This window comes from Podarcis tiliguerta (genome assembly GCF_965153285.1).
Source record: "Podarcis tiliguerta genome assembly, chromosome: 3".
Lineage (NCBI taxonomy): Eukaryota > Metazoa > Chordata > Lepidosauria > Squamata > Lacertidae > Podarcis > Podarcis tiliguerta.
In genome coordinates this window covers 47,340,706-47,410,337 of record NC_139536.1, presented here as the reverse complement: position 1 = coordinate 47,410,337, position 69,632 = coordinate 47,340,706, and the positions used below count along the sequence as shown (strand labels likewise).

The following is a 69,632-nucleotide window of genomic DNA, read 5'->3' as shown; positions in this document are numbered from 1 at the left end:
CCAACTTTTACTTTCTTGCCCCAGCTAGCATGGCCAAGTCAGAGCTGTAGTCCAGCATAACTGGAAGCAATAGTTTCCCTAGTTTGTGGGACAGTGTAGTTCTTTGCCTCTTCCCTGTATTTACCAGCAAACTGATCAATTCAGCATAGCCTAGTCAAATCCCGTAACACTTTGTTCCAGACTATATTTCATCCCTCTGCAGATGGCTTGGTCTTTAGAAATACAAGCCTTGAGTAGCAATACTGGGCAGGTGGGAATTAGCCAGATAAGGGAAAAACCAAGTTAATTCAAGCACTTGAACTAGGGATGGTGTGTGTGTATGTGCTTAGTAATTTGAGTTTAGCAGGCAGCTTAAGATGAAGTAAAGGATGCTACAGGTCTCCAGTTTTATTCTTGATTTGCATGCTCAAGGTTGCACTCTTCCTCAACACTGAACTATTTTGTCTCTGTTAATTCTTTGACTTTGCCACATTCCCATCTCTGAACTGCTGTTTTAAGATGAAATTGCTGAACAGAAGCCAGGAATTGAAGGTCAAATGCTCTCAGTATTAAATGAAGTTAAACAAACTTCCTAGACGGAATAGGGTAAATGATTTCATATAGCAATTCTTATATAAGCAGCCTTGCTTTGAAAACTGTTAGGAACAATTCCATGTTAAGAGTAACGTTTTATATTTTAACTTTCCAGCCATTTGTTCTATCCAAACACAGATGATCTGCTGTTTCTCCTAACTAGGGAAATGTTAATTCACTTCAAAGGAACAGTAATGCCACCTGGTGGTGGACAACTCTACTGCAGGAAAAAACTTCACAATTGATTCATACCCTCCCGCACAAAGAATAGTCAGTTTCTCATTCATAACCTGTAACCAGAGAGTGAACATCTGCAGTCAATATATCAAACTGCGGATGTTTGATACACAATAATTATATTAATAATTTGCCAACTGGTACACAGAAATGAGTATACTTTACTCTGGACCACAAAGTGAAAAAAGGGGACAAGGAACCTGCAGAGACATAAAATATGACCTCCCAAGCTATTTTTTAAAAATAGACTAAAACTACCGAGTTTCAATTTAATCTTTGTTAACGTTAGGACAGGACTTGATCCCAATTTCCATTACTTTGATAGCACCAATCACTTTTTTGAGTTTGGACACCTTTTTCTACATTTTTGAATAAGCACGAAGGGAATGTCGTGTCAAAAAACAAGGTACAAATGCAGATCTTTTTTCACCTATAAAAGGCAGCTGATGTGCATCTCATTTTGTAAAGAATATATTCAGGTTGTGTTCAACAGGGTCACTAGGCTAATGGTAATTAGGGTTACCAAAACAACGGAGACAATTTTTGGAAACTCCCCCACCCTTTGCAACTTCCATATCTCCCTAAATATGCTGCAGAGAGATCATTGGATATTGCTTCAGTTCCCATTCTACAGATCACCATCTGACACTGTTGAATAGCATCCTATAAACGCATGTTCTGCCATAGCTTACAAGATAGGCATTATGTTCTCAAACAAAGAAGAAAATTTGCTTTAACAAATTGCTACTTCAGAGCAGTGCTGTAGAAAAAAGATGGAGTGAATCATAGGCCTTGTTCCCACACACAGTAAACCATGGTAAATCGTTTACCATATATGCACCAATCTCACCCACTTCGCTCCCCATAAGTAGGCACAGGGGAAAAACAAAGCATGATCCCTGACTTAACATCAAGGCTGAATCAGGGATCAGTTTGTTTCATTCAAACAAACTTTGATCAGTAAGCCACAAATCTTTACAGATGTTTTATTTGGAACAAAATTAATCACGATCCCAAGTTCAGACATACACTAAAGCCAGCGATCGTGGTTCGTTTTATGCACTAGCAGAGAGGAAAGAGCAAAGTGTTCAACATTGACTTGTTTATAGCAAATCATTAACCATGGTTTTCTGTGATGGGCAAAAGTAGGATTACTACACATGCTGAACTTCTGTAGCTTCAACAATCGGGAATGAGTATCTGACAAGCGAAGTACTTTCACCAAAATGCTAGTGCCAAATTTACTTCTCCACTCTAGGATAAACTGAAGTAAAGCATGTGGATATTCTGTAGCAAGCTAAATATATAATTAAGTATGCAGAGACCTTAAACATACTTACTTTCTGGGCCAAACCGCTTTTTAAAGAGTCTAAAAACCACCACCATAGAACATCAGGAGTAATAATTATCAGAATTTTTCTCTCCTTCCATGCTGTGATCCTGAGGAATATCCCTCCCCCTAAAGGAGATACTTGCATTTCGGAGAAAATTCCCGTTAGTGCCAAAAACGACAGTGGTACCTCAGGTTAAGTACTTAATTTGTTTCGGAGGTCCGTACTTAACCTGAAACTGCTCTTAAACTGAAGCACCACTTTAGCTAATGGGGTCTCCTGCCGCTGCCGCGCTGCCAGAGCATGATTTCTGTTCTCATCCTGAAGCAAAGTTCTTAACCCAAGGTAATATTTCTGGGTTAGCGGAGTCTGTAACCTGAAGCATATGTAACCTGAGGTACCACTGTATTAGCCCCTTCCCGTGTACCTGAAATTTTTTGCTTTTTTTTTAAAAAAAAAACACCCTACATTAAATGCAAATACACATTTAAAACCATGCCTTCATTGGGCCCTCTCTGCACCACGATTCAGAGAAACAGAAGGGACAGAAGGCTGGCTACCTTACTCACTCAAAGTAATGAGAATTTGTCCAACTAACAGCTGTCATCATCTTAATTTAAGGTATAAATTTGTATCATGAGTTTGTGCAAGTCCAAAGTATTAAGATAAATTTAAGTGGTTGTGTAGTAGACTGCGCTGACATAATGATCATTAAGTTATTCTCTTCTACCATTTACCAGATTGCAACTTACTTTTGAATAACTGAGCCTGTTTTCCCTTGACTGGCCTCATGTGACTCAAATCCCACTTATGCTGTGAACAATGAAATATAAATGATGAAAGACAGCTTTGGTTTCTTTTTTATTACATCAAATATCATACCAGCAGTATATAGCCTGCACAAAAATTAAGGTTGCACACTAAATTCTTTAAATGTACAGTGCACTGATTTAGTCTCTTCGCAATGGAGTCATTTCTTCTTTAATTCCATCTTTTGTGATAATGCAGATTTTTAGTGCATCCCCAGTGTATACATCTCTTTCTGCAGCAGAAATAAAGACATCCTTGACTAACTGCAAAGCCTTCTCCAGAGACAAAGACACATGCTCCACATTCTGCAAGTTCTTGAGGCCAACCTTTCAAAAAGAAAGACATTTTAATTAACCTTTCTGTTCTCACTTTCATTTGACAATTAAGATGAGGGCTACTTTGTTACAGGCCAGGTTTTGCCACTAAAAAAAATAAATCAAAATAACGGGTAAGGAAGTCATTTGGTAAATGATCACTACATTCATTTGGAGGCGGGGGCAGAATAAGGGATCAAATTAAAGGCCAAATTCGCACATTCACTTTGGCTGCAATTGCTGGAAATCAACTCTTCATAAATGCCATGACATCAAAGTGTAACAGTTACGGACAGCTGATGATGAGATGACAGCAGTTTCACATGTTCAAGGTAAGTGATTGGATGCAAGCATTATCTGAATGCAGCTATGGCAAATAAAATAGTCATCCTCTCTGAATTAATAAAAAACAAACTGAAACAAGCACAAAGCACCAGTACAAATTGTTTCCTTTTTATTTCGGTGACCTTCTAATGCCTGTGGCATGATCATGCTTGGTCAGCCAGAGTAGCACTGCTTTATAGAATGACAACTCTTTCAGGAAGTCACAACCGAGCAAATGAAGTCCCCAGAGATGCTTATCAGCCCACCTGCTCACATAATACCTACATTAGTCATCAGTAGGCTAAGAGGAAAGAACCACCAAACTTGTCTAAAGCTATGGTGTCTGGGGTTCTGGAAGCAAATCCTAATTGTTCCAGGCTGCCAAGTAGGTAGCCATTTACAAGTTTGTTCTTATGTATGGAAAATTAGTTTATAAAAGCTTGTCTGTTTCTTACTCTTAATTTTCTATCAGGTGAAAACTACTGTATGTCAAACATGGAGGCCATGAGAAGCACAGAAGAAACATTAAGTGCTTCAGAAACAATTCAACTACAATTAAATCTTGGTTCTTGAACAGCTTAGTTGGTGAACAAATCTGCTCCTGAACGCAGAAAACCCGGAAGTAAGTGTCCAGTTTTCAAACGTTTTTCAGAAGCCAAACATCCGACACAGCTTCTGCTTCAGTGCAGGAAGCTCCTGCAGCCAATCGGAAGCCATGCCTTGGTTTTCAAATGGTTTTGGGAGTCAAATGGACTTCCAGAATGGATTAAGTTTGAGAACCAAGGTTCCACTGTACTTCTATGTCTATGTAACCACTAACCAGAGAGTCATGTCTGAAATCTTACCTGGTTGTCCAGCAGAGGCTGCAGCATGGCACTAGCTGATCCACCAGCTTTGAAAGTGTCTCTCTGATAGGAGCCTACTGGATCAAAGCTGTACACTGCACCCTTTCCTTAAGAAGAAAAAGAAGCTGACGTTAGAATCACAAGCAACAACCATGAATAAGGTCTAATAGCTGGAGCAGACACACACACAAAAGGCTATAGCAGCCACTTCAGTTTGGAACCAGATGATGTGGATTTGACAGAAAGAGTAATGAACTGTCATCTTAGATAAAAGTGGATGAGAAATTATATAGCTACCAAAGTATAACAAAATTAATCACACAATCCAAAAGAATGAACTCGAAACACAACCCAAAAGAATAAATTCCAAAAATCCAACAGGTATTGGCCCATTTCATATGCAACTCTAAGGCAAACCACAACTCGCCATGAATGAACATTGTGTGGGTTCCTGGAACAAAAAGTGCAGTTGCAGTGCTCCATCCCTGGCCCTGCTGCCACCATGCTACCTAGGGCTGAGCTATGATTTGTCTTAGCATTAAGTCTCAAGCTGTGCTTATGGTTTGTGGTAAACCAAGTTGTAAACCAAGAACAAACCTTAGTTTTCAGTTCATGGTTTGTGTGGAGCATTTTAAATCAATGTACATTTTTTAAATGAATTTTTAAAACTATGGCCTGGTTCATACCTTATGCCAAGCCATTCTCTGCTTAGCCAATGTATGGTCGGTTTGAATGGAGGAGTGGCTACTCCAGACTGTTGCAGAGCAATAGAAGGCTTGGGGCTCCATGGGCATGAATGTCATGGTTCCTGAAATTTGTTTTGATTGTGCAGATAAAATATAACAGATAGAATTCCACAGGATGTGTTGCTAATGTGTGAAAACAGTCAAGATCCCAGGATCCCCAGGCATGCACCTCCAGATGGTGGAGACATCAGGCGCCATCCTGGAGCCCAGACATCTTCACTTTGTCACAAGTACCCGATAGCTAGGTGCAAAATACGTTTGGCGCCTAGCAAATTTTGAATGCTGCAAGAGAGACTTATATTTACTACTACTACTACTACTACTAATAATAATAATAATAATTTATACCCCACCCATCTGGCTGGGCTTCCCCAGCCACTCTGGGCGGCTTCCAAAAAATATTAAAATACTGTAATACATCAAACATTAAAAGCTTTCCTCTTTAGGGCTGCCTTCAGATGTCTTCTAAAAGTCTGGTAGTTGTTCTCTTTGACATCTGGTGGGAGGGCATTCCACAGGGTGGATGCCACTACCGAGAAGGCCCTCTGCCTGGTTCCCTGTAACTTGGCTTCTTGCAGTGAGGGAACCACCAGAAGGCCCTCAGTGTCCGGGTAAAACGATGGGGGTGGAGACGCTCCTTCAGATATACTGGAATTCAAATTAGACTTTACCTTCTTCATCTAATCCACCAATTATGTTGTAAACATAGTAAGGGAAGAATCTTCGAGAATACAGGATTGTAGAAAGCATGGCTGCAATAGCTCCAGCACTCATGGTCTTGTTATTGGAATGTTTGTACATCTGGAATCAAATGGCAAAATTGTTATAACAGAAACAAGTTCATGCTGAATGTTTCACTGAAATGAGCTGCAGAACAGGCAAGATGATCAGATTCAGACTCCTACATAAGCAGGCTACTCTACCAACAGGCAAGAAAAACTAGTTATCATTAAAGGGTAAAGGAGTTCCTTAAAACATCTGGCATCACCCAATGTTGTAACTGTACACTGGAACAGCCACATAAGTTTTATACACACCCCTGAGGTTAAAGAACAACAAAAACGCAAATTTGCTTTCTAATCCACAAGCTTCCACTGTTGTGCAGAGAAACTATATTCACCACTATGCCATAGGAATGTCTAAGCTTAAAACTATTTTCTTGGCAATTTTTTTTACTAGCGTTTGGCCGCCTCCATTTACAAACATATATAAATAAATATAATTTACCTTTAACCTTGCTTCAATAATTTTAGTAAGTGTAAGGCAGTCTCCATGAAATCCACTGCAACCAATGACCGTTGTATCTGTCCTGTACAAATGCAACATTAATATGATTTTAAGTAATCTTGACACGATGAATACTCTCAGATAAGATTTTTTTGTTAAAGTACCTTTAGTTGTCAATTATGACACATATCAACTGTAAACAAAAACATCAAAGAATTCCTCTCATTCAAATTTTCATAAAGCGGTGTTGTACGAATTACAACTTTACTGCTTAACATGCAGAACCAGGACTGATTCAGTTGTGCATTGATACTGTTTTTATTCAACATGACGATAAGCAACTGTGCTCACTATCACATGGGCCCATGCAATTTGAATATAGTGCTACACACAACTGGAGCAATTATATGGAATGCATTCTTGTAAGATGTGGTGGTGACGTACTATCTGTGAAGGCCAAGTACAACTTACGTCTTCATAGGCCACATGCCACCAAATACCAGTTGCTGGAGGCTTGTCAGCTTCTCAGAAGCATCTGGAAACACACGAACCATTGGGTCTGATTTTGCAAAGCTTTGCTTACGTTCTTAACTCCATGTACTGGTGCCTGAGTGTACTTAGGTTCACTTGATACATTCTCCACCAGATCACAGGTTCTCGAAGACACCACAGAATCACATAAAGGAAAAGTGGCAGTAATGCACATCTGGACTAGCCCCAAGACTCTGCATAGCGTATTATATAGCATATAGTAATTTGCACAAACCCTGCCATCTACAGAGAATACTATGGAGACAGTATTAACAAGTACCATCAACACAAAAGATCAACTGATGTTAATAGAAGGTTACAAGTCAAATGTTTATATCTAGGCAACTATTTAAGAACTGTTCTACTATAAAGCTAGCAACACAACCCTATGCAGAAGTAAGTCCTACTATGTTCAATGGGGCTCACTCCCAAGTAAGTGGATACATAGTATGCCAGCCTAAAACAATAAAACTAAGTCTACAATTCTATACCCACTTACCTAGGAGTATATCCTAATATGCTAAGAATGCATCCCCAGTTGGAACCTATGAGCCATGTCTATTAAGAAAGCTAAAAGGCTATATATTTCATGCATCAAATTCAATGAGTTAATGCAAAAATGAGTGGTGAAGTTTGTGGTACTACTCATACCTAGCAAATTTCTTTTCTTTGCCCTGGAAAATTCTGAAGTAATATTATAGAAAACATTTTGGTTTTGTAGTCTGAAATGTCCATGACATGCATAAGCATGTAATTGAGTGTTTTTCCTGTTTCACTTTAAAGAATATTACCCAAGAGAAGACATTGACAAAAGTGAAACATGTTAGATAGTGAAACTAAAACTACTTATTTAGAAAAGACTGGGCCTACCAATGTTCCAAGAGCTACTACAGCAGCACAATATTTTACTCGGAAGTAAATACTGCCATGTTCAATGGGGCTTACTCCATCGTAAGTGTGTTTAGGTTTGCAGCCCACGTGCACTCAAAAGCATGCCCTGAAACACCTTTTTGTGTACTTGAATAGCAGGCTCCCTCTCCGTTCCACACTGCAATGTGCTTTTAAACAGCTCTTTCATTTTCAAAAGCTGCTTGCCATGAAGGATGGAGGAACACAGCCAGAGAATTTCACCATTTTACCAGATGGCATATTAGGTAAGATACAGCCATGTTAGGCAAAATCATTGTCAGTTAGTTATCATCCTTCTAGCTAAAAGTTTGAGATACTTGAGTTTATAAGAAATCAAATGAAGCTTATGGAAACACCAGGCTTCAGTGAAGTCCTGTTTCAAAAAGCAAAATTATAAAGAATTAAGTTAGCCGCAACAAAGACATGATGCTCTTGATGATTATAGGGCAATTACAATTTTAGGTTCTCTCAAGTTAAACTTACAGTTTGTAGCATTTTGGACTGTCCCGGCTATGAATTGCATAGTCTTCACTCAGTCGGGTGTCTGAGGCAACAATAGAAAAGTCTTCACCAGCAATTGCCAATATAGTCCTTTAAGACAAAAAAAGGGACAAATATTTCTGGGTACTTAGGACTTAGCAAACAATTCAGCTCAGCAACACAAAAACTAGAAATCCTACAAGTATTATAGATTTTGCTTTGCAGTTGTGATTGTTCCAATAAAAACCACATCTAACGAGTATTTGAAGACATAATCGCATAATGCATTGCAGTAATGCAACCTGCAGACTGCCAGAGCATAGACAACAGAGGTTAGGCTATCTCTGTGCAGATAGGAGAACAGCTGGGCCATCAGATGAAGCTGATGTAAGCACTCTGTGTCACCAAGGCTACCTGAGCCTCAAGCGACAGCAATGGATTCAGGAATACCCCAAGTAAGGTACCCACTCTTTCAGCAGGAGTGTAATCCTGTCATTTATTGACTCTCGTCATTCTACCCTGAGTTATCGATCCACATTTATACCAGAGAATCAGATACAGGTAACCCCTGATTTTAACAGGGGTTGCATTCTGGGTCATTTGTGAATGTTAGTGGAGTGTGTGCAAGCATGCCACACTCCTGCCCGGATCCAAAAACAGCCTGCATATACGTGGTTGTGCATTCTTTGAAAGCACTCAAAACTGGTGTTTCACTGACATAGCAGCCAGATCTCAGCAATTTTGCTCAAAAACAGGATGCCAGACTAACAGAGAGTCTCCCCCCCCCCCAAAAAAGAATCCCCTTGGTTATTGTTTTTCCTCAGTGCACTTGTACAACTGAAAAAATACTGACAGAACTCTGAATTAAAATAAAAAGAAAATCAGATGTACGTAAGGTTAAGAGATGAAATACAACTGAGGGAACCAAGGAGGAGCCACCCTCACCAACGGGAAAACCTGAAAATCCATGAGAAAAAGGCTGGGCAGACTGGGAGGGTGGGATTAAAACTATTTTGTACAAGTCTTGATCTGGAAAAGCACACCGACTTTGTCGAGACCTTCGAGTGAGCATGTGGAGGCCGTGATAACTGTGGGCTCTCACAGGAGGCCAGCGATTTGATGCTCTTGGTGATTGTATTCATCTTTAAAGCTGTCCTTAGTGTTTTAAACTTGGAAGCCGTCTTGAAGGGGGGGGGCGACTTTCTACGGCCCATAAGGCATAGCTGTCAACTTTTCCCTTTTCTTGCGAGGAATCCTATTCGGAATAAGGGAATTTCCCTTAAAAAAAGGGAAACGTAGCTGTGCCATAAGGTGGGGTCGGATTGTAATAAAACAAGCACGTCTCGAAGACATAAAAGCCAAACACTAGGAAGTAGGGCTGATCGCGTCCGCGAAGCAAAAACCGCCGTAATTTGGGCAGCCCGGACCGAGCAGCCGAGTACAAAAGGAGAGGACAGGAAGCGGCTGCCAGGCCGGCGGCCAGATACTCACCCGCCATTGAAGGTGTAAGGGGAGAAGCGGTGTTGCACCGCAGAGCCCTGCTTCGCCTCACAACCCAGGCCAAGCGCGGGCTCGGCGTAGCCTGCTGTCGACAGCATCGTTAGCTTCAGAAACCCCGCCGCTTCCCGGACTGCTGCTGCGGCTCCTGCTGTCTCACGGCAAAATGGCGTCTCCGGAAGGGAACCGGTTTCCCAAGCCCTCTCTGGGCGGGATCCTCGACGACTTCCGGCGTCGGCATCTGCGCGTCGCAGCGCCACCTGCAGGCGGGAGGCTGCTAGGACTCACAAGGGGGCAACGGAAGCGAAGGAGGGGGGATTCATTTCAAACTTCAAACCCAAGCGCGCTTCCCGGGGAGAGAGGGCCTGAGGCGGCGGCGGCGCTGGGGAGCCCGACTCCCATCCGCGCCAGCCAGCCTGGCCAATGTTCAGGAGTGAGGGCAGTTGAAAAGTGCAGCAACATCTTGCTTTCGCTTTCCCCAGTTTCGTGGGGGGGGGGGGGTCTCCTTCTGCAGAAAAATAGACTTGCAGTCAAACGGGAACACGGGAGTCATACACAGCACTGCGCTGAGGGTTGGAGGCCAGCGTAAGGGGGTCAGGAGCACCTTCGCTTTGCTTGGAATCCCTTCTTATCTGATCCATTTGCCTAGGCGTGCAGCAGGCGGCTTTGATCGCCGATGCCTCCTAGAGAGGAGCTGCGCTTGGCATCCCGATGCTCATGCTCACCCCTCCTCCCCTTTATGCCCCTTTCCTCTTTGGGGCACGCCGCCCGCGGTCGGAGTCTTTCGAACGCGCCTGCGCGCTTCTTCCGCTCATTTCTCTTTCTCTCCCCACCCCGCCTGCCGGCCGCTGCCGCCCTCAAGAAAGCTGGCGCCCGAGGTAACCGCCGAGCGGCGCAGCGGCTGCTTCGGATGACGCGAAAGAGGCGCGCCGCTCGATGAAGCGAGCGAAGGGGCACAGCTCGGCTCGGGAGAACTTCTGGAGCGGTAAGTTGCCGGTCCGCCAGCGTCGCCCTCGAGGGGAAGGGCAGCCCTGGGAAGGAGCCCAGAGCCGCTGGGCTGAGGGGGTCGGAGGAGGCGCCGCCGCTACGGCTGTTCGTACCGCTACGGGCGGCAGGCAGGGCTTTCTCCTTCCCGCTCCCCCTTCCCGCCCTTCGGACCCGTAACGTCAGGACGAGGGTTTGGCGGGTCTGTGGGCCGCGAGTTGGGCCCGGTAGCCTCCCGCCCGCCCGCCCGTCCCGCTTTTCCCTCCAGTGGAAACGCGGGCGGCGGGGAGGGGCGCCCTTCTCGATACCTCTTTCCCGGCGGCTGCGGGATGGCGATGTCGCGGTCTCCCGCCTCCGCCCGGCTGCGGTGTCTGCTGCTCGTGCGGTTTCCCAGTCCATGGGAACTAATGAGGATCCTAGCCAGTGGCCCTAAGGTAGGTTGCTTCTTCTCGGCCACACGTGCTCCTCCTGCAGCTCCTCCCGATTCTGTGCATGCTCTCTACTTGGAAGCAAGTCCCACTCCGCTGAATGGGGCTCCTGCACCGGTGTCGGAGATGCTCGGAGGGAGAGAGGAGAATAATCACCTTTCTGGGTCTCTGCACGTTTTTCTCCAAGTCGTTTTGGCACACAGGATTCCGAGAAGCACTCGATGATTCTGTGCAATTTAGGAAGCTGTCCTGGTCCTTTGCCAGCCTACAAATGTTTCACAATCAAGGGCCAGTGAAATGTAGTTTGCTGCATTACTCTTCAACTAGTAGAAATGAGTCCAAATTGCCATAGTTTAACATACTCAGTTGAAACAGGTTACATTTCCGTGGGCTCAAGATCACTGAATCATAAAATTGTAGGGTTGGAAGGGACACTGAGGATCATCTGGTCCAACTCCCTGCAGTGCCAGTCAGATGCACTGATCCATTGTGCCACAGAGATTGCTAGTCAGTTGTTGCTTAGGCAATAATCCTAAACTTACTGGCAGTTAAGTGCCATTTGAACAGTTGTAGTGTGTAATAGATATCAGTGAAACTCATCTATTGGGTGGTTGATGTCAGTCTCTTTAGAAAGATATTTAATTGTGAAACCTGCAGTGGGTACTTAACTGTCTTGAACTATTTCTCCAGCTCATTCACATATATTCCTATACAAACACAACTTTCTCTAAACATGTGAAGAGAGGGAGCTACAGACCACAAGAAGGAGTGATGATTGACTGTGCTCATTTTATAAGAGTTTATTGTGTGTATTGTGTGTGTGCACTGTTAATGTATGTTGAATGTTTTTTGTATTTGATGAAAGCTATAAATAGAGGATGACAAAGTCAATTTGCAAACAGCTGTAATATGCAATGGTTGCACTCCTTTACACTCGCCTAATTCTTTCAATCTTGAAGTGTTAAATGCTACCCACACTTATTATGTAGCAGTATAACAATAACTGTAGGTGTATCTGCAGCTGGAAAGATTATCCTGCTTTGACACTGATAAATTTGTGGCATTTGGCAAGACTATTCTAATCCCTGGTGTAGTTCTGTGTCAGTGAAATAAAAATAGTGCTGTTTGGATGGCAGCCTTCAGTGAGTACTTCTATAAAACATTCCTTCAGGAAGCAAGGTTTGTATAGCTTCATTACTGAAGCAATATAGCCCATTCTGTAAAATAGCTTATTCAAAGTATTGATGTATGGAGGTGCTTCACAATATTTCTGGGTTGTTTTTTACTAGGCCTTTAAGCTGTTGGTTTCTGGATGAAACAATCATTTCCTGGGATGTTGACAAATGAAGCTACTAGACCAGGGGTTTCCAGATTGCGGTCAGTGGACCACCAGTGGTCTGCGAGCATCATTCAAGTGGTCTTGCAACATGTCTGCATTAATTACTCATACTGATTTTTATTTTTATTTTGCTGTCTTTATTTCTTATATTATATTAGATTGTATTACAACTTGAATTCTGTGGAGTTCAAATGGCAATAAAATACAGGCAAGGGGGAATAAATCAAAATACACACACACACACACACACACACACACAATGTACCACACATTCCAGTTGCTACAGCAAGCAGAAAAATCATTAAGTGATCTGCCAAGGCCATAAATAATTTTCAAGTAGCCCATTGGCTGGGGTGGGGAAGCACAGAATGGAAACCACTATACTAGATAGTGATGTTCTCGTGGTGTTCATAATCTTAAGAGCAGCCATGCTGGAATCAAAGATCTGTGTACAGCATCTTATTTTACCCAGTCACCAGCCAGATGCTTTTGGGAAGCCTGATGGAGGGCATGTAGGCATGTTGTCTCTTCTTCCAGGCCACTGTTATTGCCTTTCAGCCTGTATGATCCACATAGAAATGATTGGCTGATAGCCATTGATAGACTTGTCCCTCATAAACTACCAGTAGTTGAATCCTTCTTTAAAACAAGCTGAGTTAATGCTGAGTTGTAGCAGTGAATTTCATTGAAGTACAGTACTAGTTTCTAATTTCACTGAATCTTCTTCCAATCAGTTTTTTCTCTCCACACTATGCATACTTTTATAAATGTGTATTGTGCTGCACCTTTTACAATTATACAATTTCTTCCCAAAATGGGACAATCAGAAACGTACATAGTAGTCCAAGTGTATATATGCAGCCATATACTTGTACCCATAAATTATAATATTGACAGTTTTTTAACTGATGTTTAATATGCATACAAGGAACATACATTATTTCTTAATTCAATTTAAAGTACATAAGCAACCTTAAACATTAATACTAACATATTTCTACTTTTATTTAGTAGGGAGTAGGTCGTATTGAAATCATTGGACTTGTTTCTTAGTAAACAACCTTAGAATTGCATTTTTGCTCTCTTAAACTCACTCAGTTTTATTCTGCAGTTTTTATCTATTATCTCCATGTAGGCGTTTTTGGAGTTTGCCAGCCTTTGGCCATAAGCAGTCATCAATAAACAATTATTAAGGGATAGTGTACTTTCAGTACAGGTGCATGCACATGACTTCTCAAAATAGTTTCATACTCAATGATACAGCTAGACATTTTATTGTTCTTTTTCCTCACAATTCTTGATGTCTTATTTTATGTTCATTTCCAAATAACCCATAGCATGGATTTTTGCCTTCTTCTTTCCTGACATGCCCTGAGTTGGTTTCATTGAGCTGTGCAGCACAACCCCAATATTTTTTCTGGTTAGTCAACCAGCATTAGAAATGACACCTTAAACCTATGTTGTGGTTGCCACCACGGAATATCTAAGCGCCGTAGTTTTTTTAGAATGAGACTTATTAATAATAATAATTCAATTTCTATACCACTTTATATTTTAAAGAAAAAATCTCAAACAGGTTGATAACACATTAAAGCATCAACTAAAACAATCCAGTATAAAGCAAATTCAAGTTTCAAGGAAAACATTTCAGATCCTTTTCTAACTGCTGCTTCCTATTCAGCCAAGGGATATAATAATCAGTTTCAAGCTTTATTCCAAAAAGGATCTCTTGATGTAAAAAGTCACTGTCATGCCCCTTTTGGAGGAATGCTCTTTGAAGGATGACCTTGAGCTCTCCAAGGCAAACATTCAGGAGAAGCATCCTGTATCATTGGACTGCAAGGCAGAGCAGGGGGATGCAGGTACTTCAGGGGTCACATCAACCCACCCTCTGTTGGGATACTGCCAAGGAGACAAAATCCATCATGACTCCACGTCGTCTCCGGACGTCCATCGATCTCCCGTAGACACGCAGTATCAGCAATTAGCGACAGGAGCTCCAGAAATAGCTTCCCACATTCCAGAGCCGATGCACGCTCTTATCAGCAGATAATGCACACAGCGAAAGATACACCCAGAAAAGCATGATTTACAGGTTTATTCAGCGTTGATCAGAACAAAGAAAAACATGACTGCCTGCTTCAGATGTCTCGGCAGAGACAGAAACGAAAGCAAAGACACACCATAAACATCCTGTGAAAACAGGAAATGCGCAGACTCTGTAACTCACAAAGCCTGCTCCCTTTTAAGGTGGAACGGAAATATCCTAACACCCTCCTCTCAAGTTAGCTAGCTATTTATTTCCATTTTCAGTGTGAAAAATGTTCATGTAACCTGATACTTATTATTTACTTGCTGCACTCCTGGTTAAGGCTTTTTGCTTGTCCTGGCCAGGCTGGTGTTGAGTTTGGACCTCCAAATCTTTTCTCAGGTAATGAATGTCACCGGAAGACCTTGGGAATAACACTCTGTCTCAGCTGAAGCTCACAGTCTATGGGGTATACAAAGTAATAAAATAATAACCTCAGTTTTCTTATTACTTAACATTCTTTCAAAGTTCTGGTATGAACAGAACAGAAATTTTAAGTTGCGGTATTACTGGGTCAAAGAAGAAACCAAGTTGTAAGTACTTGATTTCTGTTTAGGTATAGTTATTTTCCTTCCAAACTGACCTATTTGGGTTGGGTAGCTAAACTGATGGTGTATTCTCCTTTGCCCTACTTCAAAGGTAACTGTAATCAAGGATCTCATCTGTCTGTTAGGCTTATGCTTTTTGCTTACTTCAAAAGCCAATTCATTCAGTATGTGGGAGACCTGAAAGGGGATTTGTCATTGCAGATTCTTAGAACTGGCACCCAAAAGCTATTCTGCAAGCAGGCCCATGCTTATAATACTGGAAGAAGCACCCTTGACAGCATTGTTTGGACAACAGAAATACAATTTGCGACTATAAAATACAGCAGTGTTGTGTGTTTCTTAATTTTACTGCAAGGCATGCATTTCATTAAACTTGTTTCTCTCTTTCAGACTTATGACCCTCCTCTTAGACGCTAGGAAGCTGAAGTCCTTTCAAATATGTCAAGACAGGCTGCATACCTTGTTGGGATGCTTTAGGAAGTGACTCTCAAGGCAGATGGTGTGAAGCTGCTTTTCTGGACGGGGTTTCTGTAAATACTTGTCACTTGACTTTTTCTGCCATGGATCAAAACAACAGTTTACCACCCTATGCCCAGGGTTTAGCATCCCCTCAGGTAAAGATGTATGAATTTTGGAGATTTCAAAATTATTTACCCAATGAAAAGTGATGCAATGTTGTAGGCACTAGATCTTCCTCCTCTCATTATCTTTTTTTTCGGTGGGCTTGCTTCAAACTCTTTTGAATCACATCTTCACATCTAATCTATCTATCTATCTATGCCTGCCTGCCTGTGAAGATCACAGGGTGGTTTTACCTCTCCCTTCTCACCACAGGCCGGAACATGCTCTGGCCCTACCTTTTGCTCTGCCTCTTCAGTGGCTTCAGTGAAAGGGTAGTTGGCAAAGGAGGCAAGAAATACCACTGGCCCTCATTACAGCCATTGCCCTAAGTGGCAGCATGCTTGCTGATGGAGCAGTCCCTGCCACAAACTTACTACAGCCTCCTTCAACGGTAGCTAAGAATGCTTTACTTGGACCCTCTCTGTTTTTTTTGACTCTCTGTAAGCCAGTTCCTTGGCAAGAGCTGAAAATATTGGAGGCACTTCTTCATTCTTGTGTATGCATGACATGTACAATTGAATTTATTTTAATTAGCTTCAACTAGTAATTCCCAAACTGTGTCCCAGGCATGGGGTATACTAGTGTGCCTTGAGAGATACATTTTGAAATAGTCGATGCAATTCAGCATTGCACTCTTCTAGTTGTTCCACCTGCAAAAGCATTTCAGCTTGCTAGACAGAAAGATCCCACCTCTCTCTCCCAACCTCCCCAGAGCCAATGTTGGGGCACAAGGGGAAGTGGCGAGGAAGCACCATGATGCAAGCAGAAGTTCTTGTGCAGGGCTTCTGCTGATGGCACTGAGTAGGTGACTCCTGCCCAACCGCATGTTCTGAACCCAAAGCAGCTGCCCAGCAGGGGCTTCATTGCTTCATGTTTTTACTGCTCTGTTCTTCCCTTGATTTTATTTTGCTTTCTGGTGGGCATTCTCTAGTGGTGGGCAACTCCCACACCTCTCTACATTGTATTTGGATAATTCGGGCAGAAATATTTGGGACACTTACTTAGGAGCAAGCCTCACTGAACACAATTGGGCTTTCTTCTGAGTAAACATGCATAGGAATGTAGTGTCCGTCATCCCTGATGCAAAGACACAGAACTACCAGCCTCAGGGAAGGAATGCCGAAATGAAAGGGAAGCGCTCCTTTGAGTAGGTAGTTATTACTTTTACAGGTTCTGAAAATCAACCATTAAGGATATAAGAGCGCTGCATGCCTTTAATTTTAAGGGAAAGTTCCTCAGCCAGAGAGAAGCACTGACTTAAAAGTATCTCAGTGCTTATGAAAGCATATTTGAGAGCAATCCAGTTTTGATCTACCCCCCCCCTTTCTTTATTATGGTAACTGAATGTCAATTTCAGTCCTATTATAAGAGTCCAAGTAAAATAAGGTGATAACAATGCCTTGGAGAATACACATGGTAATATACTCATTCTGGAGGATCCTAGCTACTGTTTCAGTGCAGTCCTGTGCACGTTTATTCAAAGGTAAAGCACACTGTGTCCAATGGGCCTTACTCCCAGGTTAGTATGCATTGGATTGCACCATTGGTATCAAAATAGAATTGGCTTTTTAATAGCAACTTAACGAATACTTAATCCTCTTCTTGATGGTTCAAAAACATCTGTGGTCGGTAGCATTCTCTAATTCTCTTCTCTTTTTTTAGGGTGCGATGACTCCCGGCATCCCTATATTTAGTCCCATGATGCCCTATGGCACAGGGCTCACACCCCAACCTGTTCAAAGCACCAACAGTTTATCTATTCTGGAAGAGCAACAGAGGCAACAGCAGCAAGCAGCAGCACAACAGTCCACATCACAATCCACACAGGGTGCATCCGGTCAAACGCCGCAGCTCTTCCACTCACAGACACTTACTACAGCCCCTTTGCCAGGAACCACACCTCTCTACCCCTCTCCGATGACCCCCATGACCCCAATCACTCCTGCAACACCTGCCTCTGAAAGCTCTGGGATTGTACCACAGCTACAGTGAGTGTGTAGTCTTCTCTTCTCCCTCCTGTGACCCTGCAATATTTTTAAATAGTGACTGTAAGCTCCTGTAACCCTCTGATCTTGGCTAGCAAATCTGTCTTTTTTGATTGACTAGGGCCAAGCAACTAGTGTTAAGCAGCAATAATAAAGTACCTTTTAATGGCAGCATCTTAACTAAAAACCTCTGAATAGTTGACATATCCCTCGCTTCCCGGACATCTCAAATAAGCCTCGCAACATTTGCAAAAGATGCTCAGGCTTATCTCATGTTTTGGAATGTGGAACTTCTTAGGAATGTGACAGCTATAGAGTTCCTTTGCATGCCTGTGCTCTGAACTGGTTCACAGATGGGGAGTTCATGAGCACTCTCGATTGATTGATTGTTTGATTGTTCTTAGAGGCTATAAGGCAGGAGGTTCCCCTAATATGTTGACCATTAACTGTTAATGCACATCAATGTGGGACTGAGGGGGCTCCTGTAGTTTTACGATAGTTCAATTCTTTGTTGTGTTCAGAGACAATACGATAGCACCCTTCAAATATTTCTCACAGCTTTGATGGACCAAATGTATTTCCTGCTGTTCCAGAGGGTAGGACCCAAATCAATGGGTTCACTGTGCGAAAATGGAACAGTTCATTGGGGTGTAGTAGACTTTCCTTTGTTGGAGATTGAGTGTGTGTGTGTGTGTGTGTGTGTGTGTGAGAGAGAGAGAGAGAGAGAGAGAGAGAGAGAGAGAGAGAGAGACAGACAGATCTTGAAAATATATATTCATAATAACTGTAACCATATAAATCAGTAGGGTGTGTTTACATGAAAATTGGCACGAGACAGTAACTCACGAGTCAAAGTTATCCCGGTTGTAAATCTTACAAGGCTGAGTTGTGTCCTGGTATTCTAGTTACTACTTGCTTAAATGCAGTTGCATAGTAGGGGATACATTCACAATTTGGAAAAAAATCTAGCTTGCCTAGCATGTCTTTGAATTGCCTTTAGGAATATTGTGTCTACAGTGAATCTTGGTTGCAAACTGGACCTCAAAACCATTGCCCTTCGTGCTCGAAATGCTGAATACAACCCCAAGGTAAGGTATAATGGAGAGTGGATAGCCATTACTTGATGCTTCTGTTTCTGATTGCCCATGGGTCCAGCATGAATCTCTTTTAGCTTTCTCATGGCTGGGGAGCCCCCAGTCTACAGGTCCCAAATTGGTCTCTGGGGCTGTTTCCCCAAACCAAGCCCACCTGCCCCACACCTGACATCATATGTCAGGAGTTGGACATAGGTAGTTCCACTAGAACAGATAATTCACCTGGTGGGTCGAGTTTGGCAATTTCCTATCTTTACTCTTTAAAGAAGGTAAAACAATAAATCTAGCAGAATTGGTAGAAAGGATGCAAAAGTCAATTGCAAAGGTATTCCTAAAAGGGGAGTGACAGTTTTTACCTCTCCAAAAGCTCCTTGGCAAAAGTAATATTTTGAGTTGTCCATTGCATGTTGACCATATTCAGATGGTATGTGAAATCAGTTTAGTGTGTGAGGAGTGAGCCTTGAGCTCACATAATTCTCTCCCATTTGTTTCTCCTGGGATGACTGCAAGGAGTGGAGAAGCTTTCCTTCCCATTTTTGCTTCTTCAGTTTGTGCTTTCTGAACTGACAAGCTGTCATTAATATTGGCTATGGTTAGTTTGAAACAAGTCAACAGAGCCTGGCAGGGGGTTAAATAAAAAAGGAAAAGGTCCATGAGGTTGTGGGGTATTGTATGGTGATGGGAAGGGAAGTATTTTTCCTAGTGTTTACCAGTTCATTTTAAAGGATTAGTGGTGGAGAATGCAGTCTTTCAACTGTCCAGGGGAGTTCTGCACCTCTAAAGAATTGTTGGGGAAACCCAACTTCCTCTGCATATTTCCTGGGGGTAGAGGCAAAAATGGATAAGACTGGCACTTCTGTTCTGCTAGATAACTGTTGCTCACATTTGGAGATTAGTCTCTATATAGTAAAAAATGATACTTTGTTGAAGAAAACTTTTTTTTTTAGTGTTGAATCTAAGGAAGAACCTGCTACAATAAAAATGTTAAACACTTAATAAAAAAATAAAACACTTAAAACAATTTGTAGCAGAGTGAGTTTGCAGTACTCCTTGCAATATTTTTAACAAGCCTTCTGAATAGTCACATTTGGGCTGCAAATTGTGGCTTATATATCTTAAAGTGGAAATGAAGGCTGTTTATACAGCAAGATAAATAATCCCTTTTGGAATGTGAGGTCTATACGCTTATTCCTGAAGTAGTTGATTATAAATGCTTGCAAAATTATAAAGATGACTGAGGAGTGAATTATAATATAGAGGTTGTCGCAGCTTCAAAAATTACTTACTAATGTTTCTTGGGATTCTTGTAGTAACATCAATTTATTATTATTATTATTTTGTATTTCAGCGTTTTGCTGCTGTAATCATGAGAATAAGAGAGCCACGTACCACCGCCCTCATATTCAGTTCTGGGAAAATGGTGTGTACAGGGGCGAAGAGGTATGTGAGTCCATGGAGTATCTGCCCATTAATCTCAGTGTCCAGTATAATTTTATTCTCATTTCACTTGGGGGTTGACAGTCCAGCTCCCCAAACACATTTACTGCACACACATGCACCGTATACAACATTTTGTTATTATTTACTTGGTAAAATTACAGTGACTTCTTTTTCCCCAGTGAGGAGCAGTCCAGGCTAGCTGCCAGGAAGTATGCCAGAGTTGTGCAGAAATTAGGCTTTCCAGCCAAATTCTTGGATTTTAAGATTCAGAATATGGTGGGCAGCTGTGATGTGAAATTCCCCATCAGGCTCGAAGGATTGGTGCTTACGCATCAACAGTTTAGCAGGTAGGTAAAAGGTTATTGTACCCAAGTGGTGAATACCACCTGCCGCAAAATACGAGTGGATACTGCAACATATTCTCTGGTTATTATCTCCACCATTTTAATTTGTTTTGTTAGTATGTTTAATCATTGCTTTGGATCTTCCATAGTATCCTGAATTAGGTGTATGCAAATGAGAAGGATTGCTTGTCAAGCTGTAGCCAATTTAGGACGTTCTGTGGATTGGATCCAGGTAAAAGTGCATAGCAGAAGGCTGGTTAATTTCCCCACACCTCTCACCAAAAACCTTCTCCATGAAGGACAGGCATCCACTGAAATCAAGCAGAGGCACTTTCAGTGAGCACTGCTCACATTTGCAAAAGGTGCATGTATCCAGTTTTTGGAGATTTCCTATTCAGCAGAGTCCCCTGACCCCTGGGAGAAGCACCGAGTCAACTTCTGTCAGTGTCCTACTGCACACTTTTCTCAGATCTAACCCTGTATCTATAAAGTTTTGTAGACAAGAATATCTACACTTGAGACTTCTTCCATTTGCTAATATTTTATGATGTAATGATTTTATTGTATATAGCCATAATTTAGATGAGCTGGTCATTTACAGACAAGTGTCTCTCAAAAAGGGGGATGGGGAATAGACTGGTCTCATGAAGTATTGGGGACTAATGGTGTACATTGCTAGCTGAGTAGCCAGAGAAATGAAATCTGTATGAAAACCTTTTTAAATGTCAACTTCCAAGAAAGAGCTTGAAACAGGAGATGGTTCACCAGTTAGCTTAACTGGAGATGGTTCACCAGTTAGCTTAAGCCATATTTTGTTATTCTTATACAAAATATGTCATATATTTTGCTGCAAATGTCTGCTTTGGTGTATCAGCCACAAGATGTAGTAATAACAAAAATTAACTTGTGGCAAGAGAAATAAAATGACTTTCACTCACAGACATCTCAATCTCAATCAACCCACACTTAAATGAAACCCAGTTTCATTTAAAGATTTTACCTGTTTATTCTTTTCTTCCAGTTATGAGCCAGAATTGTTTCCTGGTTTAATTTACAGAATGATCAAGCCAAGAATTGTCCTGCTTATATTTGTTTCTGGGAAGGTAGTTTTAACAGGTAAGTTACATATGACATTTCTGCATTGAGTTAAATTGTAGTGCAAACAGGGGTGCCTAATAGTAATGATTTCTTGAAAATCCAAATTCTTTTAATGTTGGCATAGTCATTTTTTGAAGTGTTGGTGTTTTGGTATTGCAAGTGTGCTACAACTTCTGTCGATGAACTCTTCTAAGAGTCTACAACTATGAACCAACTGCACAAACAAGAGATTTGAGCCATGCACTTCCTCCTTTTTCCTGTCCACATTACAGGAAAAGAATAAACCAGACACCCTACCTCTTGCTCTGTAAAAAAAAAAGGGGGGGGATACATTGTAGTTTTTTAAAAAAATATATATGATTGTATAACTAGTGCTTTGCCTTCTAGGTGCAAAAGTCAGAGCTGAAATCTACGAAGCATTTGAAAATATATATCCTATTTTAAAAGGATTCAGAAAGACAACGTAACAGTTCCTCGTGCTTATCCAAGACATTGGGGAACATTTTTAAAGTTACTGATTATGGCACAGCAGTAAAAGGAGACTTGCAGACTGCAGCATCAAGCCTTGGAACATTTTCCCAGTTAGTGCCTAATTACCAGATCTCCATGGGGAGGGTGTTTGTGTTACGTCTATACTGAGTTACCGTGAGTTGCTTCACTCGGCTCTCCTTGGAGAAACAACTCGACTTATTTATATTTCTAGCTTTTAAACAGTTTTAACATCTATTTTTTAAAAAACCGGAAACCGTACGCTGGCAAATTGGTTAAACCGTGTTACTCAACATTTAACAGTTTTCTTACAGTATTCTTTCAACCATGAATTTTATAATCAGAAACTTTGATTCTACATTTTTAGACCACCTTTCACATTCCCTGTTTTCAGTATTCAGCAGGACAGAAAGTTGCTAATGAAAACTGATGGTTGTATATATATATTCCTCTATTTGGGAAGCAATTTTTTGAGTTCTAAATGTATAAATACATGCTGCTTTTGAAAATTGGGGAAAGAATTTGAAGAGTAAAAGCCTGTGATTAACCTGATTGGCTTCTGCTGCTGTTTTAATGTGCTAAATGCATGCTTGTAGCTTTCAGTGTATTGAATTGGTTTTTATAAGATTTCTTAACAATCCAGTATTAAAGCAATGTGTTTTGCCTTTTAAATTACTTTCTGTGTGTTTCTTAAGTATCTTTTTTAAAAAAGTTTAGCATATAAGCTATAGCTTAGTTCACACATTTTCTGGAGCTGGTGGTCAATTCATGTAGTGGTGGAGCAGGCTTGCAGCCCTATAGGGATAGATAAGAACAATTTCAAATTTAAACACCTGGTCATATGGAGCACCTAGTTACCTCCATGGTGGAGGGAAGTTTGTTCTTTTACTGAGCATAGGGGGATGCTTTGGAGAAATCTAGCTCTAAAATTAAAGGTATAAAAATAAGACGACTGTCTGAAAAATCTTACCTAGCTGCCGGCATGGCAAAGTTTCACTACAATATAATAAAGCTACCTTAGCTAATGGCTTTATTAAAACAAAAAGGCAACTGTTATCATCTCATCACTGGATAAGCTCTTGCTTCTTTTGTTTTATCCATGGGGAATAAACACAATTACAGGATTAGTTATGAAATGACATATTTTAATGATGCGGAGTTAAATGTCCTGCCATTTAAATTTTGTAGATATTAAATAGTGCTAGAAATATCCTGCTTCCAGACGAATTCTTCGGTATAGTGGTTGCCTCTGTTACAGCTGTCGGCACATGTATAAATAGCTAGTGTTCCCCAGTCGATGCTTTCTCCAAGGCTGTCAACTTTTAGGTGATTCAGAAGTTGCGGCATAATCTTAAACAAAACACAACAGAAATGTTAAGTTACCTTTTAAGCCACATAGTACTTTTTCTGCACTATATAGTTTAGAAGGCACAGTGATCAATTCTTTATAGTCTTCAAATCTTAGCTTCCAGCCCCCGCAAAAGCAACAAGATTAGTTGGGGGGGGGAGAAAAAAATAGCACCATTCAAATACTTCAGCAAAATCTGTATAAAATTTGCAGCAAATAGCTGTCCTAAAAAGTTTATTTAGCACTTGGCTATGTTCTAGTCAACAACCCATTTTTAATTTAAGTAGGCTATAGTTCCAAAAATATGTATCATTGAACTCCTGACTTTCCACAATTCAGGCTACACAGACGTTGGCATGGATTGAAAGAAAATTTTAAGTGGAACTAAGAATTCATTCCTAAAATTCTCCTCTGCTGCGCATATATATATATATATATATATATATATAATATAATATTACACACACACTTATTACACACAATTTAACCAGATTTCCATACCTGGAATTCAAATACTCTTTTACTACCACATAAACAGTTGGGGATGTCCGTCTCCTGAGGAATGTTTTCTGCGGAAATCCAGAGTGGGCCTTCTCCATCTCTACAGTATCTGATAATCTGAGATTAAGAAAGATCACAGATGGAGTTTTAAATTACATGGAAAGGCCCCAAGACTTCAGTCCCTTTAAAATTAATGAAACCTGAATTAAAGCTCCATTAATATCAATGCCAGTAAGTGCAATTTAACTTCTCTGAACTGGGGCAAAAGGTTATGAACGAAAATGAAATATATATGTCATCCCTTCTGTGGAACAATGCTGTGCTGCTGGTCACCCCACTCAAATCTTGTGCCTCCATGGCAATCATGTTAGCTGTTTGCTCTACAACCTCTAGAACCAATCCTTGCTTTATTTCAGGATGCTAAGAATCAGACTTCCTTCAGAAAATGGAAGTCTTACGCAAATAAGAACATCCTTACAAAACAGAGATGAAAAGGAAGCATACTGCTGAAACCACTGATTAAAGTATAAATATGTCAAATACGGGCAACCAGCTATGGAGGCAACTGAACCAATAATAACAAGGGTTTTAAGGAGATTGGGCCAGATTTCTTATCTTCACCACATATTTTAGTACTTTAGTGGCATGAAGACCTAGTGGTTAGAAAATAGAAAATAGAGGGAGCCACAGAAAAATGCATTGTAAAACCTGTTCTGGTTCTGAAGAAATTTTCTCTTTAAACTTCTGAAAAATCTTGTCATCTTGGGTTTCATGTTTTGCCATTGCTTCCAATGATGTCTCATCCAGAGAATCTGGTGCTTCATCTAAAACCCAAACAGATTAAAACTTTATAGTGTTAAAATCAGCAATGCTGTAGTTTTAATAAGCTAAATTAAAATCTTCAGAAGGTTTGCATGAGAAATTAGAACAAAGTATGTTAAGATGAAGAGTTTGATTTTCATAGTGTAACTTGTTTAAAATATACCTTTTTGTGAAATATTTTTAAAAGAAAAGGCTGTGTCTTGCCAGGGAGATTATGAATGTAATCTTTTTCAAGTTTGGGTACTTTTGGTTTATTGTTAATCTGTGTTACTTTTATACTATGCATTCCTTTGTTTGTCAAACTTTTCCCGATGACTAGATACAGAAAAACAAAACTCAATTCAATCAAATTTAAGCACATACTAACTTGGAGACTTACTTACATGGAGCACAGTGATATTTAAATATAGAGAAATTTATCATGTTCACAATTCTTCTGTTCTTTTGACCTGAATTATTTTCAAGTCTATGCTACAGGTGCATAGCATTTTATGTAACAGCAGGGGTGGTTAATCTGTGGCCCTGAAGATTTTGTTGGGACTAAAGATCCAAACATTTTTTACCATTGGCCATACTGGTTAGGGCTGATGGAAAATGGGAATTCAGCACCATCTAGTGACATAGGTTAGCCACCACAGGTAAAAAACCAAAAGTATAGTAGTACCTTGGTTTTCGAACAGCCTAGTTCTTGAACGTTTTGGCTCCTGAATGATCGAAACCCGGAAGTGACTGTTCTGGTTTTCAAATGTTCTTTTGGAAACTGAATGTCTGATGGGGCTTCCGCAGCTTCTGAGTGGCTGCAGGAGGTTCCTGCAGCCAATCAGAAGCCACACTTCGTTATTCGAATGCTTTGGAAGTCGAACGGACTTCCGGAACGGATTCCGTTCGGCTTCCAAGGTACAACTGTAGTATAATTTAAAAATAGGTCTTGCAGCAAGGAAATTTATTCATGTTACTTACCTGTATTGGCAGCAGGTGTCAATTCTTTTTTGTCCTGATCTTCCTCTTCTGTTTCACTGACATTGGAGGAGTCAGTTTCTTCAGGCTCTATCACAATTTCATACTCGGGGAAAAGAAATTTATGATCTGGAATAACAACATCCAGTTCACCTACAAAACAAGAACCCAAAATTATTTTGGTCATTTTTCCCTATTCTATTTTGTATTGTATATTAGTCTATTTTCAAATGATTTCTTAGGGGTGGGGGGCAAACTTGGAAACTAGTAGAGAACAAAGACAAATATAAAATGAAATGGCCAGCAGAATAAAGCCAGAGCAGAAGGCACCATTTTTTTATACAAAGCTGCAGTGTCTCAATTTTTCAATTTCTTTAAAACCCTGCTTGTCTCTAGAAGTAGAATGGTCCCAAAATTAAGAGTTTTTATGTCATTCTACTCACAGCGACAAACAGGATTTTAAAGAAATGTACAAACTGAGACACTGCAGCTTTGCTAAAAAACAGAAACGTGTGCTGCTGGAGATGTCAAAGATCAAAATTGGACTTCACAGCAGTGCCAGAAAATATGTAAAAACTATTTTGGCAAAAATTGCTAAATATAATAGAGGATATGATGTTTTAGAATTCCTAGGTGAATAACAACGACGACTACTGTGTCACCTCCTTCAGGCCAGACTGTAAAAGGCCTTGCACTACCCAGGAAAGCTATGTTGGATGACACAATGAGGATGCAATGGAGGCAGCAAAGTATACCTTCTTTGCTGCCTTCACTGCTATTTGGTAGGCTTGACGATGAGGCCTCACTAGTGTTTGATTGCATTTGATGGAAGTTTTCCTCCACTTGTGTTTGAGCTGTCTCCCAGCTTGCTTCCTCATTCTAAGCTATGGAATATACAGTGGTACCTCGGTTGTCGAACGTAATAAGACCATTCGACTTCCAAAACATTTGACAACCAAGGTGCAATGGGGGGGTCGGTAAATTCCATTGAGAAAATTGAGAAACACGCCTTGGAAGCCGTTCAACTTCCAAGGCGCGTTCAAAACCCAAGGTTCCACTGTACCAGGAAGCCAAATGGGCTCCACAAAGTGGGAGAGGGTGCTGAAGGGCAATCATGTCAATGGCCATTAGGATATTCCAGAGGATGGCCAGGGCTTTGGTATGCGTGCCAGTTATATCAGCCAAAAAAATTCCCAGAGCAGTTTTAGAAATCCATTGGATTCATCAGCCGCCAAGGGCAGACAATCCTAATAGATACCCAGCCTCTGCAGAGAGAAAAAAGGTACTAAAAGCCTAAATCTCAACAGGAAAAGATTGGACCATGACCAGAGACTGATGCCAATATCCTCCACTTTCAGATAACCCTCTTCACAAGGTCCCGAGCATGGCCTGCCACATGCGGTGGGCCAATAACATATTGGAACAGCTCCATGGCCACTATGAAGCCCTGAGCCACCGTAGAGCCATTCACCTCATCATGGATGTTGAAATCCCCCCAAAATCAGCAGTCTGTGAGCCTTCAACACCACCTGAGACTAGCTCTGTCAGCTTAGGCAGGCAGACTGCTGTGGAGCTAGGTGGACGGTAAACCAGCAGAATGCCAAATCTGTCCCAATTGCCCAATGCCAAGAACGTGCCCTCTAGTTCTCCTGCCCCCAAATGGACAGAGAGCCAGGAAAGAGCTAATTTCTATAGATCACAACAATACCCCCTCCCTGACCCTCAGGTCTTCCCTGATGCTGTTCCAAATACTCTGGTGGACACAGCTGAGTAAGACAAACCACACCTTGCTCAGCCACCAAGGTATCAGTAATATAGACCAGATCAGCCTCCTCATCCAGAATAGGATGAGGGATGTCTTCCTCAGAGCTAACCTGGCATTCAGGGCAGCAACTGCGGACCAAAGGGCTGGCTAACAGGATGACTGCAATGCCTCATGTTGGAGGATGGGCTTGCACACAGCATAGTCACTAACTGTGGGCCAGGTACCCCTTCCCTGAACTGCCCCACCTCCCATACCATACCTCCCCCTACCCTGAAACATTGTGATTGCACCCCCCCCCCTGCTCTCCCCAATTATAACAATTCTTCTTGGACTGCTTAATTCTGAAGTAATCAAAGCCGATCTTCAACTGATGGAGACCCTCCTCTAAATCAATGCAAATTTCCAGAGTTTCAAATTGCTTACCAGACTGCAAGCATGAAAGCTTATGCCCTGCTTTCCAGTCCTTAACTTGATGGTCCTTGCTACAGTAATGAGCCTTGTGGCATTTGGAGCATGTTTTGCTTCCTAAACACCCACAGACTCGGCACAGCTTCGTCCCACATTTTAGCTGTAGATTTGCACAAATCGGCTCTTCGTGGGGTGGCTCTTCCCGTGGTGGATCATAAGAGTAGGTGTCATTCTTCCTTGGTAATTGATTCCTAAAAACTTGAAAACAGAAAAAAAATATTAACTATCTGAAAGCAACAGTATGGATATATATTTTTTGTTTGCTCTCTCTGACCTGGCTATGCCAGAAACTATACAAGTTGCTACACTTCTCCTTAATCTTTACCGGAGGAGAGACCTCTTACTCCAGAGGATCCAAAGCTCCTTAAGGGAGGGAGAGATCCACTAATTTTGTAATATTGGCAGCATTTGAGTGTGGTATAACAGCATGCACGGCATGTATATAATCTGAGAGAAAATTCACTTCTCAGCAGTGTCAAACTACACATGCTCCAATTCTAGTTTACTAGTACCACACATCTCAGTTGGAATACAACCTGAAAAATCTCTAGCCACCACCTGAGGTAAGACTCACACTGCTAATGTTTTCTTAAATCCGTTTTTGATGCTTTAATTGCTCCATTCAACAGACCAGTTTTGCCATGAAAGTATCAAGATCAAGGCAAACATTGTCAGTTTAGGATCTCAGAGGTTGGTTGGTTGTCTCGCATTTTAAAAGGGCTGTTCTTGTCAACATCAAAGCCAGCCAAGAAGTACCAGAAAATACCTCCCTTTCCTTAGCTCCACTTCACCAGTTTTTTTATTTTGACATTTAATTCAAACATGGTGATTTATGGTGCTCTGAGATGCTCTCTAATGCATCTACAATGGCAGCACTTTAAGGAAAGGGAAGAAACATTCCCATCTGATATATAACTGCTGACATGGGTTGTTGGTGGAAAAAAAGATTGCCTGACTCCCTTTATTTTTAAGAAAACTCTACCAAATGACATACACTGTATCCGTTCATCATTTCTATGCTGTAATCTTGCAGCTGGTTACTCACACAAAGATACTACGGGTTTTAGTGGGGCCAATATGACATGTTCCTGAGCACAAGATTGAAGCCACTGACAAGTCTCTCCTCTCCCCTGACATTTTCAAATTCTATTATAAAGTTATCAGCTGGCCTTGTTTATTATTTTTGGACTTCCAGTTTTAGAACTCCTTCACAGCATTCTATTTAAGTAAGTTGTATTATGCCTATTTATTGAACTTTACCTGTGCTTTTTTCTTTGTTTTAAGCACTGATTTATTTTGATCGATGGATTGTTTTATTGACTGTTGTGTAGACTGCTTTGTGAACATCTGTGGTGAATAAAGGTAAAGGTAAAGGTACCCCTGCCCGTACGGGCCAGTCTTGACAGACTCTAGGGTTGTGCGCTCATGTCACTCAAAGAGGCCAAGGGCCAGCGCTGTCCGAAGACACTTCCGGGTCACGTGGCCAGCGTGACATCGCTGCTCTGGCGAGCCAGAGCCGCACACGGAAACGCCGTTTACCTTCCCGCTAGTAAGCGGTCCCTATTTATCTACTTGCACCCAGGGGTGCTTTCGAACTGCTAGGTTGGCAGGCGCTGGGACCGAACAGCGGGAGCGCTGTGGTGAATAGCCATCTATAAATAGTAGAAATAAATAAAACTAGATTTTTAGCTGTGTACCTAAGATACATTTGCGTTTATTTAGTGGAAATATTTTCATCTCACCTCTTTACCAGATGTGCCACAAGGCAGAAGCAAACCTGACAAATATGAATCGGGGTGCACAGAATGTAAGCCAATGCAGATGTTACCACACATCTGCATCGTGACAAGTGGTAGGACTAAAGATGCCTTGAATAAGCAAAGATAAGCAAACTCTTACACAGGGAGCTCAGTAGCAAGGAGCTGGGCAAAGAAAGCTGCATTTTTATTTGAAATGGGCTGTACAGTATCTGCTTCCCCCATGTTCGATCCCCATCATCTCCAGGTAAAGGTAGGGAAGAAGACCCCTGTCTGGAACCCAGGGGAGCCACTGCCATCCCCTGTGTATGATACAAGCTAGATGGGCCAGTGATTTGCCTTCGGCTAGGGCTGTGGTTCCCAATGTGGGGCACACGCCCCATTGAGGGGCAATTTGATTTTGGGGGGGGGGCAATTCAAAAATGAGTTATTAACAATGAATGGCCTTTTCGGCTTCCTCCACATGAATAGGAGTTCACTTTTTGAATAATAAGAATTATATGTAGCAGGGGGGCGGGGTGCATCAGGATTTCAGAGATGCTTAGGTGAGGCATGGCCCAAAAAAGGTTGGGAACCACTGGGCTAGGGCAACAGCCTGTCAATGGAAGGGCCCAAATTTTAATAGGCACAAACAAAGAGACCAGGGATAGGGAAACAGCCGGTCCATCCAATAACTCCTATCATCCCTAACCATTGGCCATGCTGGCCGGGGCTGCTGACAACCGAAGGTTCTCCAGTCGGGCCTTGAGGGCTTCAGCTGCAATCCTAACTTGCCCCGCTGGGTTTAAGGGGATTTAGGACTTCCAGCATCTCCCTCCTGCATGCATGCCTTTACGCCCACAGCAGACCCGACCAAGGGCCCTTCAGACGACACGAGGCCCCTCTCTGCCCGCGCCCCTCACCTCTCAGGCAGCCCGGGGAGGGGCCGGCGAGGCGGTAGCAGGCGGGCCGGCGGCAGCCGAAGAGGAAGAGGCTCCTGTGGAAGGCGTCGGGCCGGCCCGGCCGAGGCGCGTAGAGCTGCAGCAGGAAGGCGCGCGGCTCCCCGCACTCGCCGCACTGCAGCTCGGCGGGGCCCGGCAAGCCCGCCTCGCCCAGCCACGCCGGCCTGCCGCCCACTTTGCAAGGGAATTGCTCGCTGCGCAGCCGCCAGGCCGGCGCCTCCTCCGCGAAGCCCAGCTCGACCCGCCGCGAGGCCATGGCGTCTCCTTCCCGGCCGAGCTTGAGCGAAGGAGGCCGAGGCGGTGGAAGCCAGCGGCAATGGAGTCCGCCTGGCGAGGGGAAACAACAGCGCCTCCTTTGGAGAGCAGAGGCACCTGCGAGGGTTGGGCTGGAGACGGTTCTTTCCAAAACGGCGCATCCCTCCCCGCAGGACAGTCCTTGTTTAAAGTGGCGGGCAGCGGGGTGGTTTTCTTCCCAATTGGACCACATTCACAAGACCCTCTGGTGGTGACAAAGAAGTGAGGTGGCTTCAATCCCCACCGCCTGGAATTAAAGGGGTCAGAATCCTAGCTGGAGTATAATCGAACCGAATTCCTGCCCCCTTCCAGACCCAGAACAAACACGAGCTGGCTCTGGGCTTGCCTGGTTTTTACTCCGAATCCTAATACTGAATCGGGCTGTGTTTTTTAACGTCAGGGAACTCTCCTCGCCCCCAACCTCAAGGGCCTCATGGGCAGCTTTCTGAGAGCCACATGCCAGTTGTGGGCAAGGCAAAAAGCAAGGCGTGTGGGCAGCCTGAGCCAACGTGAAGAGAGCTATGGACGCAACTTTGTAGGGTAGGTTGTGTTGCAGATGATACACACACCATACTCCATCCAGGAAAGCAAGAAGCATTGCCGTTGGTCAAGGACACACTTCAGGCAGATAAAAGCATTCAAGTAGGGTGCACAGCATGGGCAGTGTGACCTAGCTGGGTAGGGGTGAGACCTGGGATAAACCCTAGAACTGGATAGGGAGAAGTGGGCCACCAGGTTTTACACAGCTTCCTTTTCACCAGCTTTATGCAAAAGCAAATTTGCCTAACAGGCAGAGGCAAGTACCTTTAAATAATTGTGAAGAGAGGATATGGGCAAGTGGAGCTTGTAATGAAGAAAAGCTGCAATTAATAGAATCTCCTTTTCCATAGTTATCCAGGTACAGGAACTATGTCTTCTTCTAGATATGACCAACCCAAATTATGTTCAGATGACCACATTATTAAGGTGCCAGTTACAGTCACTGTTGCGTCTATTAGATTTGGGAGGTGATGATTTGTTTTTGGCCATATGAATTAGCTGCATGAAAGAGGAAGATAAATAGAGATACAGTACTGGGGCAAATGCTAGTCTTAATTCATGCAGTATCACATATTATACTGCAGCTGGGTCATCCTTCTTAGAGAAGGGGGATTGATCATCTTGGGTGTGTGTACTGATCACTTCCCTGCAAGAACAGAATGGTGTTTCAAGTTCGTACTGATGCTGGGTTAATACTTATGGTCATTGTACATCAAAGAACAGTTTGCATTATCACAAGAGCATGAAATTCAGTAACTATGAATACCTTCCACTTACCGTACTTCTCTTGCGGAACTGGCACTGTTTCCAATTTTATTTTCAATTCTTTTCAACATATAGCCATCCAAACCAGCACAAAGACAAGTCCCTTTTATCTTCTCTCCCCATCCCCATTTTTAAAATCAGAAATTATTTTGGTAATGGGACAAAATGTTAGCTTTCTTTTATATTGCTCCCTTCCACTCCTGGCAAGCATATACTGAATAAACAGGTAGTATTGTTGATGAGAGCAAAGGCTAAAAATCAGCCATTATCAGCGACTCACATTATTTCTAATAAACACACAAATGAGTTTGCCCAATTTATGAAATATACCTAGTATTTATAGGACAGCATACTCATGTCTTCTCCCCACAACCAGACAAAGTTCAGGTCCTTCCCTTATTTAAGCTTTCCAGTGGAGAAGATACGTCCATACGCCAACCCCCAGTAGTCTCAGCCAACACAACTGTAGCCCAGAACATCTGGAAGGCACCAGGTTGCAAAGGCTGCAGTAGGAAACCCTGTTACATTTGGTAACACACAGGCACATACTCAGATATATAAATGTATATACCATTCATACATGAATAAAAGCGTAAGTGACAATATGCTTTTATAAAACCTAACAGCAAGAGAAGAAAAACAACGCAATGCACATTACACTGAAATCATCAAGTGTGCAACAGTTGAAAGCAGCAAAGTATTCCGTTCTTAGTTTTTAATACTTAAAAGTTGCAAAACCTGAAAAAACAGTTACAGCATTGACATTTTGTGAGAATTACATCCTTGAAAGGAATGAAATAATCTCTTCCTATGTACAACAACAGCCAATGATGCTTTTCCTTAAATATTGCTTTTAATGCTATGTCCTTAGTTGTTTAATCACATTTCTTCACAACAACAAAATAATTATATAAAAGCAACAATTTCCTTATGGCAAACATTTCAGACGTTAACCGTGTGATTCTGTTAAATGCTAACTGGGTGAAGGAAGGAGTGGCGTTTATTAAAGAGAATGTTAATCATCAATGCTGACGAAGTTCTCTGAGTGGCAATGGAAATATTCTGGACGTCAGGAGTTTTCTCCCACAATTATGTAGCAGTAGTAACATTTCAAGGTGGGAAGCGTATCCTAAGTCTTCAGTTAGCATCCTGTTCATAATCTGCCTTACTTCCAGCCGTTCACAGTTTTAGTGTGCATAAGGCAAGCCACTCAAGGAGCTCAAATTAAAGTCTTGCAGCCATCGGTTTGCTTACAGGTATCCTAGATTCTGTAACAGGAATACAGAGTACATTAGTTCTGAGAGAGAAACACTCTACCATTCCTTTACAAAAGCTGTTAAAGAAGTAAGACAAAAAGTTATGCAGGGAAAGGACTTGTTACAAAACTACCTCTCTGAATCAGAGCTTAGAAGGAAGCTCTGTTTTGGGCTGGGAAAGGCAAAGGAGCCTCCATTATGGAACCTGGGCAGGCAGGGTGTGTTCAAGCAAAAACTACTTGCAAAAGCTGCTACACCTCATGCTAAATCCACTGATGTAGTGCTAAGTCTTTGCCATCATTACTTCCATCACTTTTAAAATGTAAAGGTCAACTAAAGAATATCAGACATATACTCCTGAAAATGTTAAGCCAGGAGGCAATCAGCTGAAATGTAATAAAAAACTCCTATTTGGCCATAAAAGCTGCTATGGAGAGTGTTAACATTTTGGAGACCATACATGATTCACTCAGTCTGTATTTCTGATGAACTATTGCGGGTCAGAGATGATCCTGACAAGGTGAGACTCTGTCAAGACAATATTGCAAGGGCCCAGTTTTCAGCATGCTACATTTTACATTTGAAAAACAGCTCCTACTATTGCAAGAAGTTTACAAACTGTTCAGCTACTGTTGACTTGGGAAATAACAAAAAGAGAAGACACATGCAAAGTCTTTGGCAAAAAATCTCCCTCAGATTTCATAGTACAGTGGTACCTCGGGTTACATACGCTTCAGGTTACAGACTCCACTAACCCAGAAATAGTACCTCGGGTTAAGAACTTTGCTTCAGGATGAGAACAGAAATCGTGCTCCGGTGGCGTGGCGGCAGCAGGAGGCCCCATTAGATAAAGTGGTGCTTCAGGTTAAGAACAGTTTCAGGTTAAGAACGGACCTCTGGAACGAATCAAGTACTTAACCCGAGGTACCACTGTACTCTCCATTAGCAGAGACACTTACCAAACATTCCTGCGGTTTTACTTAGAGCTTCTTTCCTTACAATGTAAGTGAATCCATCACTCCTGGGGAGAAAAGGACAAGAACTGAGCCATATAATTAATGCATTCAGTGTTGTGAGTCCAAGCCTACAGAAGCCCCTCCTGACTGAGATTAGACAGGCAACCCTCCTTGCTGAATTTCTGGCACTGCTTAGTTGTGCAATCTCTGTATAATTTGCAAGAGACTTTATACCCCAACTTTCTTCTCAAAAATTTTGTACTCACGTTTTCGTTTTTGATGCAACGCCTTGTCGCACGAGAGCTGCCAAAGCATTTTTCTGCATGTCTGAGGACAGGACATCATAACACTGTGTGCTTCCTAAACAGGAGAAAGGGGAGCAATTAAAACTTTGGTTCATTTACCCCAAGTGCTAAGTAAAGAATTGCACCATCCAAAGACAAAACACACACCTGCCTCGAGAAGCTCAGAAGCAAAGCTTCGGACTCCAAATATAAACTGCTTCTCCATAAAGGTCTCATTCGATTCCTTTAAAAGGTACTTGCAGATTATCTAGTGGAGAGAAACCCATTCACGTCTTTGGTTAAGAAGCACATTAACAAAAGGATCATCACTCTTGCATGAACAGTCATTGGAAAACTAAACTTGCAATAAAAATGTAACATTCTGAGTTGAAAAATACTTCATAGCATTTTAAAGAGTTGATCTGCTTTCTAAAGAGCTACTTCCAAGGGGCAGCCGGATTCGATCTCCCCCGCCCCCCTTTGAATGCTAAGTTCCTCATGCCATATCTCTGTTTTTGAAAGCCACTTTGGGTTTCAAAGCAATTTTGTCATATGGCATTTGGGGGGTGGGGAGATGATGCTGTCAGAACACCACAAAAGTTCTTGTGAAATAAATATATGGGAACCCACACGAGGGCAGGGGGGGCAGAGCTGTAAGTGCTGTACGGCAGGGCTTCATTCTGCAGGTAATACAAATTTCAACTTGCTTATCTAATTTTTGTTTCCTTTAATCAATGACACCACCCAGTTAAATTTTAAATGTCAGCTCGATCAGGAGATACAACCCTAAGTGGAAGAGGACATGTGTTTGTTTGACTTCTAGTAAAATCTGTGCTACAGGTTTTAACCTGTTTTCTTAGGATGCTTAGGGTGCGTGTAGGCCACTTGCTTCTATACAAACACCCACATGTTAAGATTTTCACCATAGGCCCTTCTCATTTTCTTTATGTATTTATCTTTTTTATCCTACCAAAGGCCCTTCTCTGTGGGCCCCAGCATCAAAATATTAATAAATAAGTCACTCCCCACAAAAGGAATAGAAGACAAACTGGTGAAAATAACATTGCAGTTGATTTTGTACCTGGTAACCTTCCACAAAAGGCTTGAACATTGCTGTCAAGAAAGAGATTATATTGTCTCCTTTCTCAGTAACAAAAACTTGCTGGGTCGTGACTTGAACTGCGTCACATTTTGTAAGCAAGAAACAACCTTCTTCAAAATCCTGGGGATTAAACAAAATTGGTTATGTTTTTTTAGTGGGTTTAATGCCATGCAGACAATTACAGATATTCAACACTTGTATTTCTCCAGTAAATAGGTCTAACGTATCTCAAGTCTGTTTCTAACTTTCAAATTATACCTAAATGGTATCTCAGTGAAAAGGTATTTCAGTTACTATGGTCACAGCAAAGACAGATGGTTTTTAACATTTTATGGCAGCTGACTCCTTTGTGATATCATAACAGTAATATAGTTTTATTCTATAAAAATAATCTGATGGATGATAAAGTTAATTGCATACAGTGGAGTCTGGTTACACAAATCAAAACCAGTTTTTCAAGACAAGACAGCCAAGGCATACACACTCTGGAACTGGGCCTATAAAATTTCCTGCAGGCCCTCAAGTAGAGCAAGCATATGCATGTATTGTACAACCTGCCATCTGAAGAAAATAATATCTGTGTACTTGGACTCTGGCATACAAAAGCTGAGGCCACATATTTTGTCACTGTCTTGTCTGTAAGCAGACAAAATTCTGCAAACAACAGCACACGGGATGCACAACAAAAGTTTTGAATTATGCCTCTAGGTTACATAATAACACTAATTGCAAACCAAACTTTAACTGTTGGAGAAATTAGTTAGAATGCATGCTTGTTAAATATATATGTATGAATTTCAGAATGGGAAATTTCATTTAAATCTTTGCTCCAAATTGCTTTAATTTAAACAATTCAATCTGCTTAACAGTAATTATAATCAGGCAATCCACGTTGCCTGTATTATACCCCTGGATTTTCTAGCACCAAGTTAGCCCCGACGGAACAGCTGTTCCCAGCCAGCAGCAGAAGCTAATTCTCAGTTTGCATTGCGTAACAACTGCAAATAGTCCTGCTTGTTTGAGCACTTTGCACACTACATCAAGATTAAGAGGCTGGGATTTGTAATTCAAAGAGATGCTCCTTGAACATCTTAGAACTGAACACTCTGCACTCTTAGATGGCCAAGCATTCCTGAGTTTTTGTACTGAGAGTGCATGAAGTGCAGTTGAAGACCTGACCTTTCAAGAGGCAGAGTGGAGGGCAAACGATTCATTATTGGGCTTACACAAGAGCAAACTGAACCACACTGTAGTATGCAATTATGGCTGTATTAAGAACGGCACATGGAAGATAGATCAGAGAAAGTTTGGGCGGAACAGACTTCCCCTGTTAAAAACTAAAAAGAAGGAAGAAAATAATTGTGCATGCACTTCTAGCACAACCAGAATGGTCTTCCTCCGCACCATGATGGGACAGAACATAAATGTAAAGATAAAAGCAGCCCAAAACAAGGGATAGGAGAGGGAAAACCACCCCAAATGAGGAATAAGACACATCTGTAAGGCAGGGATGGGGAACCTGTGATCCTCCAGACTGGACTACATATCTCATCATCCATGCCCACTTGTTGTACTGGCTGGGGCTGATGGGAGTTGCAGTCCAACAACATCTAGAGGGCCACAGGTTTTCCATCTTTGCTCAGGGAATGTGAGTAGGGATAGTGAACTGACACTCTCCAGATATCTTAGAAGGACAGAACAGTGTGGGCAAGGCCAGTGATAAAATGCTGGTAATAGAGAAGCAAAGATAAATGTGGTGTGTATGGGTGTGTATATGCCACCCATAAAAAATATATTTTAAGTTTCAGACCGTTAAAGTTTCAGACTGTTAGTTGTCAAGCTCTTTCAGGTGTATGTGTAAAAATTAGGTTGTGACATCTAGAATGAGGCTATAGCATGACATTACAGAGCTTTGGTTTTACAGCAAAGGAAGTCATAACATCTTAAAACATTATAGATGATGTCATTTTATGAGAAGCAATAGAACAGGGATGAGGAACCTGTGGTCCTCCAGATGATGTTAGACTCCAACTTGCATCATCCCTGGCCACTGGTGATGCTAGACGGAACTGATGGGAGCGGGTTTTAGCCATGTTACTTCAAGGAAAAGAGGGAATAGCATATTGAAAACTCACTCAAAAAGCAGGCCAAAATGCTACCAACAGAAGATCATAACAGCTTCAAGATCCCTCTCTCTATTCACATTAGGCTTCACTATTTAGTGAAGTCATGAGAAACTCCTGTAGATATTAAGCTACCAGGACCGCACACAATACTTTACCTTCAGGGGTATTCCAGGAAAGAATATAAACTCGTCAGAGAAGACATCACGCCAGAAAGCAAAATTGCTATAAACTTCCTCTGGAAAACAAAATGCAACTGCCTATGAATCAACCCCTTTTTCAAAGTGTTTCACTATTAAAAGAGGATGTGTGCAAGGTGCTAATTTTTTAAGATAATCATGTGGGTTAAACGATGGCATAAAAACTGAACATGTACACAAGAATGGCAGAGTCACTTGGAAATGGTAGGTGCAATCATCAGAATCTACTTCTGTGCAAAGTCTACTGAAATGACAGGGGATTTATAAACCAGAATTGTTGATGGATTGCGGTTAACCTTAACACTAAATTATGCAACGTAAGTTGTCAGGGCATGCACCAACCCCTTCAATCAACAGCTACTGCAGAATTAGTTCACCAGATAATGCTAGTTCACTGGCACATGTCATAGCTGTTAAATTAAGGATGCTTTGAAGCATGACCAAGTTAGTCAGGTCATGGGAAGTGAAGCTGCTATAACCACAGAGAGCCACTGGGCATTACCTTCATGAACTGCAAGCTAATATAAGCTTCACATTTTATTTACACTAACTAGTCTGCATGCATGATGAACACTGGATCATGGTGAATAGGCATATTGGGTACATTAACTTGCCAGCTTCCAGCACAGCTTATAATATAGGAAAGCACTTTATAATTGTGCTAAATATCTGAACAATCTATTTATATATTTTAAGAAAGAGGGATGGATAAGACATAAAGCCTAATCCAGAGCACAGGAAAAGGAGCATGCACAAAATGCTCTTTATACCCTTTCCCAATCTGTAGCTCATCCAGACCTGCTCAGTCGAACCATACATAAAATGCTTGGGGAACAAGGGAATAGTTCCAAAAATCTCATCCCAAGCCTGTTTAGCAAATGACATAACTGAATAATAGGAGCAGATTTGTGGCTTTACAGATTTGCTATATTAGACAATGGATTTACCTTTTCTAGAACAGTGTGTCATTTGCAACGCGAATGCTACAAGGGCTGGTCGCACAAAGACGTTGAGCAGCTGGTTCCTGTAGGACCCGCACATGAGGACGGCAAGCGCTTGCTTAAAGACAAGCTCTTCCGTAGCGCCAGCTTCCATATCTTTGTCATTGAGAACCACTTGCCCGTTGACAAGGCTCACAATGTTGGCGTGTAGAGCAAGACTGGATCGCACCGCTTTGTTAGCACACAGATTATCTAGGAAAAGACAAATTGGGAATAAATGCCAAAACTGACACCATCTCTTATTTTAGCTTTGAATTTTTCAAAAAAAATACCAAGGAAAGAGGCAGGAAAACTGAATTGTTTCAGCTAGTGAGGGGCAAAATGCGCCTGTCTCATTCAGAGCAGGCTGTGCCTATCTTAGCCTTTTTTTGGGAGAATCCTCAGAAGCAGTCGCCCAAGCTTTTTCTGACAATTCTTCCCAAAGGCTCAGAAGAGCTGGTCTAGGGGAGTTCCTCCACTGAGGAACATAGGAAGCTGAGCCAGGTCACTGGTCCATTGAGCTCAGCATGACTTACAGCGAATGGCAGCAGCTATCCAGCATATCCAGACAGGTGACATTCCCACTCCTACCTGGAGATTTCAGGGGTTGAACCTGGCACCTTTTGCATGAAAAGCTGGTGCCTTGCCACTGAGCCACAACAGTTCCTTATGTTCCTACCTTCCTAGGTCCCACTATCACTAGCCCTACTTCCCACGCACTCGCAATTTTACTAACTTGCTGGGACGGGGAGGTGGAGAAGGAGAAAAAACAAGCAGCTGGAGTGTCTTGCCAAAAAAATTCCTACGTTTCCAGTTCTCTAAGGTGAAGGCTTCAGAACATCTTTAGATCCTCCATTGCCAATGGGGACTCTGTTCAATGACTTAGGAAGAACAAACAACTGCAGTCCTCAGAATTTACACTGGTAATGATGGAACAGCTGTGAAGTGGTCTTTGGCTATTGTTCCCCTTCCGCAACCTCACCCTACAACTTGGTAAGTTTGAGAAAGGTTGGGGAAACAGGCAGATGAGAGAGCCAGCAGGTAACCATTCTAAGTGGAGGCAGAATTTGGAAGAGGGTGGAAGCTGGTAAGGACAAAGAGATTTCTAAACTGGCAACTTTAAAAAGGCATATAATTATTATCTGCCTTCCTCAAACAGGAAAACATCCTATTTTCAGACCACTGTGTCTAGCACAAAGTTAAGTATCCTTCATATTCCACTGCACTGCAAAGTAGTAAAAGCAATCAGAGCTTCTTCAAAATTAAGAGAACCACAGACTTATGATCAGGTGAGATGGAAATGTGAAAGTGGGAGAAAGAGAAAACCCCTGTTACCACAAGGTAAGAGCATCAATTGTATGCTTTCAGCCTTTGTGAACCTTATTTATAGCGACCAATTAATAAATGACTTATGGAGGAAGGCAAACTACAAGAACCTCGTATTCCAGCCCAAAATTATGCTGGCTTTAAAGCTCAGGTATTTTTCATATTTGTATTTCCTTGTGGAATCATCTCTCCTGCCCTGAACCACGTGGCTCCTTGAGCAGTCATGGCAAGACATTGGTATTGTATGTCTGCCATACAAAACTCAATTAGATTGCGTCCCATCCCAGCCTCAAGGCTCAAACAACACAAAATCAGCACAATTGGGTAGGGCCCTAGTGGGAGGGCTCTTGCTTAACCTTGCCTCATAGTTGTTGTGTGTGCATTTTGTGTGGATGGTTTTGTTTTGTTTTTAAAAACCTTGCTTTCTAGCATGTCTTGTTCTCTTTTATAATTGAGATGGTCACCACAAATATAAGTAACCTTTCCTGCAATTTTTAAATCTTTTTTATAATGAGGAAGGGCAGTAATCATATGCTGTAGTAACATTATTCATGTATTTAGGGGGGTGCAGGAATCAGACTGGTTTTAAAGTCCTAAAAGGAAAATTCTAGCCTCCCACTGTTCCCAAACACATAAAAAGTAACACAAGCTACATTGTTCTCAGAAAACGAAATGTGTGTACAATGTTCACTGCATACCAGGCCAATCAAGGAATCCTCCAAATGTCTGAGTTAAACCTTTTAGCCAAAGTGTCTTTTCAACAAGAAGCTGAAAATCTATGGCTGGTAAATTCTGGAGTAGGACAGCAGCAACTAATATCCATGGGCTCAGAACCATGTTTTCTATTTGTAGGAGTTCTATTTTGTAGGCTACATCACAGGCAAATTCCTGGATTTCCTCAGATGGCTTTTGTGGAATATGCCTAAAAGGAAAAGTGTAGTGAGCAAAGGCATTCAAAGTCTTGTATTCCCATATAGATTCAGTCTGCTTTTGCGAAATTTCTTTTTGCAAAGGATATTCCATCCATCCCACAGGACCTCTGAGTGCCACTGAGTGAGGGACCTGTGAAATTGCATTTATTTTTGCATGGAATCCCCGCCCCCACCAGCAAGCAATACCTTCAAATCACTGATCACACCTGTCTGCCATTGACTGAACCATACAATTTAAAAGTCCAGTGCTTTTTTTCAGTGTTGTCATGGTGCAAAAACATGGGTGCAAGGCATGGATCCTTATGGCTCCATGTAATTTTATAAGGGATTTCCTCAAAAACACTATCAAATCATAGGTCACAACTGCATCCACAATGTTGTTGTCATCCTATGCAAAAGTACAGTGGTACCTCGGGTTACATACACTTCAGGTTACATACGCTTCAGGTTACAGACTCCGCTAACCCAGAAATAGTACCTCGGGTTAAGAACTTTGCTTCAGGATGAGAACAGAAATCGTGCTCTGGCGGCACGGCGGCAGCAGCAGGCCCCATTAGCTAAAGTGGTGTTTCAGGTTAAGAACGGACCTCCGGAACGAATTAAGTAGTTAACCTGAGGTACCATTGTAACGCAAAAGTAATGAAGGTTCCTGAGTATCTCTGCCTTGTTTTCCTGATACTGGGAAAAACCTGGATATGTGTTTTTGATAGTGAAGTCTACACATTTTTAATTTTATTTTATTCAAGAGGACCTGTATTCATTCAACTAGACCCAACTTGTACCTGAACCTCATAGAAAAAAACACAGTGAGAGCATGTGTGTGTGAGAGCGTGTGTGTGTGAGAGCGTGTGTGTGTGTGTGCACGCACCCACACGCGCACCCACCCACCCACCCACCCACACATAAATGCACACTTCCTCTGGAAAGGAAGTAACCTGGGGTTTGGAAGAAGAGAAACAACTCAAAAGGGTAGTGCCCATATGCCACTCTCTCAAAACTCCAAATGTGCCTACGGGTCCCAAATGGTGGGTGAATAATAATAATAACGGGACGCGGGTGGCGCTGTGGGTTAGAGCCTCAGTGCCTAGGGCTTGCCAATCGAAAGGTCGGCGGTTCGAATCCCCGCGGCAGGGTGCGCTCCCGCTGTTCGGTCCCAGCGCCTGCCAACCTAGCAGTTCAAAAGCACTCCCGGGTGCAAGTAGATAAATAGGGACCGCTTACTAGCGGGAAGGTAAACGGCGTTTCCGTGTGCAGCTCTGGCTCGCCAGAGCAGCGATGTCACGCTGGCCACGTGACCCGGAAGTGTCTCCGGACAGCGCTGGCCCTTGGCCTCTTTGAGTGAGATGGGCGCACAACCCTAGAGTCTGTCAAGACTGGCCCCTACGGGCAGGGGTACCTTTACTTTAATAATAATAACAGCAGCAGCAGCAACACCAACACCTGGGGGTGCTTACTTTCATATCTAAAACTTAAGTAACAATATTTTGAAGTTCATATTAACAAAGTGAAGTATGCCCATTAAACAGTATTTACATCTACAGGAAGTAATAAATGAGTTCAGGAATGCTTTATTTTGGGGTCAGCATCCCCATGATGCATTCGCACTGTAATGCCCCTCAAATATTGAGATCTGACCAATGCTGAAGGTAGGACCAATGAATGATCTAATAGACTTGTCTGATACAGTAAAATTATGACTAAATATTGTGATAAAAGGGGAAGCATCACTACCCAGCTAATGAGCACTTTTAAATTTTACAGTGAAAAACAGATATCATACGCTGTAATACCTTGGAACCAAGTTAAATGAAGAGGTATCGATTCTCCCAGCTGCCAATGATCTGAGTGATATAGGCTGTCCAAAGAATATGTGTATGCTTCCAAAATCTTCACTCAGGATTTTCCTAGCTTTCAAGAGTCCCTACAAAAGATAAAACTTGAGACATGTGCAAAGATACATGCAGGTCTACTACATTTATTATTTTATCATACCTTCTCCAGCATCAGTTTGCAATTTTTATGATTAGCTTAGGATTCTTAGCCTATTCATCCTCACAATCTTGAGGTACATGGCTATTTTTTCCTCTTCTATAGGAAGGAAACTGTGATTGAGGTAGGAAATTGCCCTTGACAGCCAGGCAATGTTTAAATGCAACACTAAGTCATGGTTTGCATGCATCCACCTCCTACAAGCACAGGTGCAAAAAGAGCACCAGAAGTTGCTGATTCTTTTACAGTTACCAGATTTTAACTATTGTTTGTTAAAATAAAGCAACTTCATAAAATATAGGTGGCAGCCAACTAAAATCTACTCAGAGTTGACCCATTAAAATTAATGGGCTTTAAGTCAACCAATCTCATTGATTTAAATGGGTTTACTTAAATTATGACGAATGATGGATGTAACCATATGGCTTGCAGTTAGCTTGTTTCAACAAACCATACTTAACCAACGTTTGTCCAGGTCTGGATGTCATGGCCGGCTAAGTTTAATTTAAAACAGAAGCAAAAGTTTCCAAATTCCTCCTTGTAGCCACATCAAAGGCGGAGAGAGTCACAAATGAGCCCAAGACTCGTGGTGACCAGTTCTTGTAACTGTCAACCATTGTGTAGCATTATGACCAAACAAGGCCACAGTGAATTTAAGGCCAAGCAAGATATGAACCCAGAATAAATGCCCAAGATTCCATCCATTGGACTACAATAATTTGAACCTACGTTCTTACCGATGTAGATTCCTTTGGTTTAGGGACTCCTAAAAGTTCGCGTGCATAAAGGGATTCTTCCAATACCCTCTCGTAGCTGATACTGATTGGGACAAGATAAATGTCAAACACTTCCCTTTTAAGGAAAGGGTCCATCACAATATTGAGGAGACCTATAAGAAGAAAATTATGTTATGTATGTAGTATGTAGTATGAAATAAATGCATAAAATTCATGTAAAAATTAAATCATGATTGTTTACAAAGCGCATAAGTTTCTAGCATGCAATTTGTGCTGAACACATGGCTCACTTCTGAGCATAAATCGTCTAATTCTGCGACAAAGGCTGCAATTTTCTGACCAACATACCAAACTTTGGAGTCAAAGTCTTTGCTGTGCGGCTTCTTGTCCCCTCAAGATAAAATTCAACGGGAGCATATCCATTCTTTAGGACAAAAAAGACAAAAACATAACCATTAGCAAACACAAGGGAAATCTATTAACTCATTTTTAAGTGAGTTATCTAAGTGGTGTATATTTTTTTTTAATTAAAAAATTAATGTTTTAAATAGCAGCTACTTGGGTCAAACAAAGTATAACCAAATGTGGCATCAACCACAAATAAAGAAATAAAGTAAACCTGAGCAAGTATTAAAACTCAACATAAAATTACAGTTATTTACCTTTAACATAGTTTTCACATATTCAGCAAACACAGCCCAGTAGAGTTTGTTACCACCAAATGTACGTCGCATAAAAAAGGCACCTGATTTTCGTAGCAGCTCACCGACCAGTTTCATTCCCAAGAAATCTAGCAGAGGCACAGAATAGAGTAGCAAAATTGGTGTTTCAAAGTTGGTAGTCCATTCAGAAAACAGAATGCAAAACACACAGAGATTTTGCCAACCACTTATGTGGGTAGCGAATCAAAAACAAAATTCCAAAAATATATTTAGAGGGTATTATTTGGCAGCAAATTATATAGCATTCATAGGGTGATATACAACTAAGTCATAGAATAAACATCTTAGGCTGTATCCAGGGCTCCTGTTCTGCTAGCGCAAAGGACATACACTAGTGGAATGGAACTTTCCCTTCTCTTTTGCCTGTAGCCCCCTATGGGCCCCCAAAATCAGCTGCAGAGGATTAGAAGATGCTTTGGAGAAGATGGGGGGTGGTGTGGAGCAAAGGAGAGAAAAGTTCTGCCGGAACACATCCTTTGCACCACTGCAGGTCTGCTGGCACTCCTTTGGCTATGACCCAATGAATTCAATGGGCTTGCTATTGTAAGGGGTTTGTGTTATGGAAGCCTTGGTATTCTACCCTGGTTTTCTGTTGGTTGTGTCAGTGTACACAAGCCTTTGATAAATGACATGCATAATTGCATCTTATGTTTTAAATGCTTATAATTAAGCTTCAAGTGTATTTACGCTCCTACTTGTAATAGAGAGCTATCTTGAAGCTCCGAAAGGGTGATCTTCACACTGGTGATCTCATTCACAGGTTTTCAAGAACAAAATCCACTACGATTTCCCTTGGGACGGGCTATTCTCCCTCCTACCGGGGGATCAAGGAATCCCTGCATTCATCAGTTCCCTCTCAGATTTTTGGCCTGACCTTGTGGAGCCTCCTTGCTGTAGAAATCCATGGGGGATATTGCAAGCACAGTAACACGACCAACACACACATTTATAGCAGTCTGATCCAAGCTCACGTTGCCCAATCCGGATTGTGGCATTACAAAATTCTGGCTATTTTAGGAATCTTTTGTTTGAAAGGAAATACTTGCCTATTCCTGCAGCAATGACAGGCAAAGCCAAGTCATAGGTGTACAGCACATAAGATAGTAAGAGAAAATCGATGTAGCTGCGATGACTGGGCAGCAGAACAACGGGATGCTCTTGTATTGCCTGTTGTAACTAACGAAGAACAAAATGCCATTTATCACTATGAAGGAATCTTGAGTTGTCTTTTTCTTTAATTTCAGCACATGGCCACAATATACTCTGCAACTCTTTTAGATTTTTCTTTAGAGAAGATGATTGAATAATAAACTAAAGCATCAACTTTTATGATGACTTAAACATAACAGAAGCAGGGAAGTCAGACCTCAGAAGTTCTACATCAGCATTTTAATTACTCTGGGTTGCATGCAGTCGTTGTGTGAATGAAATCAGCTTGGCCCACACAAGGTTCACCTAATTACCTCTATGTAAGGCTGCTGTCCTAAGTATCTCCCACAGATCACTTGGGATTGCATAAAAAGATGACATGCCTGCAGTAGCACAATCTTTTTATATTAAAAAGTTAAAAAAAGAAGGTAAAGGACCCCTGGATGGTTAAGCCCAGTCAAATTAGACTATGGGGTGCAGCACTCATCTCGCTTTTCAGTCCAAGGGAGCCAGTGTTTGTCCACAGACAGCTTTCCTGGTCATGTGGCCAGCACGCCTAAACCACTTCTGGTGCACGGAACACCGTGACAAGTGCCAGAGCTCATGGAAACGCCATTTACCTTCCTGCTGCAGCAGTATCTATTTATCTACTTGTGCTGGTGTGCTTTCGAATTGCTATGTTGGCAGGAGCTAGGACAGAGCAACGGGAGCTCACTTCGCTGCGCAGATTTGAAAAACAACCTGTTGACTTGTAGAGTTATTGGGCCATTGATTCCAACCCCACATTAACATTGGCATGAAAATTCGTACAAACTCATGCTTGTTGATAGTTGCATATCAAAAGCTGATACGAGGGGGGAAATGGAAAAGGCGCTTCTAGAAATATTTTCTTTCCTTAGTTATTTTTTATACATCTTAAGGTAAAGATCATGGATCCAAGGAGAACAAGGCTCCCAGTGGCTATTAGCTCTGATAGCTATGTGCCACCTCCAGGGTTGGAGACAGTACGCCTCTGAACACCACCAGCTGCTGGGCAGCATTGCAGTAGACATGTCCCTAGTGTGGGCTTTTCATGGGCATCTGGTTGACCACTGTGAGAACAGGAAGCTGGCCTAGATAGGCTTTTTGGCCTAGACAGGGTTTGGTGATTTCCCCGTGAACATGGTAATTCTTTAATTATGGCTACAACCCAAGGGTTCTGAAAATGCCACCCCAGGGACAATCAATATGTCACACTGTCACACTATAATGTGGTTCCTACAGTCAGCATGGCCACACAGATTCATTCCGATTGTAATGGTGTCAAGAGTTCCAGCTGTTTCCATATGCCTTCATACACATACTTACTTTCTGCATGCCATCTTCATTCACACAGATGCTCTTGAAAAGGGATTTAAATATTTTGCTCAGTGTGAAAGCAAAAAACCGTATAGCTCCCATATGCATGCTATGTGCCATCTCATCCAGAATTTCTGCTGCTTCTTCTTGTATGATGTCAGGTGATTCACCTGTCTCTTTCGATAGCTATGTGAAAGATGAAGACCAGTAGTGAATAAAAACCAAATGTCTCTGACATTTTGAAGATTGTTTGGCACACAGTGGCCTATAATTGCTTTGTATGTGGCAAATAAGAATTGTTGAAAAGGTTTACTCTCTTGCAGGAAGAACTACAAGTGCAGGTGCAAATGAAATTACACCTTGAGGATTTATCAGCTGTGTGACTAGCACAAATAAAATAGGGTAATCCTTTTCTTTTATGGAAATACAATTATGGGGAAAGCCCCACCTGTTGATAAAGTTATAAATCCCTGAAACAATCCATTTCAAAACACATATGAATTACACAAATCATGCAAAGGCCAATCCAATAAAACTCTCTCTCAGCTGAAAAGACCACCTCCACCTGAGCAAGACACAGAAAACAGTATAGATGATTATGCAATTTGAGGAATTTTCTACTATAAGGGAAAGAAAAGAAACAAGATTATACCCTGAGAAAATCAAAGCAATAGCCTCATGGCTAGAAAAAACAACTGGCAGTAAACAAGGGTGCTGCTCAAAGAAGACCTACAAATACATTAACTTCTGAAGTAAGAATTTTTTACTCACGTGTTTGATGACATATTGAACTTGTTCAGATTGCAGAACAATAGTTTTAATGGCACTTGGCTTACAGGGAGAAAGTTCTTTATAAACAACAGGTGTGTAGCATTTCATTGCATATCTGAGGTCACTGGATTGCCGCCTCTCTTCCAAGATATCTTCAAAATCATCTTTTTTCTTTGATGTGAGGTTTTTCTGCTGGGAACATAATGAAAGAAGAATCAGACAGTAACTTAATCCATGCACAGTGCAATCTCATGCATATCTACTCCGAAGTTAAGTCCTTATAAAGTCAATAGGACTTATTCCCTCATAACTGTGTATAGGCCTGCAGCCTAAATAGCTTTCTGAGGTTTGTCAGAGAAAATGATGTCATGACAGTAAAATGTACAATTAGCAACATCTCTGCTATCATGAAATCCTTTATCTCTGCTGTTATGAAATCCAATAACTTTACTTTCATGAAATCCCGTATCTCTGCTATCATGAAACCATTTTGTAATATTTGCTTTTATTTAATTAGAGTTCAACCTACACAAATGAGCCACAAGGTTTAACAGCTGAGTTTTACAATCAAGGAGCTGGCTGGCTGGTTTAAATTAGTATGGCAAATTCAGTTCTTCACATGGTCTTTATTGTCCATAAGGGTTGTCATCTGGTAACAAAGGCCGCTATGAAAATAGAAGGTACAATTGGCAATACTCCCCTTTTATACAAATATTAAAAGAGCATCAGAATCTAACTATAGTCTTAACAACCCAGTGCTACCCACAGTCCCCAAGCTCTCCAAATCATCCTTTGCATATCCACTTCCTTCTTCTCAATAGCATACACAAATCCTTTGGCTTCTAGCTCCCTCAATGTTATGCATTGCCTCTGTCCTATTTTCTCCCTCAATTCCATCTCCATTGTCAATTGTTTTCTTGAGTACCTCTTTATCTATCCATCAGTTTTGTTCCATGTCCATTTGGTAGTCCGTCTCCCTCCCCACCATAGCGTACAGCCCTTACTGACCTTAAGTGGAGTTTCTTCAGAGTTTTTCTCCACCCTGAAAGCGTTGAGGCAGCATTGTCCCATGGGCAGTTTGGAACATTCACAAGTTGGAATGTCCACACCAATTCAGCCAATAACTGTCAGTGACCTCACTGCCACAAGTGTACTAAAAAAACAAATGCACTGATTTCTACAAATAGGAGAACTGTGCATTTCAAATTGTTGCGTGTGTCAATGAAAGAAGATTTACAGATTAGCCTGCATCCCTTGGGAAGGCACAGTAGCTCAGTGGGAGAGTGCACATACTGGATAGAGAAGATCCCTAATTGCAAACAGTGGCATTCCCACTTCAGAGGATCCCAGACAGCAGAGCTGGGAGAAGATCCTTGCCTGAAACCTTGGACAGCCAGGCAGAACCGATAGTACCAGGCTAGATGCATCAGTGGTGTGACTACATAAGGATACTTCAAATGTGTCCATATATACATTATCCAATAGTGGCTTCCTCAACCCAGCATGAGATGCATACGTACTCACAAGTGCTACTCACACTGTTGAGCCCCCAGTATCTTCAGGTCTGTGTTGATGAACCGAAGTATACCCAACAGAAGTGCATGGCTCTGTTCTGCATCTGTAGGAATTCTTACACTAGCACTGGGGGCACATGGCTAGGAAGGGATGGCACAGGACTAAGACTGCAATCTTGTACAAGCTTCCATGGAGCAAGTCCTACTAAACTCAGTCTGAGTAGACCTAAATAGGATTGCTCTGTCAGTCTTCCTGCTTCAGACAAGAAGAACACTGCACAAGAGACATACTAGAGGCAAAACTTGCTACTGCTATGGAAAATCCTTCTTTCCCTACTGATTTGCTTATTTGATGACAAAAGGCTCCAGCATAGAATCATAGAATTGTAGAGTTGGGTGATCTGGTCCAATCCCCTGCAATGCAGGAATAAATAAATGTGTATGCATAACAAATGTGCCATGTGCAATGCAATGTGAAAGAAAAAGATTTGCAAAAAGCCAGCCTAGATGACTGGATCCATTAAAGCACCACCATACTGCCATTAACATAAAGACAGGACTAAGGCAAGGCAGTACAGAGGTACTACTTTAACAACTTTCCTGGCTTGCTGTAGTTTATTTAAGCCTTTGACATTAAGCTCCCTATTCTAGGATGGCAGTAGTCACAAATACCACCCCACTTCAGCTTCTTTTTTGTGGGGATTTTCTTTGACAGAGCACTGAGAACAGGGAATTATAAATAAGTGGAGTTTGCAATTAAAAAATCCAAAGATACAGAACTAGCTGTAAGGAGTGCAAGTTTCTTTGATTACTACAGATTTATCTGTTACCAAACAGACAAACAATTCTCATGAGAATGCAGCCTTCTCTATTCTCAATTGGTTCTGAGCAGTGTTTGCAACTGAGATATGAAAGCTAGGAGCTAAATGGCACCTTAAACCTAGGTTATGGGCACAACAACGGAATATCTAGGTGCACTTTTTTATAACCAGAATACAAAGCTGAAAATGAATGAACTGCAGCTAAAATATTATCTTCCTTTTTCACATGGTCTAATCCTTCCCCTGCCTACCCCCCCCCCCCAATATCATTAAGAGGGTCTCTTCTCCAGTCTTCAGACAGTAGCTGGAAGTAGGGAGGCAGAAAAAAGCCCTCCTTTCCTTCCACTCTGCAGTTTTAATCTGAAATCGTAGGTGTAGTACTGCGCCCAGAGCTCAGAAACTGCTCACGTAAATGAAATTCCCTGTCACAAAAGGCACCTAGAACAATGGGAGTTCCAAACACTGCTTCTGAGATGTGGTTGGCAGTACTACATTGCATGTTAGGATTTCTACCAATAATAAGCACTGGTCTGTACAGGTATCTCCTCCTACATTTCAAGGGAAGGGGAATTTTTAGCATCTTGATAAGCCAGCTATTTGAAGGACTGTTGCAAGAGTACATACAAGTTCAAGTGTAACAAAACTGAGTGAAACATACAACCGCAAAATTCAGCAATACCTGCAGCACTGGTTTATGTTCTGCAGCAGGATAGGGACTGTAGGAAGAAAATGCACACACTTCCCTTTCAAGACAGTACTGTCCACCTTCTTTTGACGCAGTAAAAAAAAACCTTATGATCAAAGAAGCAGCCTGGATCCTCATTCCTGTGCAATCCCTGCTGCCTGAGATTGCTCAAATCAGTTGTGTCCACATAGCTCAGGTTTATTCCCTGCTCTTGGCGAAGGAAAAGAGGCTTACAGGCTTTACAGTAGATGGGGGAAGGCGGTGAGGCGACAGCCAAAGTGACAGTTCAGTGGAGCTTCCTCCCAAGTTAAAAACCCTTATTTACCCTAGCAACCAAACTCACAGCCCTGCCACACACAGAGCCTATCTTCAAGCGACCATGCCAAAAAGGCTTCAACACATTAATGTCTCTTGTCTAAACGGACAACGATTCTTTCTTTCGGGATATCAGCGCCCATGCACAAAAGACCTTGCATTTTTGTGCTGTGACAGCCCAGTGAGCATGCCTGGCACATGAGCAGACGGGCTCCACGTGAGAGCTGCCTGCTGTTTATGGCGTGGGGCGGTGGGCCCCGAACAGCTGTCAGGCAGGCAGCAATGCAGCAGGTGCAGTTCCCCGTCTTCCTTTCCCCGAGTTCCAGCATTGAAAGAGCATGCACCCTGACGAACTGCAACCTGCCTGTCATCGCGCGGACCTTCTGCCCACGACCAAGAGACTAATGCGGAGGGGTCAGCGAGGGGCGGCCGCGCCTCCCTCCCAGCCCCGACGAGGAAGCAGGGCCCGGCCGCTCTCCTTTTCCCATGGGGCTTCCCAGCACACAATGCCGCCCCCCGCCCGCCCCAGCCACGGAGCAGCAGCGCCGCCGCTGAGGGGACAGAAGGCACTTACCGAGAACATGGGGGTCCCTCGCCGGACGGCGCCACCGACTGCAGCCGCCATGGCCAGCTTCTCCTGCCGGCAGCCGTTGCCTGGCTAAGCCCTCTCCTTCCCAGCTGGCTCCCTCCTCCGGGGGCCGGCAGAGCCCATGAACCCGCCCCTGCGCCCGTCCTCCTCGCCTCCCTGCCCGGCGGCTCCTCCAGCGCGGAGTTCAGAAGGAGGGAGCAAGGAGAGGATGGGCGGAAGTGCTCTGTGGGCGCCGCCATCTTGCCGGGGTGGTGGCCGAGCGAGGACAAAACTCCTCCTACGGCGCGTTGTGGATGGACTAAGTGAGCCGACGAGGAGGACTCGAGCATGGCGGCGACCCCGGCGGCTGGGTGCGAGCTGAAGCCGGGGGAGGACGACGTGGAGGAGAAGGGCTCCGCCTCGGCCAGCTGCCTGCTCGACGCCGTCTTGACCTCCTTGTACGACTTCGGTGCGTGAATGGCCGCGTGCGGGGAGTTGGCGCTTTGCAAGTTGCTCCAGACTCACCACCCTCCTCACCCCCGGAAACTTCTTGCAAGCGTCTCTCTCAGACTCTGGCTGCTCTCGTTTCTTCGGCACATGCTGCTTTCAGACGTTACAAAATTCCCGTGCAGCGCTTCCCGGGCCACATGTACACCATGCCTTTAGGAGCAGCTGTCGTGGCTCACCCGCAAGGATTTTGGGAGCTGTAGTTTTAAGGGTGCTGAGAGTTGTTAGGACTCCCCTTCTCTCAGAGCTCCCTAGGATGACGAGGGACTGGCTGTTAAACTACTAGGAGAATTGTAGCTCTGGGGCTTCCTGACCCTTCTCAGCACCCTTCACAAACTACAGCTCCCAGGATTGTTGAGGGGAAGCCATGACTTGAAAGTGGTCTCATGCATGGTGCTTTAAGCGTATGGTGTATTTGTGGACCCAGTGTATAGGGAATCACGTGTGGTGCTTGGCTGGGGTTTGTTCAGTTTTGCCATCCCTGCTATTAGGCAGATACATGGAGAATTAGCTTTTAATCTCCACTGTGAAAGGCAGTATGCTTCTAAATAGGAGTTGTTTTTGATCCAGTCCTGCTGTGTGCTTCCCACGAGAATCTGGCTGGCCACTGTGAGAACAGGATGCTGGACTATTTGGGCCATTGGCCAGATCCAGCAGAGTCATTCTTATGCTCTTACTTTGGTTTTACTTCTGGAAAACAGCTGAGTCTTCTTCAGCACTTTTGCAAAGGTATGCTGCTTCATTGGAACGTTAGAACTTCTTTTAGAAAGCAGGCAGCTTATGATACGGCTTAAACTAATTGGTTGCTACTAGACTTGTTAGAACAATAAAGTAGTAAAACAGATACTAGTTCAGCAAAGATGTTTGCAACTCCAAATCCAGCAGGCCAGAGTGAATCAAAACTGGTGCAGGAAAGTAATCAAAATTTCCATCTCAGGAACCTCTCTGAGGCTTTTTAGTTCAGTGTCACAATGTCAGAACCCAGGATGGTGGTTAAGGTCTCTCTTCCTTAACCACAATCTATAGTCATTGTTTGTCCTATGGTTACAGGTCACTCCCTGATGTTATAGGTTCCAAAATAAATTGTCTTTTCATATTTTCCTCCAGGGCCCCATCCACTTATAGATTCCCTGCACTTAGAACATATTTTTTAAATTAAAGCGGGAGAGATTTTGTGTGTGTTTCCTACATGGTTTGTGGATGTGATCTCTCTAAATAGTAAACATTCATTTTATATTTAAAAAATGATGTGGTATCCAAAATCGTTCCAATGCCTTTGTTCCAATGCCTCTGCTAACTATTGTTCACTTTTAAACCATAGGTGAATCATTACCGCATGGGGGTGGAAAGAAAAAGAGCAAAAAGAGAAATTCAAATGAGAAGTTAACATTGGCAGTCAGCAAAACTCAAGTGGAAAATAAAAGCATGATTCCTGAATCTGGTGCAGTACCTCTTGCTAAGAAGAATAGTGCTTCCAGTTTCTTTGAGAGTCTGAAAGATGAACTGGCTTATGACTGTATTCATCAGAAAAGCACTATCCCCAAATCCAGTTCCCCTGATGCTGATACATTTAAATCTGCTCGGTTGGGAAACACATCAGAGATTGAAGTTGTGACATTTCATGGTCGACGTAGGAAGAAGAAAGCTGAACTTGAAATTGCTGAAGATGGTGGTTCTAAGGTAAAGTTAACCAGATTTCAGATCAGACCAGCTACAGGTTCTTATTCACTCCATTTGACTAAATGAGTGGCTGTTTACAAGCCTGTTTCCATCTACAGAACTCTAAACAAGTTGTCCTAAGCATGTTCACTTAGCAAATAAGACTTATTGGAAACATCTGGACAAACATATCTCAGCTTAAGCCCATGCATGCAGTTCCATTGTTTCTCCTTCATACAACTAGTCAAACCAAGAAGCCTCTAATTAACCACATTGTTCTGTTTTGTCAGGGGAGCTGTGTTTAGCAGCTTTGGAACAATCAAAGATATTAAGACAACTGTAAACCATAGTTTTATATTCTGGCTTGTTCTGAAGCCAATGCAGTAACTATTGGTTTCCTGACTATTCACTATTGGTTAATCAGACCCCTCCTGGTTTGACTGCTTGCACTGTGAAGGGAGGGGCAAAGCAGCTGTATGAGCAGGCATAAGTCTCTTTGAAAAGGAGCAAGGCCACTGTGTTTAGTGGGACACATTTCATAATAAATGGGCTCAGGATTGCAGCCAAACAGAACTGAAAGTACTCTAGCATAAGCTGTAGATAAGACTGTAAATCTACATGGTTTGCTTTTATGTGTATATTTTGGAATTGTGATAAAATTTAAAACCTCGAGGATACTTGTTTTATAGAATAAAGGCGAATAACAGGTATAAGTACTGGCAGAACTCATGTATGTTTTATTGGTATATTTGTAAAATCCTGTGGATAAATAAGATAGTGGAATCGGTTATGAATCTCTTTATGGCCTCTGAAATGAAATTCTGCTCCTAATCTTATTTCTTTAGAAGGATGGCTTTTAAAAGTATGAAATCTGGGTTAAAAAAACTCTGTTGCTTGGTATAACAGTAGCCTTTATATAATGTTCTGGAATTATATGTTTACTGGTAATATTAGACACTCCCCAGGTCTTTTCTTTTTTTAAGAGGATAATAACAATTTTCTATTTATATGCTGCCCATCTGACTGGGTTCCTCCAGCTACTCTGGGCAACTTCCAACAAATTAAAACACAATACGACATCAAACAGGGTTGCCTTCAGATGTCTTCTAAAAGTCAGATAGTTTATTTCCTTGACATCTGACAGCAGGGTGTTACACAGGGCGGGCACAACTACCAAGAAAAGTCCTCTGCCTGGTAACCTTTCTGTTATTGTAGAATCCTAAAAGGCAATCATTTTAAGTGCAATATATTAAAAAGTACATTCAAGTACCAGTATAAATACATGCCTTCCAGCAATCTATCTCATAGTTTCTCCATTGCTTTAGTAAATGTCTGAGCTACAGATTATGAAAAAACATCTAAATCAACAAGGAGATAAGTATTCTGGGCCTCTGATAAACCCTTTATTGTTTGATTCTTTCTTTCAGCAACCTTTCTCATGTCTTTATATAATGGGTAGTAGAGATAATAATAAAAGGGACGTGGGTGGCGCTGTGGGTTAAAATACAGAGCCTAGGGCCTACCCATCAGGTCAGTGGCTCGAATCCCCACAACGGGGTGAGCACCCATTGCTTGGTCCCTGCTCCTGCCAACCTAGTAGTTCGGAAGCATGAAGTGCAAGTAGGTAAATAGCTCCAGCAGGAAGGTAAATGGCGTTTCCATGCTTCTCTGGTTCGCCAGAAGTGGCTTAGTCATGCTGGCCACATGACCCGGAAGCTGTACACCGGCTCCCTTGGCCAGTAAAGCGAGATGAGCACCGCAACCCCAGAGTCAGCCACGACTGGACCTAACGGTCAGGGGTCCCTTTAGAGACAATAATAGACCAGATGTTTGGCTATATTACAGCCACATGCATAGAGATCCTCATTTGAGGGAATATGATTGGGATTGTAGCCCAAAACATCTGGAGGTCAACTGATTGGGGAAGGTTGATCTATAGTTTCTTGCAAATAGGTTTGAAAAGCTCAGAGTTAAAAACCTTGCAGAGGCTTTATTAGGGCTGAGTGGAAGCGTCTTGATAGGATTCGGCCATTTAATAGCCAAGTTAGGATGAGCCAATTAAATGAGTACAATATGGCAATAAGAAAAGGAACTGCTGCTTTCGTATATCAAAAGACAGCACCATAAAGGTCCATGTTAACATATTTAGACTTGCTACCTGAAATTGCACAGTGGAATTTTTAGGTTTATATCAGCTGTAAATGTGTTTTTTTGGTGTGTGTTTTGTTTTGCTTTTGCTGAGTCAGGATTTTGGTTTATCTACTTCTGTGTTAATTCTTCATGCAATAAAGTACTATCTTATTTTACAGTGTTACCCACACTCAAGACTTCTGTGGTCCTATGCTAGATTCTGACCCATTTTTAGCAATGTTTGCATTAGACATTCCAGTTCCACTCCACTCCTTTCTTGTATCTCACGCTGCTGGTACAGTAGCCTCCTACTGAAACTGGCTTCTGATTGGTGGTTCAACAAGATGTCATGATGGGTGCTGGATTGCCAAACACAAGCATTGTGTAGTAATTACGTCTAAGCTGCATGGTTTCATTCCCAGAATTTTATCATCAGTTTTTGGGTGTATAGACAGGTTCTATAGACAAGTGCTTAGGGCTCTTGCAGTACTGGTTTACGTCATGTGAATGTTGCAAGGAGCTTTGCAAAAGATAGAATGAGCATTGTAATTAAATTAGAACAACAGTTGAACTCCTGAAAGCATCTGTGTGCATGATGACTATTGTCTTCTAAAAAGAAAAAGAATTGTGCCAGTTTTGACACTGCAGAATCACTTTACATGTTTGAAAATTAATAGAGTATATATTTGGTAATGTCTCTGTCTGTGAACGCACGTCATTGCTAGCAGGGCATATTGATGAGAGAGCCCAGTGATGCTTTCATTATATTCATTCATTGTCTGTCTACTTCCTAAGGCTATGAGAAGGTAGCATGTTTTATTTAATATCATAAAAGCCTTGAAAGATATATTACCTTTCTTCCCATTTTACAGATGACCTACTGAGGCTATGAGATCATGACTTGCCAGCAGTCTAAGGCACGGCAGATATTTAAATTAGACTCTAGGCCAAAGTGCTGTATTGTATTGATCTGGTGCATAAATAAACAAGCTATCATTCAAGTTATCATTACATGGCTGTCGTTCAAGTTGTAACTTCACTTCTCTGTCTCTGGGCAAACAGAACAAAACTTCAGCATTCATGCACCTCCCACAAGCACATATAATCTCTAAACTAGACTGAATTCATAAAAGTGTGCTCATTTGACAGAAGAAATTGATTAGGACTCTGGTTATTGGGTTAGGGGTTTTTAATTTCTCTCTCCCTTAATCTGAACAAATTCTAGGTTCAAAAAATGTGATGGGAAATTGCAGCAAGAATTCTTATTTTTGCAATCTATTTATTTTTGCAATTTATTAAAAATAGATTTTACACAGTAAATACTACCCTCAAATTCCGAACAGAGTGAATGAAATGTTTACCACTATCCCACCAGAATGCCTCTTAATTGCTTTCTAGCAGCTGTAAACCTGGGCTCAGGTAGACATCCGCTGGAAATATGTTACATAAAATTGATTCGTCCCCTGCTGATTTTGCAGTGAAGGTACTCTAACCAAAGCAAATGAAGCAAGGTGTTCTCTGACCTAAAAAATATAGGGCTGTAACACTTTGCAGTGGTTCAAGTCCTATTTGATGAGCATCCAAAGGTCTTTTAACAAGAGTTGCCATTATGTCTGGCCACCTCCTGATGTGAGGGTGCAGGTTATTTGAAAACATTTGCAGATGCAGTTGAGATCTTAGCAACCCCAACAACCAGGCTTTTATGTTTTGTCGAAAATAATAGCCATGGTAAAAAAAAATATCTCAGGTCAGGTTTTGACTGGGGGGAAATGCTTAAACAGTTAAAGTTTGTAAACTGTTTTGTAACCACTAATGCTGTTTGTGGGGACATTGAGGGAATTGAGTGAACTGACTATTATGAGAAAAGGCAAAACACCTTCTGCTCTCCTTTCTCGCATGAAACGGACAGAACAGGTTCTGGGCTACATATCTGTAGACATAACAACAGCATTTTTGAATAGAACTGACTCCCAATGCAATGTGAGTAAAAAATGGGCAGAGGGCTTCCCTGAAACCACATGGCACTGGTTGAGACATGGAATTGCGGAAGACTATTGTTGTTGTTGTTTAGTCATTTAGTCGTGTCCGACTCTTCGTGACCCCATGGACCAGAGCACGCCAGGCCCTCCTGTCTTCCACTGCCTCCCGCAGTTTGGTCAAACTCATGCTGGTAGCTGCGAGAACACTATCCAACCATCTCATCCTCTGTCGTCCCCTTCTCACTTGTTTGTCAAGGTTACAGATATCAAACAAAGGACGTAATTCAAGCAAATTTTAAGTGACATTTTGTGTTAAACTTTATATATTGGGTGAAGTAAAAGTTATAGATTTTCTTTTTCTTTTGTTGGAGCTGTGCCAGCAGCATGCAAAACAATGTGCTGGAAATGCATATGCTATTTTAGATCTGCAGCACAATCCTACATGCCTTCTCAAAAGTAAGTCCCGCTGAGCTCAACTCAGTTTAGTTCCAAGAAATTATCTGTAGGATTAAAGACTTAATATGTTTGCTTAAATAAAGAATCAGTTGTTCTCTTTTAGTAAGAGCTGTATTATAGCTCTTAATCAAAAGCTGTCCAAAATAAAAGTTTCCGCTTTTATGCCATAACCCTGGAATCATGTGACTGCAGCCACTGCCATAATCTAGTTGTGTGGCAAAATGCACTTTGTTTCAAAATGCTGTTTTGTATTTTTTTTTAATAGGCAGAATTGACTGTTCAAGAAAACCATGCTGCTGACCAAGAATTTAACTTGGAAAAAGTAAGTCTTTATTGTTTTTCTGTTTCAATGCATGCAGATGGCTGCTGTCTCAAAGAGACTGCAGATAAATCTGTATTGGGTATTGAATTATGAAATGCTTTATCCCTAAATGATTGCTCTACCAGTGTTCAACGTGCACAGTATTTTGATGGTTGCTAGAAAAAGGTGGTTGTATACCTGTAGGGATCCTGGGTTGTCAGAATGCTATAGTGACAGTCTCTATGTCAAAAAGAAAATCTATTGACCCTCCAAAATGAAACAGGGCACACATAAATGGGAGTTCCTTCTACAGGTATTAAGGTTCCCTGTGTTGCCCAAACTAAGCTTGCAATTTTCTTTTAGGATTCTAGGGGATTTGTGTGGGATTTGGAAAGGGCATGCACAGAACTCTGAAAAAGAAAATCCATGAAAATGTGCTCTGGGAGTGGGGGATACAGAATTAGGCTGAGCTATGTTCAGTAGGCCCATTCCCAAATAAGTGGGCATAGATTTGCAGCCAAATGAAATTTATTTGATACTGGTAGCAAGTTGTCTTCCATCTTTGGTTATACTTGAGATCAAGAGATGTTTGTGAAGACAAATTGCTCTTGCAAACCCCAGAGGGATAAATGCTCATAGAAGTAGATGGTGAATAATTCCATCAAACGCGTCATTCTCATACTGTGTTTTGGTTTTGCCACATGTTGGTATCCTACACTGTTCCTCTGAAAACACAATTGCATTATGTTAATCATGCACTTTTAGTTCTTTTGAAGATGCTGTTAACCATTTTTGTAATGTGCTAGGCCCGTTTGGAAGTGCACCGGTTTGGAATCACTGGTTTTGAGAAAAAAGAGCAGCGAGTTATGGAACAAGAACGTGCAATCATGTTGGGAGCAAAGGTATCATGTCTCCTTCTCTGCTGAGCTATAAAAAGAGGACACAATTCTTCCCACCACAAGACGCTGGATAGAACTTGGCATGGCAGTTGCACACCCAAGAGATCACTGCCAAACAGCTGGAAGGTAGTAGCATTAGAGATTTTCCAGAGGAGGCGAGAGCAGGAGAGTGAGTATTGAACTTTTCCTCTGCCTGCCACTACCTTCAGCCATTACCTGCTCCAGTTTTCCTTCCAGTCACTGAGCCTGCAGGCAAGGGGGAAATGGTAGGGCTCTCTGTCTTCTGTTTTTCTGCTGGAAACCACTCCTCACATCACCTCTACTGCTGTTAGGCAAGAACTGTAGAATAAAAATTTATTCCAGTATTACAAGCTCAACACACCCAGAGCTGTGTTTGAACCAGGGGTTGTAAAGGGCTGAACTCCAGAATCAGTTTTTATTCTACAGTTCAGTCCTTTACAGTCCCTGGTTCAAATTCAGCTCTGGTTGTGTTGAGCTTGCAATACCGGAAATGCATTTGCTTCTAACTGGGAAAATAGTGGGTGGGGGATCTTGGTTGCATTTCTGGCAAAACAGTCCCCAGTTCTTTTTTAAAAAAAGTTTCAGTGACACGAGTTAGAAGGCTGGAACCCAAGCCAATCCGCACATCCCAGAAAGTCATACCTGTGTTAGTCAAGGGGGTCTGTTTTAGTGGCATCCCCAAAGTAAATAATCAAATTCAGATGTTTTTAATATTTAAAGAAGCCAAGAATCCTCCTTTGGAGAAGGTTGCACCGTCTGTTAAGTTTCTGCTTCAGGCTGCCTTTACCTTTTGTATTTATTTGCATGTTGGTGAAATGAGTCATTTTTGAAATTGTTGCAGCCTCCTAAAAAGCAGTATTTGAACTACAAGATTCTGCAGCAGAAAATCAAAGAAATGAAAGCAGCAAAGAAGGAAGAAAACATGACGGTTTGTGTCAAATGTTTCCTATGAAAACAAAATGCAAAGTCCAACAGACACTTGCTGGATAAAAGTTCAGGTTTCCGCAAGGATGAACACTGGAAAATCTAGCGTGGGGGTTTCTGATAATAACTATGTCATGTGCCTGGCATAGTGGCAGTTCTAATCAACACTCGTTGCATTTGGGAGCCATGTTTGATTGACTCCAGAAGCTACTGGCTAGCTGCTAATGTATACTTACTGCTTTTCATTAACAGGAAAATAAACCTAATTCTCTCAAGAGGCAGAAGAAAAAAGGGCCCGAAGAAAGGTGAGACAGTATTTACGAAACTACATCAATGAGTAGTAAAAAAACCTGGATCTGTTTTCAGCTTTGCTAATGAAGACACAGTAACCGAATGTCAGGCTAGGAACCATAAAAATGCTCAAGGCGTGTGCAAGGGCCTAGGCTTGCCCCAGGGGAATGACTTCTTCTGCACATAATGCTAATTTGTAACTAAATGCTAAGGAAATGCACCTTGGTGAATCTTGGATTCACATATATCCCTGCCCCCCTTCTGCTCTGCCCCCTGTAGCCGCAAGGACATAAGAAGGATCTGCTTTTAAATTAACCAGTGTTCTTCATTATGCCTGAACTTGAGGGAACTCTGGGTTGTTCAAATCGGGGATGGAGGACCTTTTCGAGCCTAAGGGTTGCAATCCCTTCTGGGCAGCTTGATAGGGACCACATATCAGTGGTGAGTGGGCCCAGAAGTAATAGTGGATGAAGCAAAGAGTGTCAATTCACCTTTGTACACTAGAGTAATTTCTATATGCACTCAACTCATCCCTCTCTGTCCTCAATCCAGGCAGGCAAGGGGCATTGCCCAAGTTCAAGGAAACGTTCTAAGCAGGCAAAAATACTCAAGGAGGGTGTTTAAGGAGAAGCGGGAGTGTAGCTGTGGAGGGAACATGACTTGAAGAAAGTCCTGAGGGCCATACAGAGAGGTTTCAAGGGCCACATTCAGCCCCTGGCTCAAGGCTCCCAAACACTGGTTTAAATGAAAATTGGTTCTATCAGGCCAAGATCAAACCATTGTTTATGATCCTTGCTAGTAAGCCACACTTTAAACTAACCAGCATTTCCCAAGTCTGGACATAACAGGAAACTCTAGTTAGATAACAAGTGGATATTTCCACTGTCCTCCGCATGGCAACTCTAGGAGAGGAGGAGCATGTGAGCCTGGTGCTCTTTGCATCTTATGCACCACACCCTGAACTATGGATTAATATTGTATGCAAAATGGGTCATTGACTATTTCTTAGAACTGCAGCCTTCTATGCCATTTCACAATCTGCTTTTAGTCCTTTTAGTTTCAAAAGTGAATTTCCATGTTACATAGAGAGCTGTAACATGGGACATGTAGAACTAATTACAGGAATCTTTGGATCCTGAACTCAATTTTTTCCTTTAAGAATAGAAGAATACAAAACAGGTTTTGAACACACTACTGTGATCTCCTCCGTATAAAACTCTGATAGTGTGTTTTCTGCCAATCTTTTCACATCCTAAACAGGTAGTAATTTTAGCTACATTGTTGTATTTGGATTTAAAGTATACCTATCTTAAAACATTTCTTGTGAAACCTAAAAATGGTTAGTATTTTCGTTAGCATCTGATGATACTTTTCTTTTAAAAGCAGAAAATCGAAAAAGAAGAAAAAGCAGAGTATGTTACCAACGGGGCAGGTTGGAACTTTTAAAAATGGCACTCTCATACTTCGAAGTTCTGACATAAAGAAAATAAAGTCTTCTAAAGTCATTAAGTAACATCACTGCATCATGTTCAAATGGAAAATGAAATGGATAAACTTTGTAGCAAAATAAACTTTTTTAAAAAAAAAACTTTTCTTTAATCTTTTTATGATCTCTTATTGCTTACCAGTCTGATGTCGCATTGAAGAAGGGTAGTTTAAAATCTTTGTAAAAAAATAAATAAAATGTTCTTATTCTGAAATTTTGATAAACAAATTTGATAAATTTTGATTGGAGTCCCAGTGAACTTGAAAAAAACAACAGCACCATTGTCTACTGTTTTCCAATATTAAAATGGAAAGGATATTTTGTTGTAAGGATTGTTAAGGAAATTGTTATACAGTTCAACAAACTAATTTAGAAATCTGTAATTAAGAAGAGGGTAAATTTTACAGCCTAACTGCCAGTAACTCAGAGCTATGTCATCCTATATTTTTGTATTGGGTAGCAGAAAGAAATGCATCCTCAATGAATGTCCTGTGTTGTCCAGAGTTAATCTCTCACCACAGTAGATGTTGATGCTCCTCTGGAGTATCAGAGGAGTCGTGTGAACATGTTGTATGAACGTTTCTTGCACCTCTTTCGTAGGAGGTTAGAAATTAAGGGTGCTAGCAAGCTGTGCCTGTGACCACTCCACTTCCTGGTATTGGCGTACAAATACAGTATAATCTGTCTTCTGAATAGTAAAGGGTGTTGAGTCCCTGCAGAAAAGATTCCAATCTGAATCATTTCAAGGATTTCTGGATCAGTATTTCTGAAGTGTTAGCCAGTGCTGCTATTGTCTCTCACAATGGCAAAGTCGCAACCAAAATGTGGCATTCTCCTTGTGGACCAAGTTCCATGCTGGGCTTCAGTGAACACAGTTTCACAGCTTGAATAGCTGTCTGTGTTTAACTCATAAAGAGCCCGTGATTTCAGACTCGCCTGCAATTCGATGAGCCTGTTTAAGGGAGCTTGTCTGCTTCTTAAACGTACATAATTGTTTGCATTTCTTGCCTGCCTAAGCCAGTCAGAAACACTTAGCCTACAATTATGCTTCACTTTCCAAGCCAAGATCAACAGCAACCAACAATAAAACCACAACCTATCTCCAGTTGTCTGCAAAGCAGCTCTGTTTTCAGTGGAACTCTTCCAGGTTCAAACATTTCCCCTCTTCCCCGGTTGTCCTGTTTCAGACTTTTCTCTCAAGTGTGCCTCATCTCTTTCCTATGGAAGAGAAAAGTGGTAGTGGGGACCTAAGAACAATGGGTCTGACTCCATTAAAAAGCAAATCAAGAAGGATTCCACCTAAACATTAGGAAGAACTTCCTGACAGTAAGAGCTGTTCGACCGTGGAATTTGCTGCCAAGGAGTGTGGTGGAGTCTCCTTCTTTGGAGGTCTTTAAGCAGAGGCTTGACAACCATATGTCAGGAGTGCTCTGATGGTGTTTCCTGCTTGGCAGGCGGTTGGACTCGATGGCCCTTGTGGTCTCTTCCAACTCTATGATTCTATGAAAGCCAGTGGATTCACTAGCAGAAACTGACAATAACAGGTATAAGAAAGAAGCCAAAGTGAGAGCCAAACTAGAAGGGACATGCATAGTTTGCCACTGAACTGGAGAGCCAGTGTGGTGTAGTGGTTAAGAGCGGTAGTCACGTAATCTGGGTAACCGGGTTCGCGTCTCCGCTCCTCCACCTGCAGCTGCTGGGTGACCTTGGGCCAGTCACACTTCTTTGAAGTCTCTCAGCCCCACTCACCTCACAGAGTGTTTGTTGTGGGGGAGGAAGGGAAAGGAGAATGTTAGCCGCTTTGAGACTCCTTAAAGGGAGTGAAAGGCGGGATATCAAATCCAAACTCTTCTTCTTCTTCTTCTTCTTCTTTGCTTAATAAATAGCCGAAAAGAACATAAGGTAAGGTAAAGGTAAAGGCCCCTGGACGGTTAAGTCCAGTCCAAGGCGATTATGGGGTTGCAATGCTCATCTCGCTTTCTGGCCAAGGGAGCCGCCGTTTGTCCACAGACAGCTTTCTGGGTCATGTGGCCAGCATGACTAAACCGCTTATGGCACAACGGAATATGGTGACGGAAACCAGAGCGCACGGAAACACCGTTTACCTTCCTGCCACAATGGTAACTATCTACTTGCACTGGCGTGCTTTCAAACTGCTAGGTTGGCAGGAGCTGGGACAGAGCAACAGGAGCTCTCTCGGTTGCGGGGATTCAAACCGCCGACCTTCCAATCAGCATGCCCAAGAGGCTCAGTGGTTTAGACAGGCCAATGGCCCATCGAGTGCAGCATCCTCTTCTCACAGTGGCCAACCAAATGCCTGCGAGAAAATAGTACAGAGGCTGAGACAGACTGGGACTATGGCCTGAGGGGGGGCTCACACTTGCTATCTGCAAAGGAAGGAAACTGAGGAAGTTATTGACACTTAATGCCCAGCCAATACAAATTCTGTGCTAAGAAAAATCCTCGTTTACCTGGATGGGGTGATGTAGAAACGTCTGGCTTTCTGTGTCGTTCAACAGAGGTAAGAGTTGCTCAGCCCAATTTCCCCCCTGAACCCATCCACTTCTGGCATCTGGAAGGTTGTCCATGAGGCAATGTGTCACTCAGTCTTGGAAGAGGCTCCCCACCCTTGCTGTATATGCTGCTTTCAGCTTCCCTTTAAGAAAAGCTGGGATACAAATGAGGTCAAGTTTCCAATATCAGGGCTGTTGTTTTTATTAGGGTTTTTTTAAGAGTTTCAGCAAGTGAGGGCAATGTGACAGTTTTATTGGGTACCCTTAACAGGCAGCTGCTCCCCAGGGTTTCAGACAGGTCTTTCCCAACCCTACCTGGGAATAGAACAGGGGACCTTCTGCTCCACCACTGAGCTACAACCCTTCACCAATGACAGTGCTTTGTTGCTAACTAAATCTTGCTGGGAGATTACATGGATGCAACTGTATTTTAGCAGAAAATAAAGGAGACGGTGTCAATGGATTTGTTGGCAGTGTAATAAGAATTTATTTAAAATTTGTAAAACAGCATAAACTCATACTTTATGTTTTCCAAAAGGGGCAAATACACAAAAGTTTTGACTTGGAGACAATAAGACAAAAATTGTTTTGTTTCCAATTGAAAAAATACAAACTTTGCTACAGGTAGAAAAATTAGAAAAAGTTAATTTTTTCCCCTTACGTGATCTGGTGACATATGTACATTCCACCAGATCTAAGGATATTAACTAGGCTACACGACAGAAACAAAAAGGTCATGATTAGGGAAGAAAACAAGAGTAAATAAATATATACTTTACTTAAGCAAACATGAACATAACATGTGACTTTCTTTCCAATTGTTTTTGCCAACATTTAAATTAACGTCTTCCATGCTTTTTTATAACAACTTGAGAAAAAACAGCAGTTCTACCTCATGCATTAATTCTATAACATTTTCATCATACCGTGTCTTCAGGCTGTGCTTCCATTCACTATTTTTTAACAGCTTGGTATTTTTATTGACAGCATTTACCTAACACAGGGTTGCCAACTCCCATGAAACTGAGAAGGGGTTCTGGGTCCTTTAATATTGCGTAGCAAAAAAGAAATTCTGCTGATTGGCCCTTCCTTGTGAGAGGGATGCAATGAAAAGTATCTGTACCTGTTGACTTTTTTCCTGTCAAGCAGGTATCAATGGCAAAGAATCGGCTTTGAATGCCAACTCTTGGCAAGCCTTAGGACTGTTTACGATTACTTTCCAAGGAGAAATATCAAGCTGGCATGAGTCTAAGGACCATGGATGTTCCCCGCCTTCTCCTTCTGTTCATTGTGAAAGGAAAGCAAGGAGAACGCCAGGCTGCACTTTGTCTTTTGGGAACATGGTGTGTTTCTGGGCACCCAATCATCTCCTCTCATTCTTTCCTGTAACAGAGTGGGTGTCACAGGGTGGGGACAGAAAAGCTTGTACCAGTTTGAGGTTTCACTTTGGAAATTCACAAGTAAACAAGTTTATTGTCTTAAGACGATAAGTACTCTCAAAGGACAATGTAAATGTATGGTGATGATTACTGTTGTGCAATTTTAAAAGATTAGTGAAATCTTCCATGTGGGAAGAATTTTTAATCTTGGCATGGTCTAGACCATTTCTAATAGAATGTTCTGTGTCACTTCGATAGACTTTTCACAACAATGGTGTTGAAAAGCCCTTACGCATGACAATAACACAGGTACATGAAGTTCCTGTGCAAAGACTTTTTGGAAGTGATCATGTGATTGGTTTCAAGGTCACTGATCTGTTTATAACAGCTATTACAACACCTCTCAATTTGAAATTAAATGTTGCATCCAGTGAACTCACACTTCTGACGTGTTTATTACAGTCTCTTTGCCTGCACTCACAGAAGAGCATGGAAGTCATCATGCTTACGAGTTTAAGGACAGTGGAAGAGCCCTGCTACATCAGGCCAAAAGCTCATCTACCCCTCCAGCCTGTTCTCACAGTGGCCAGATGCCTGTGGGAAGTTCATAAGCAGGATTTGAGTGCAGCAGCACTGTCCCCGCGCGTGATTCCTAGCAAGTGATATTCAGAGACAGACTACTGATAGCACTGGAGGTAGAACATAGCCATTTGCATGACAACATGAAAGAGAGTGATAACAAGGCAAAGCCTTGATCATGCCATCAGTGGGGGCTTCTTCATTGGTGTTGACATGTGACAGGGCCTTTTCAGTAGTGGTCCCCCATTCCTAGCGGGGTAGATCTGTCCCCAGCATTATTTCTGGAGGAATTTGAAAACATGCCTGCATACCCGGGCATTTGGAGGCTGAAGGACACTGTTCCTGGCACTCCTTGTATCACTGGACAAAACAATGTTTTCAATTGTAACTGTTTTTATAATGTTTTAACCGGTGCTATTTTTCTAGAGAAAGAGGTGCCGGAACTCACCATGAATACTTCCCTTTTTTCTCTTACAATGGCAATGGTGCCCACCTGAGAAATGCCGGAACTGAGTTTTGGTGAATTCTGGCCCAAATAAAGCTCTGATTGTAACTGTTCCATAATCCTTTCTTTAAGGAAAAGTATGGCTGTGTTTGTTACTCTGGGCTCCTTTGGGAGCCAGGGCAAGATCTAAATTAAATAAATAAAGCTAGTGCCACATTTAAAATCTGTTGCCACTTGCTATATGCAAAATAAGATTCTCTCCCCAACCCCGCAGGGCAGGGCAGATTTCCAAGTACCCACAATTTCCCACAACACGGAATATGTGCTGCGGGCATAGGTGTCATGGTCTATGGAGTCGTCCCCCCCAAAAGGAGTCCAGTACTGTATATGGAATGGAAGCTGGCCCATAGTCCTTAGATTACTACACCACAGTCTGGCTGAGAGAGTTCATTCAAGTGTTACCCATGCAGATGGAGACCAACCAAAGTACCTTCTTTGGATCTCTATGCAGCAGGCAACACCTGAAATGCAGTTGCCCCATGGATGGCTTGGCTTGTGCAGAGAGCCTCTCTGCCAGAGTACTTAGCGTGCTGGAATGATTTATCCAGCCCTAGGTTACAAACCCACTGAAATAATTAAATTCGACTGTGTGAGGATGTAGATATCATGGTGTATGTGGAATTCTAGAGAAGCCTGGCTATGCGTATTTCATTTTAAATCAATTTGTGCTTGGGTTTGCTGCCCTGTTTGATTCTGAAATAAATATTGTCAATAAAAATAGGTAACTGCTCATTAAAAAAGAAAGAAAGAAAGAGGTTAAACATTAGCAATAACAAGCCACCTCCGCTATATTCTTGTATTGATTTGGTTTGGTAATTTAAACTGTGGAAGGACTCACCGAGGTTACGAGGTGACTTTATGACTACACTCTACTGCACTTCCTACAATTAATGTTTCAATTTTTCTATTCAAGGATGCTGTAAAGGTAGCTCAAAACCCAGGGTTAGACTTTACAGAACTGTACCATAACTCTGCCTTATCATCCTTGCATGCAAGCTGTGGGTAGGGGAAAAAATACAGAAGAATCCAACTGAGATTTCTTGTGCATTTCTGCCCGGTGCCTCTTGAAGTCTAAGGGCCAGGCTAGAGCTGACATTAATTGTGTGAATGCAATTAATATTTGTGTCTGCTATGTAAATAGCAGCTGCAGGGAAGCCTAAGCAGCTTCAGTATTGCAGGAGTTGGGAAGGGAGAATTCATCAAACATTGTCTCTCCAAAGCTGCTGCTTGCGTTTGAAGGGAAGCTTCCATGTACACCAATGGAGGGCTCCTTTAAGATGCAAATAGTAGTTTCCAAGGACCATGACAGGAGAGAAAGAGAATCTCCTTCTCCCGAGCTCACATGAACCCAAGGTTACACAGGCTTCCCAGCCCTCCCTGGGCTGCTAGTTGCACAACAAACAATGTACACACTGATTACATTCATGCAATATATAGTTTGGTCCCCAGCTTCAGTGTACACCTCTCCTCTAAAACACACCCATAACCTAAGAATCCCACACTCCTTGTGGAGGCTCAAGTTTTGTGATTTCAGCCACCTAAAAAGGGTGTGTGTTTGTGTGTGTGTGTGAAACAGGCTTCCATGCACATGGGACTCAGTCTGGAACACCTACGTCATATATTATGCTCCAAGTGTGGTGGAGGAACGAGACATATTTCAGTTCCTCCTCCACCGCACAGAGAGGATTGCCGATCTGGTAGATGCATGGATCAGGCTCAAGCTGCAGGCAAAGCAGAGCTGGGGTTGTGTACATCTAGAATATGGATTGCACCGGATAGCAAACTGCAGTGCCT

The 69,632-nt window shown here is 42.1% G+C and overlaps 5 protein-coding genes across 11 annotated transcripts; 2 read left to right on the top strand and 3 right to left on the bottom strand.

Annotated features, from left to right (window-relative positions):
* Positions 1-2,989: 2,989 nt before the first annotated feature.
* Positions 2,990-10,128, bottom strand: PSMB1 (proteasome 20S subunit beta 1). The gene is made up of 6 exons (XM_083434298.1): positions 9,819-10,128; positions 8,331-8,438; positions 6,408-6,489; positions 5,852-5,981; positions 4,435-4,541; positions 2,990-3,277 (listed from the first exon to the last, which is right to left on the bottom strand). The coding sequence occupies exons 1-6, from the start codon at positions 9,923-9,925 to the stop codon at positions 3,092-3,094; spliced, it is 720 nt and encodes a 239-aa protein (XP_083290424.1). The 5' UTR covers positions 9,926-10,128; the 3' UTR covers positions 2,990-3,091.
* Positions 10,129-10,642: 514 nt separating this feature from the next.
* Positions 10,643-22,955, top strand: TBP (TATA-box binding protein). 2 transcript variants are annotated; one of them, XM_083434291.1, is made up of 8 exons: positions 10,643-10,809; positions 15,603-15,826; positions 17,496-17,821; positions 18,819-18,906; positions 20,261-20,352; positions 20,532-20,699; positions 21,718-21,812; positions 22,182-22,955. In XM_083434291.1, the coding sequence occupies exons 2-8, from the start codon at positions 15,773-15,775 to the stop codon at positions 22,259-22,261; spliced, it is 903 nt and encodes a 300-aa protein (XP_083290417.1). In that variant the 5' UTR covers positions 10,643-10,809; positions 15,603-15,772; the 3' UTR covers positions 22,262-22,955. The 2 variants fall into 2 exon arrangements, with proteins under 2 accessions (XP_083290417.1, XP_083290418.1); XM_083434292.1 differs by having other exon boundaries at positions 10,796-11,242.
* Positions 22,956-23,407: 452 nt separating this feature from the next.
* Positions 23,408-31,113, bottom strand: PDCD2 (programmed cell death 2). The gene is made up of 6 exons (XM_083434235.1): positions 30,804-31,113; positions 28,100-28,342; positions 25,915-26,064; positions 24,841-24,956; positions 24,133-24,249; positions 23,408-23,633 (listed from the first exon to the last, which is right to left on the bottom strand). The coding sequence occupies exons 1-6, from the start codon at positions 31,096-31,098 to the stop codon at positions 23,475-23,477; spliced, it is 1,080 nt and encodes a 359-aa protein (XP_083290361.1). The 5' UTR covers positions 31,099-31,113; the 3' UTR covers positions 23,408-23,474.
* A 1,923-nt stretch (positions 31,114-33,036) lies between these two features.
* On the bottom strand, positions 33,037-52,352 carry GNPAT (glyceronephosphate O-acyltransferase). 5 transcript variants are annotated; one of them, XM_083434110.1, is made up of 16 exons: positions 52,216-52,352; positions 48,307-48,498; positions 47,545-47,721; positions 46,095-46,224; positions 44,989-45,116; positions 44,675-44,750; positions 44,327-44,478; positions 43,391-43,521; positions 41,367-41,590; positions 39,310-39,555; positions 38,321-38,400; positions 36,019-36,159; positions 35,106-35,205; positions 34,920-35,013; positions 34,657-34,718; positions 33,037-33,709 (listed from the first exon to the last, which is right to left on the bottom strand). In XM_083434110.1, the coding sequence occupies exons 1-16, from the start codon at positions 52,264-52,266 to the stop codon at positions 33,666-33,668; spliced, it is 2,028 nt and encodes a 675-aa protein (XP_083290236.1). In that variant the 5' UTR covers positions 52,267-52,352; the 3' UTR covers positions 33,037-33,665. The 5 variants fall into 5 exon arrangements, with proteins under 5 accessions (XP_083290236.1, XP_083290237.1, XP_083290235.1 ...); XM_083434111.1 differs by having other exon boundaries at positions 48,307-48,495; positions 52,216-52,351; XM_083434109.1 differs by lacking the exon at positions 52,216-52,352 and adding an exon at positions 49,315-49,471 and having other exon boundaries at positions 48,307-48,495.
* Positions 52,353-52,545: 193 nt separating this feature from the next.
* On the top strand, positions 52,546-63,076 carry FSAF1 (40S small subunit processome assembly factor 1). Of its 2 annotated transcripts, none has more exons than XM_083434290.1 (7): positions 52,546-52,678; positions 54,038-54,396; positions 59,206-59,262; positions 60,048-60,143; positions 61,003-61,089; positions 61,338-61,390; positions 62,763-63,076. In XM_083434290.1, the coding sequence occupies exons 1-7, from the start codon at positions 52,558-52,560 to the stop codon at positions 62,887-62,889; spliced, it is 900 nt and encodes a 299-aa protein (XP_083290416.1). In that variant the 5' UTR covers positions 52,546-52,557; the 3' UTR covers positions 62,890-63,076. The 2 variants fall into 2 exon arrangements, with proteins under 2 accessions (XP_083290416.1, XP_083290415.1); XM_083434289.1 differs by having other exon boundaries at positions 62,760-63,076.
* Positions 63,077-69,632: the final 6,556 nt, after the last annotated feature.

Excerpts from the sequence above, each read along its gene's own strand:
- FSAF1 (XM_083434289.1), top strand. The coding sequence starts at position 52,558 with ATGGCGGCGACCCCGGCGGCTGGGTGCGAGCTGAAGCCGGGGGAGGAC. Across the intron at positions 52,679-54,037 it reads GACCTCCTTGTACGACTTCG|GTGAATCATTACCGCATGGG; the intron begins GTGCGTGAATGG and ends TTTAAACCATAG. Across the intron at positions 61,391-62,759 it reads AAAAAAGGGCCCGAAGAAAG|CAGAAAATCGAAAAAGAAGA; the intron begins GTGAGACAGTAT and ends TTCTTTTAAAAG.
- PSMB1 (XM_083434298.1), bottom strand. The coding sequence starts at position 9,925 with ATGCTGTCGACAGCAGGCTACGCCGAGCCCGCGCTTGGCCTGGGTTGT. Across the intron at positions 5,982-6,407 it reads TTATTGAAGCAAGGTTAAAG|ATGTACAAACATTCCAATAA; the intron begins GTAAATTATATT and ends ATTTGATTCCAG. Across the intron at positions 4,542-5,851 it reads TGGTGGATTAGATGAAGAAG|GAAAGGGTGCAGTGTACAGC; the intron begins GTAAAGTCTAAT and ends TTTCTTCTTAAG.
- PDCD2 (XM_083434235.1), bottom strand. The coding sequence starts at position 31,098 with ATGGCCTCGCGGCGGGTCGAGCTGGGCTTCGCGGAGGAGGCGCCGGCC. Across the intron at positions 24,250-24,840 it reads TTTCTTCAGAACCAGAACAG|ATTATCAGATACTGTAGAGA; the intron begins GTTTTACAATGC and ends TCTTAATCTCAG. Across the intron at positions 23,634-24,132 it reads AAAGAGTATTTGAATTCCAG|ATTATGCCGCAACTTCTGAA; the intron begins GTATGGAAATCT and ends GTTTTGTTTAAG.
- TBP (XM_083434291.1), top strand. The coding sequence starts at position 15,773 with ATGGATCAAAACAACAGTTTACCACCCTATGCCCAGGGTTTAGCATCC. Across the intron at positions 18,907-20,260 it reads ATGCTGAATACAACCCCAAG|CGTTTTGCTGCTGTAATCAT; the intron begins GTAAGGTATAAT and ends TTTGTATTTCAG. Across the intron at positions 21,813-22,181 it reads TGGGAAGGTAGTTTTAACAG|GTGCAAAAGTCAGAGCTGAA; the intron begins GTAAGTTACATA and ends TTTGCCTTCTAG.
- GNPAT (XM_083434108.1), bottom strand. The coding sequence starts at position 49,377 with ATGGGACAATGCTGCCTCAACGCTTTCAGGGTGGAGAAAAACTCTGAA. Across the intron at positions 44,479-44,674 it reads GACTTTGACTCCAAAGTTTG|GTCTCCTCAATATTGTGATG; the intron begins GTATGTTGGTCA and ends TTCTTCTTATAG. Across the intron at positions 33,710-34,656 it reads TAAAACCGCAGGAATGTTTG|AATCTAGGATACCTGTAAGC; the intron begins GTAAGTGTCTCT and ends TTCCTGTTACAG.